Raw genomic sequence first — 59,026 nt, forward strand, 5'->3', positions numbered from 1 at the left:
AACTCGCGTACTAAATTTGTATGCTGCATGTTATCTTAGTTTAAATAATTTTGTATGTCATTGCATCGCATTGCATGTCATTAGAATTAGGTCATTTCGATTGCATTTAATTATTGCATTTCTTCATGTCATATAGTTTAGGTCATGCTGTCATGTCATATTAGATTATTAGCATGCATCGCATGATTTTCATTAAATAAAGTAAAAACAAAAATTGAAATTGCATGTTTAATTAGAAATCATATCTAGGGTTGCTGATGTAAATTCTGATTTAATAATGCAGATGCTTTTGTTGCTGCTAGGTATTTTTTGCAATATTTAATTGCTTTCTTGAATGTTATATTGGTGGTATACATGTGATGAAGATAAATTAAAATCAATTCAATTGCCAAACATTTTTTTGAAAATAAAATAAAAAGGTACCGAAATGGCACTAGGATAGAGTCCCCGAACTCCTAAATCTCTGGTTCGTAAGAGTAAAGTAAATCTCCCGTTACTTTACTTGGGTTTCTAATCGACCCACCAAAAATAGATTTGTGGCGACTCCTAGTTAAAAATTAATTGCATGTTAAGAATTCAAACCTAAGTCGCGAATTGGTATGGGCCTGGGAGAGCCCGAGCTAAGCTTAAAGACTTAGTAATCCATTAACCTAGTTTTAGGTGGTGAACTCGAAAAATTTGGTCGCGACACAAGGCAAATAGAGGCTGATTGGCACAAATTTATATCATCAAAAATTCAATGAAATATAGTATGACTTTCATGAAAGCTCGAGGCTAAAAGAGCATGTTTAGTAGCTTGTTTCAAAACAAACAACAATTAAGTCATATGAGGCATCTAAATTGCGTATTCAATCAAACCAAGCGATCATCCATATGAAATCCATTCTAACCTATCACTTATCAATCCTAGGCTTCTTGGACATCCATATTTATAAAAAAAAATGCACTAGATCGCAACCTAGATTGAGCTCTAGCCCTAATTGCCTAGGGTGAGCATGAGATAAAGGATTGTTACCTTTCGAGGTTTTCGCATGAATCAAGCTCAATTGAGCTTCAAGCGAGGGACACCAAGCCTCGAGGGAGATTAGCGAGGTCAATAACATTACAAGACCGCCGAGTGAGGCCGATTTGGTGTCGGATGGTGTAATATTCTCGATTTCGACCCTTATTTTGGATCGACTAGTAGGCTAAAGATTGGTGTGCCAATGGCGGGACTAGGCCATGAGCCGACTTGAGAGTCAGTCATGAGCCGAGTAGCCTATTTGGGGATTGGCAACCCAAGGATTGGTTATAGAGTATTTGACCATGGAAAGGTTATTCAACTATAAGGATCGGCTGTGGGACGATTCTGCACCACCATGAATCGGTGGGATTTGTGGCTCAACCTTACCTGGTCATTGTACCGGTCGCGGGTGATTTCGCTTGGTCGTTGTACTGGTCATGGATGATAATGGACCAATCCAATTCGACCATGAGTTGAGGCGAATCGATTGATCCTACACGATTACATGACAACCAGAGAATCGATCATGGATCAAATAAACTCAACGTGGTTCAATGTCAGATTGGCCATAAATTGTGGTGCAACACCCTAGACTGAACCGCAGACCAACCCGAGGACCGGTTGAACAATCCAAAGCCTGACCCTTGGACCCCATTACAAGCCTTTTCTTGATAGAGGGGAAATCCGAACTCGGTTTCACCGGTTAAACCCGGTTGCATTCGGCTTTATCCGATCATGGCTTAGGCACGAACCTCAAGCCAAATAAGGCAATCAATTATGATTGGACTCGATTGACTCCCACCCAAAAAGATGGTCTTCTAACTTGATATTTCCCATGGTGCATTTAATGTTCTTGGAAGGTAGCTTATTAATACATGATAATTAAGTAGGATACTTGGCCCCATTAGCTTTACTCTTGAAATGTAATTATTAAATTTCAGATGGTTATATGTTAAGTGGGGGGGGTGAGTCGTAAGCTCATTAATGGTAGGGAGTGATTCATAGCGTAGAAAAATGATGACAAGGGATCTTGAAGATCAAGTAAGGCGCCACCCCTTCTCCTTAGTTTTGCCACTTAAGGTTCCATAGGTTTTGACTCTTCAGATTCCCAAAATCCCTAGACCTTTTATGTTTTCCAATTTTACAGAGCTCTTGTACTTTGAATTTGGAGAAACTTTCTTTATGAATGTTGTTTAAAACATCTTAATCTATAACATACTTACATTTCAGATTTTTTTGAGGTGAAATGGTAGGGATGAAGGCCCAATCATTCATCGTCTGGAACTTGTCCCGTGTAGTGAGAACGGTGACTAGGTTGCCTTCTCGAATTTTTATAAAATCTTTCATTTCAAATTTAATAATGCTTTCTTCATGAAAGTTTTAAAGGACATTTGTGTCTACAACATATAGAAATTTTAAAGATTTTTGTGGATATTTGGATTTCAAAATGAGTCTCTCTCTCTCTCTCTGACTATTGAATTTGCTCAACGGACGAATTTTTGGGTTGTGTTTAGTGATTTACTGCTCTTTCCACAGCATGATTTGGACTTGGCTTTTTTCATGAAAAATGTCATTTAGGGTCTTATCTACAATGTGTTAAAATTTCATAATTTCTCAAGCCCATTTGATAAGGTATTGATGCTTATTTCAAAAACTGTTTGAAACTATTTTCACCCCAGGATAAGAGGGTCATACGCCCAACTTAGAAGGGGAGGGGGCTGCACACCCAACTTAAGGAGTAAGGCTAATCTAGAGTCTTCTTAATTTAGGATAAGGATGTATTAAATATCTCGGCTCTAGTTCTTCAATGACAAGTTGACGTGTCCCTCAAAGGAATGGACCATAAATGCCTCCTAACCTAAAAACTTGAAGAGCAAGTTTGTAATATGAAGATATTTAGCCTAATGATTACTCAAGATCCAAACATTAAATGGGAGAGGCTTAGTCATTGGCTTATGTGTCCCCATAATAATTACATGTAATTATTTCATGATGACTTAACCCCTTTGATGGACCAATGGAAAGATGAGCAAGTGTCGCCCCTAGGAACTAGACTTGCCACCAATCCCTTTAGCTTGCCACCTCCTCAACCTAGATTGTCCACCTACATGAAGATGATTGGTCCATTTGAAAAGATCATCATGAGGGGTTTGCCTATAAATAGAGGCATTCCCTACCCTCATTTCCACACCACCCTCTCTTCCTTCTTCACTCTCTCAACCTCATCCTCACCATCGCCCTTTCTCTTTCTCGTGGCCATGCCCTCTTGCTCGTTCGCCAGCCTGCACGTTGCTCAGTCACCCAGACTGTCCCTTGAAGTGGAGTAAGTAGAACTTACTAATATTTGGCTAGGACGTTGTGTTACGCTATTTCAAGCGTGTAACGAGTCCTTGACTGAAGTTGATTGGCTTGTTGTTGCTTGAGGTTGGGTTGTGTTTGCTTGGATTGGTTTAGACTTTGTTCCTTAATTGAATTCGGTCCCTGTTTGTTGAGCTTGGCTCATTCTTTGGCTTGAGTTGCTTTGAAAGAAGTCTAATTTGCATACTTGTTTGATATGCTTCGGTTATGCTTTGGCTCAAACCAATTTGAAAAACATTTTGTGAAAGCTTGCTATTTCTTCACAAAACTATCTCCAACTATTTTCACAAGTGCATGTTCTAGTTCACGCCTCGGGCTGCAAAAAGGGGTTTCGTTGGCCTTGGACGAACGTGGGATCACAACAGATTGATCCTTCTTAATCTTGGTGCGATATTGAGGCGTATCGTTCCTGAGCCAACTTTGGTACTAGGTCAGTGAACATGTCACGACAGGCCAGTCATTTCATGGTCTTGATGTGATATTGAGGCATATCATTCCTGAGCCAAGTCTGGTACTAGGTTGATGAATACGTCACAACGGGCCAATCCTATCATGGTTTCGATGCGATATTGAGTTATATTATTCCCAAGCCAAGTTGGATACTAGATTAGTGCTCAAACATGTCGGATCAAGTCACGATCCTCGATTCGTGCTCGGCATGCTTAACATCTTGGCTTCGGTAAGTCATTTCACACACTTATGCATGCCCTTGAACTAAAAGTGAAGATAAGAATCGGATTGTGATGATTGATGCATGGTCACACAATGGACTAATTTCTATCCGTCAACCAATGGATTTTGGTGACGTTGCCCAATGGACTCATCGTTGGAGGACTGTTATCACCCTTGGATTAGGGGACGTCGCCCAATTAAGTTCGAATGCCCAATAGACTCATTGTCGGAGGATAGCCATCACCCTTGGATTAGGGGACGTTGCCCGATTAAGTTCGAATGCCCGGAAGAGTCAATGGATTTCAACTGTTAATAAATGAACCTTGTGTGCATGAGTTCCTCCCATTATAAAATGGATTTTGGTTATGCTTGCATATGAGTGAGGCGTGAGTTACTCATACTATGGAATGGATCTTGCTTATGCTTGCATGATATTGAGTGAGGCGTGAGTTCCTCATGTTGTGGGTGAATATTAGTTTATGCTTGCATACTGTTGATTGATGATTCATCATATTTCATCCAAGACAAAGCTTTTGTTTTGCTATTAATCTATCATCGACTAATGTTTTGGATGAGTTACGTGCTTGTTGATGGGCGAGGCATCCTCCTACCGAGAAATTAGTGTGTTTTACTTACTGAATCCACGACTCGCCCCGTTGTTTTTCAAAATTGTAGGCATTGAGGTCTCCCACTAATACTGGAGTTGCAATCTTGCTAGATGAGCTAAGGTTTACCCAGCGTTTGGAGCATGGAAAATGTAGTGGTTGTAAATGTAATGGCCCGTGACAATGGGGCTTGTAAATGTAATTGATATAATTGTATATTTGTAAATGGTTGTTTTCCTAGCTGCTTGTTGTTGTCTGGGTGTTGTATGTATGCTTCCACACGTGCTTTATGAAAAAATAAAAAGAACAGGACGGCGATGTGCCTGGGACGTTGCAAAAATGACCCCTATCGCTCGAGACCCTAGAGATGGAGTTGGGGTCATGACAGATGGCCACCGAAACAAGATCGAGTTGCCTAAGGGGAATTGGTGAAAGGTTTGGCCACTAGCGGAGATTTTCCTAAGAGGACAATCGAAGGACATCGTTAGATGTCTTGAGGAGCTTCAAGCCGCCAAAAGAGGTCAGGGTAAGGTCAGATCATGTTGGACAATAGCTGGCGAGAGAAGTTGCCTCTTCGCTCTCTTGAAGAGGAAACGAGCACCGATGGGTTGACCAACTGATCGCCGGAGGGAGCGCTAACCACGATCAGCTCAAGGGAGAGGCAACAACAGTTGAAGAGGGTGGTGCAACTCCAATCGAGCTCTGATGAGCGACGACATGAGCGATGAATGGAGTCAGTGGTGAAGCAATTTGGTGAGAAAAGAGGGAAGGATGGAGAGAGAATGGAATTTTGAAAATGAGGTCCTCCCCCATGTTTTGGGGGAAAAATCCTTATATACCAAGGGTAAGATCAAAATCTTAGCTCTTGGATTAATCCAAAGGCTAAGGTTCGATCCCCTTAGCTAATTAACTTGGATTAATTGGTTAAGTTTGTTAAAGATATTTTGATTAAGGCACATGCTCATTTAAACGGCTATGATGCACCAAGGATGAATGGTTGTGATTAATCGTGCGATTAAAGCTTAATTGAGGGCTGTTTTTGTAATTTTGCAAGATCTAAAGGTAATTTTGTAAATTCAAAAAATAAGGACACGAGTAGGTTGGCCATGAAACGAGCCACCTCATGGTAGTCATCGATTGTCAAGATTCCATTGGAAAATAGTCAAACCGGTCACTTTCTAATGGAACCAGTTGGGTCGATTTGAACTAGTTTCGACCCAACCAATTTGGTTTTATTCCCCTTTTTTGTGCAATTTAGTACCTTAAGGATTCAATTGAAAATAATCTTTACTCAATTAAGGGACAAAATGAGCAACACAATTGCCTATCTCAAAATTTTCTCAAAATGCAAATTGATTGAAATTAAGTTCAATTAATATAACAAAACATTAATTGGTTCAATTGTCTATGTTCATGATGGCCTATTGCATTCAAATTAACATCAAAGTGATGGGACACCCTTTATGCCAAAATTGAATTGAAGGTCATTGTTGAAATTGAACTTCAACCCATCAAATTAAACTTTAGTCTATAATAGGTTAACTTGAATTGCACCAATTAAAGTTTGTTAGCTTGGATTTCTCAAATCTAATGTGCCAAATCCATCAAATTGGAGAGTTCTCAAGTAAATTCATCAAAATGGACCTTGGATTCGAATTTATTTTTAAAAAAAAATGAATTGAATGGGAGTGTTGGCTCACAATTCATGAAAAATCGATTCAAAACCCCGATTAGGGTTAAAAATGACAATTTTCATTTCTACTTTGTCAAATCTCAAAATTAGCCGCACGAATGAATATGAAATGACCTCTAGATCAAATGTCGTAAAAAGGAATTAAGTTAAATGAACAAAAAGTAATTTTATTTTTGATTGATTTTGAACCTAGAATGAAAAATTCAGAATGTGAGGTTCTTAATTGATTCTCGCAAATTTTCCATGCCAAAATCAAACTGGAGTTACGATATGATGAGCCAAGGGTTTTTACATTTTTTCAATTTTGGTCAAAAGTTTGACCAAATGAACTTTTCACTAAAATGTTGATTCCGTGAACAAATATTTGAATTTTTTGAAAACTAATGTGGTCAAAGTGATATTAAGGCTATTTAGGACTTTTTTTTTATATAAAAAAAAAAAAAGTCAATTTTTAACCTGAGATTAACTTTTGGTTAAATGATTAACAAAAAAGTTAACTTGAAAATCAATCATATGACTTTTTAGGTTTTTGGTGAAAATGATTAGGAAATTACCTAAAAATGATAGACCAAAGAATAAGAATGAAAACTAACACTTTTGGTTCAAGAAATGGGTTCATTGAGATGGGAAACCCTAAACTCAAGTTTTCTACCTTTATCGATGCGTCGGCTAAAAATTATATATAAACAAATGTAAATTGGCAATGTTCAAATAAAACTCCAATCTTGGTTACATCCATTCACAAATCATGGACTACTCAATCAATCAATCAATCTTGGATCCCATCAAGCACATGACGTAGGATGAGTATACCATGCAATGAAAATCAAGCATACTTAAGGCGCGCATGACAATATTTATGTTTCTCTATTTCCCTGTTTTTCTGTTCCCTGAAACAAGTTTGGAACAAAAATCTATTTGGTAACGCAATTTCATTTTTTTTTTTCTGAAACATATTTATGTTCCGTAAATAGATTTGAGTAGAAATCGAAGTTAAAATTTTTAACTTTTATATTCCTAAAATAGAAATGAGAAATCAAAATTTTTCTTATTGTTCACTCTTGTCACTTTCGTTGCCCACTTATTGCCCGTAGGATGCTTTGGATGCTTGCCGCCGATTGCCGATCGCTTGCCATCGGCCCTAGCCACCAATCGCTGAACCACCGCCACCGAATGTCGCCCGTCGGCCATTGAACTCCTTCCACCCGTCGCCAATCGTTGGTTGCTGAATGCCGACGCCCACGAGTTGTTGGCCGCTCATTGCCAATCATTGGATGTCAAAGGCTCACCATCAACCACTAGATGTCCACCGCCAACCATTCGCCGCTACCATTGGCCGCCGGATGCTGGTTGCTCGCCGCCCGCCACCGGACTCCGACCATTGACCCACCCACCACCGGCCTCCGGTTGCCAAACTCTTGATGTCGTACATTGGACATCGAACTCCGGATGTGGGACGCCAATTGTCGGTCGTCGAACTCCAGACTATGGCTGCTTTTCGCTAGTCACCGGACTCCGACGCTAGACATCGAACATCGGACTCCGAATTTCAGCAACCCGCCGTCGATCACCGGATGCCAAAAGCCGCCGTCGAACATCGAACTTTGCCCACCGGATACCGGTCATTCTTTCCTAGAAATAGAAATTTTATTCGCTTATCAAACGAAATTTTATTTCAAAAATAAAAATTTTGAATCGTTATTAAACGTGTTTCTTTGTTTAGAAATTCATCTATGGAATAGAAATTGAGAATTAATTTTTGGCCAAAAATTGATTTTTATTTTAGAAATTTTGTCATACACGCCCTTAGGGTGCGTTTGGTTCAGCATTTCTAAGGGGCTTTCTGCCTTCAAAGTCTTTTAAAGAAATGTTGGACCGTTTGTTAACTATTTTGAAGTAATTTTTAAGTGAAAGTCGATTTGGGAGTATTGGGAGTATTGGGAAAGCCGAACGCCCAATACTAATAAGGACTAACTTTAAATTTTCAGTATTTAATCAAATGCTGAAACTTATTTTTTCTTCCAAAACTATCCTCATTCATTCTTCAAATTTCTTATTTTGCCATTGTTATTATTTTTTAAATGCCAAAATAATGCTTAAAAATCAAATATATATAAATGCTAAAAAATTAAATATATTTTAGTCTTTTTAAGAAATTATATTTTTGATTTTTTAGCATATATATTTGATTTTTTTAGCATTATTTTCAAATTTTATATTTAAAAAGTTGCATACATTATTTTTTTCAATTCTAAACAAATAAAAATAAAAAAAAAAATCCGATGAAGAGTTTGGTTTTTTTTTTTAAATTTATATATATATTTATTTGATTTTTTAGCGTTATTTTTAATTTATATTTAAAAAGTTGCATATATTTTTTTTTTCAATTTTAAACAAATAAAAATTAAAAATTTCAATGAAGGATTTGTTTTTTATTTATTTATATAAATTATATATACGTATTTATTTTTTTAGCATTATTGTCAAAATGTTTATTTAAAAAGTTGCATACATTATTTTTTGAATTAAAAAATTAAAATTAAAATATTCCAATGAAGGGTTTAGTATTTTTTTAAAAAAATATATATATATATATATATATATATATATATGTATTTGATTTTTAGCATTATTTTCAAATTTATATTTAAACAATTGCATACATTATTTTTCTCAATTTTAAACATATAAAAATAAAAAATTCCGACAAATGTTTTGGTTTTTTTAATATATATATGTATGTATGTATTTGATGTTTTAGCATTATCTTCAAATTTATATTTAAACAATTGCATACATTATTTTTCTCAATTTTAAACATATAAAAATAAAAAAATTCCGACAAATGTTTGGGTTTTTTTAATATATATATGTATGTATGTATTTGATGTTTTAGCATTATCTTCAAATTTATATTTAAACAATTGCATACATTATTTTTCTCAATTTTAAACATATAAAAATAAAAAAATTCCTACAAATGTTTTGGTTTTTTTAAATATATATATATATGTATTTGATTTTTTATAGTTATTTTGAAATGTAATTTTAAAAAGTTGCATACATTATGTTTTCAATTTTAAACAAATAAAAATTAAAAAAATTTGACGAAGGATGTGTTCTTTTTTTTTTTTTTCTATAAATTATTTATATGTATTTGATTTTTAGCACTATTGTCAAAATTTATATAAAAGTTGCTTACATTATTTTTTTCAATTTTAAACAAATAAAAATTAAAAAAAAAAATTCCGATGAAGGGTTTGATCTTTTTATATATGTGTGTGTGTGTGTGTGTGTGTGTGTGTGTGTGTGTGTGTGTGTGTGTGTGTGTGTGTGTGTTTTTTTTTTTTTTTGCATTATTTTCAAATTTATATTTAAAAAGTTGCATACATCATTTTTTTTTTTTTCAATTTGAAGTAAATAAAACTTAAAAAGTTCCGATGAAAGATTTGGTCTTTTAAAAAAAATTATATATGTATTTGATTTTTTTAGTATTATTGTCAAAATTTATATTTAAAAATTGCATATATTATTTTTTTTCAATTTTAAACAAATAATATTAAAAGAACTAATTTTAATTATTTAAAAGGCTTTTTAAATGTGTTTTCTACTAAACGACATTTCTCTTAAAATTGCTTTTTAAAGCATAATTTACTAAATGACCTTTACATTTACTTAAAGTCCTCTAGGCTAAATTCTTTTGCTTTTTCACAATGGGCTTTTAAAATATTGAACCAAACGCACCCTTAGTCATCTTTTAGGTCAAACTTATAAGTTTGAATGATTCTTACATGGATTAAATGTTTCTATTCCAAATAGTCCACTACATTAGAATGATCAAGCGTAGCAGATTGAATTGTAAAGACCCAAAAATGTGAAACCCTTCTTTGTAATCGGCTTTCTAATCCGAATCAAATTTTATGAGACATTTTTATGTTCGAAGGCCCATTTACCATATACTTAGGGGTGCCAACAGTTTAGTTCAATCCCAATCAAAATGTTTGAGGGTGGATTAGCTTTGAACTTAATCGCTCCCTTAGTTCGGTTCGATTTGGTTTAGTTGTTTGGTTTTCTTTTTAAAAATATTAAGAAGAGGTTTAGTGAAGAATGAGAGATTGATAAATTGTAATATTAAGAAGATAGAATAAAAAGTGGTTATTCTTAATTATCCAAATCAAAATCCAAACCAAACCGAAAATGCATGAAAATTTGGTTTTGTTCACATCGGTTTCGATTTTAGTTTGGTTTTCTGGTTTGATACGAACACCCCCTCATTATATTATAAACTAGTGAGAGTTGACATTTTCTGGGAAAAAGAAGAAGCTTTCCATTAAATTTTACACGCGGTGGTAAACTATTCTATCTCTGGAGAGGTAACTCAACTCCTAGTGGACCTAAAATATTCAATTAAATAAAAATTCCACTTAGTCTAGTAAATAAAGGAAATGTTGCTTGATTCGTTCGACATAAAATTAACCGATGATAATTAAAATCTTGCTATTGCTATATAAAAATTGATAAAATTAATTAATTAAGATCTTCCTTATTTGGTAAAACATTGTTAATATTATACTATCAATTTTTAATTATCATCAAATAACGGAAGACCTTGCATGACGGAAAATTAAATTGAATCTAGGCCTCGTACCCACCATGAGATCTTTGGACCATTTCATCCTTGAACAACTCTAAATTTCTGTACCCAAATCATGTGTTCAAGATCTCTTCTGGCGATAATAAAAAATAATTTCAAGATCTTTACGGACAAAAAATGAAAATCCAACGTGGGAGTTTACCTAAAAATAGTCTCACCCTTTATTTTACTGAGAAAAAATTACCGGCGCGGGTCGCTTTCAAAGAAGATAGCATATTCTCGTAGCATCTCAAAAGCTTGCGTTTGAGTACAAAAGAGAGTTTACCTAAATAATTGCGTCAACGTTCTTTTTGGCGGTTGGTCGTTTTGAATTTGGAAAAAAAAAAGCCACGTCAGATAAATTACTTTTAAAAAAATTACAAAAATTCGAAGCGAAAAGGCATGTTATTCCTTAGTAATCGCACCGCATTTTCAGTTAATACACGCAAAAGAGGGCGAGAGAATGAAGAGCTGTAATAGCTTTGTTTCAAAAATAAATAATTTTGAATTTTTTTTTTAAAAGCAACAACTTGTATCACTTGAAAATTGAATATGCCAAAAATATATGTATGGTCCACCAAAATGCTTGGATATCTCATTAGTTAATTATTTTGAGCAATACAAATGTTCATTCTCATATAAATATATTTTTAAATTGTTCATTTTTCGCAAAACAACTCACAAGTGAAAATTGGAAGTTGAATACTATATAATAGTTAAAAGTTTAGGAGGCGATGCTTGTCTAATCAAGGTTGAAGAGGGTTTGTGAATTTTTTTTTTTTTTTAATTTCGAATGTAATTGACAATGTTTACTTACTTTCACCGAAAAAAAAAATGTAATCGATAATGATCGCACAAACACATTCAAATAGATAATATAGGATAATTTTCTAATAATTAGACTCATTTTATTTCGTAGAAAATGAATAACTAAAAACTAAAAGGGATTATTTGTATTGCTTTTAAAAATGACCAAATCAAAAATATTTTCATCGTTCACAAAAATATCTTTCGATAATGAAATATTTTTCATTAACTAATTATTTTGAGCAGTTCGAAGATCCTTTTGCAAAACAATTTTTCAAAATCATTCATTTTGTACAAAACATACGAATCCTTTAATGAAATAGAAATTGCCGTCTAGTAATCTATGTAAAGTAAAATCCAAAGCTCAAATCAATCGGAAGAAATCGAATCGTCTAGCCAAAAATCAAGAAAAATATGAAAATAAAGGCGAACCGAAAAAAAAAAAAAAAAAAACTGAAAAATACGAAAACGTGGACTCAACGGAAAAGCACGCGGCAAAGCGCACACGTGGGGCCCCCATGCACCCCCTCGGGGCTGCTGAGGTGGCAAGAGAAATTTCAAAGGCGGTCCACGGCGAGGAACCGCACGCAAACGCAACGGATTAACCAGTCGCGGCGGTGCAGAAAAAGAGAGAGAAGAGAGAAAGAGCGCTCGTGATATTCAGCTGATCCTCACCCCTTTGATCAGCCGAACTTCGACCGACCGGCCGATCGGAAACCCTAGCTCCCGATTCCTGGAGATCGCCGCTCGATGCCCGATCGCGCGCCGGCGCCGCTGCAATCGGATTCGCCCGCGGAAGTCTTCTGATTCTTCGGGGGGAGAGAGGGAGAGTTTCCCCCCGGCGTCCGAAAATGAGGGCCATGGAGACGGTGCACGATCTGATCGAGGAGGCGAAGGTTCGGACCCTGTGGTGGGCCCTGGTCATCTTCGCCGTCTCCTACTTCCTCTCCCGTAAGTCCCCCCCGCCTCTCCTCTCCTCTCCTCGGAACTGGGAACCGGCGCCCCCTTTCGCCGTCGCCGAGGGAGGTGTCGGATTCCGTTAATTTAGGATGCATTGGCATGTCGTGCCCCTTCTCTTTTCTTTTTTCTTTTTTTTTTCTTTTTTTAATTTCCTTGTCCTTATCGAAATTCGCTGTTGGATGGTGGTTTGGGTTTGGGATGAGGACTTGTGCCCCTGTTTTGGCTAACTGACGAAGAAATTTCCTGGAATAGAATGCGGAAGGAAGGGGGAATATCTGATTATGATGTGGGAAACTTAGTTCGGCGACAAGGAGAAACCGACTGGGATAAGGCTTTGGCAAAAATTTGGCACTAGGTTTAAGTTACTCAGATGTTTTTCGGATTACGAATTATTAGGGAATTACAATTTGTTCGATTTACAACGTTTTCAGTGGTGGTTTCGGGTTGTCGATGCACCCTCTTCCATTATGTGGAAATGCGTGGTATCCAAATGCAGCTATCAACAGCTAAGGGTTACTAGTGTGGAAAATTTGGAATGCACATGTGGATCCGGTTTGACTGTAATCTGTTTTTTCTTTTGTTTTCCTGGAAACATATAATAATGAAAATTGCCATTGTCGATTTGCTTACATTACTGAACCTGGACTTTGAGTCTCACACTTAAGTGTTGAAATGTGCATGCAAGATTAGGCATACCCCTAGACACAGGTGAGTGCATAACTTAGCATTAAAAAGTACACGGGCAGCACCACCTACCCCCTCCCCAACTAAACACACCCAACCCACACACGTGCGCGCACGGATAGATTAAGATGTCCTTCGCCCACAAACTGGTTGCTAATTTGCCTCAGTATTTCGGTGCCCATGTATGTAGCCGTTTCCTCTGTTAAATCTGATAATCAGTTTTAGCTGATTCGACGGTAAGATGACTGTTCTGAAGATGTATATAATGTTGCAGATACAAGTAAATCAATGTGGATGAATTTACCTATAGCAATACTATTTGTCTCTGCGCTGCGGATTGTCTTCAATGAAGTTGATTTCCGGTGGAGAGTTCGGTCCGTCCATCCCAGTTCTTATTTATCTGCTCTAAAGGAGAGGCAGTTATCTATAAATGAGTCACGTCGTACGACTCCTCCACCTCCTCCAAAATGGAAGAGAAAAATTGATTCACCTATTGTGGAAGCTGCAATGACCGAGTTCATCGACAAAATCCTGAGGGATTTTGTTATAGATTTATGGTACACTGATATCACACCAGATAGGGATTTTCCTGAGCACATACGTGCAATAATCATGGAGGCTCTTGGGGAGATATCAGCAAGAGTCAAAGCAATTAACCTTGTTGGCCTACTGACTGGGTATATTTTTACTTTTACTTCTTTATCTTATGGGAGTTGAGTAAAGTTCATGTTTAAATTGTGCAATATTAGTCGGTACAGGTAAAGTTAATTGTCCTCTAAATATTTCAGGGACATAGTTGATTTGATAGGTCATCACTTAGATCTTTTCAGAAGGAACCAAGCAGTCATAGGTACTGATGTGATGGGGACTTTGTCGTCCGAGGAGAGGGATGAAAGGTTGAAGTTCCATCTTATGGCATCTAAGGAGCTTCATCCTGCATTGGTATCTCCTGAGAGTGAATACAAGGTGCGAGGCGTAATATGTATGCCTCATGATTTCTGGTCATCCATTGAGTTTTCTCTGTTTCATGTAATCTCTGTGAATTTCCAAACAGGTGCTTCAGCGTCTCATGGGCGGAGTTATAACTTTAGTTCTGAAACCAAGAGAAGCTCAGTGCCCTGTCGTGAAATCCATTGCTCGAGAGCTCGTTACTTGCTTAGTCATCCAGCCTGTCATGAATTTCGCAAGCCCAGCGTAAGTTTTTAGAACATAAATCTCTGCTCTTGTTCTCTAAAAGAACAAAACAGTCATCTTTTCATAAGCTTTTGATCATGAAAACTCTCGATAAAATGCAAGCTTTGATATCCTGCTTTGGTATGTACATGTCAATTTATTTTTCTACTAAATGAAGAGAATTTGGTGGTGCAAAATTTCCTCACACATTGAGTGCTTAGGGGGTGTTCTCTTTGGGCTTGAATTATTGGTAGTTCTAGTTGTACATCAGGAACCAATGAATGGTTGTTCTATGATAGTATTTTGTCATAATGGTCATCCTGAATCCATGATCTTAATGCCATTCAATGGCTAATATATACTTTTTCTCACATGTCCAGGTATATCAATGAAGTAATTGAATTAATTGTCCTTGCTCTTAAAGAGGATGGAAGCAAAGTATTTGGCGCTACCCAGGCAACTAATGTTGCTAACCGCCATGATTTTTCTGGCACTGCTCAGGCCAAAGACGGTGAAGGTAAATATCCATTTAGCAATTCTAATGCAATGGTAGCTACATCTGGAGATGAATCCTTTGGTTCTAGAACAGTTCCAGAAGAGAGTAAGCCACCTAGGGCTACTGATTGGGCAAGGGTGCTGGAGGCGGCGACCCAGAGAAGAACTGAAGTTCTTATGCCCGAAAATCTTGAAAACATGTGGTCCAAAGGAAGAAATTATAAAAGAAGAGAGGCCAAGAAAGTTAAAGCAGCAGCTCGGGAATCAGTTGGAAGTGGGTCAGTTCATTCTATTCCTTCTGTAGATCGAAAAAGGGGATCGTCAATCACTGGGGCGGGAGATTCTACTAGATCTGAAGAGAAAGCCGTAGCCCAGCTGCCTCCCCCATCGGTCTTTGATAGTCCACTGGAGCTTGGTAATGATTCTTCGAGCAAGGAAAAGCAGCCACTTTTTGGACGTGGCAATCTTGAGGAGACGACGGAGGATGCTGCTAATAGTGGTGCTAATGACAGGAGAAGTAGACTGAAGAGATCAAACAGCACTTCCGCTTTAAAAGTTGAGCCTGACACAAAAAGGTTTTTACAGGAGATGGTGAAGGTGCATATATCGCTGAGTTCTACCACCCAGATTTTGGCAGTCATAGTTTTAATTGTAAAGTTAAAAGTTCCACAGACATGGTAATTCAAAGTGAGGGTCCTCGTCCACCCAAGCTCAAGTCCCGGGTAAGCTTTTTAAACCACAGTTTTGCCCTGTAGATGCACAATTCCTGTCAAGTCTTCAGAGAAATGAAGAATCCTACTTTGAGCCAAAATATCTTTTCCAGTCAATGTATCACATATATGTGTATTATTTAATTGTTGCCTTACAGGTGTTGGGAGCATATTTTGAGAAACTTGGATCGAAGTCTTTTGCGGTTTATTCAATTGCTGTGACAGATGAAGAAAGCCAAACATGGTTTGTCAAGAGAAGGTGTGCTTCCAATCTTTTTATCATATAATGGTTGGAGCTGACTGCTGAAATATGTAGCATTTTCCTAGGGAATTCTTTTTCAGTAGATATCAGGATTCTTTGGTTTATGGTAGTCTTTTTGGGCCAGCAGATACAGTAATTTTGAGCGGTTGCATCGACATCTTAAAGAGATTCCTAATTATACATTACATTTGCCACCTAAGAGGATATTCTCATCAAGTACAGAGGACGCTTTTGTTCATCAGCGCTGCATTCAGCTTGACAAGTACCTGCAAGTATTACTATGTTCCTATTGACTCTTCTTTATTTCTTTTGCTGTTTTTCATTTTCTGCAATTTAATTATGCTGTCTTATTCCAGGATCTTTTGTCGATAGCTAATGTTGCTGAACAACATGAAGTGTGGGATTTCCTGAGTGCTTCCTCAAAGGTGTCCAATTTCTATCATAATATATTAAAAAATAGTCAGCTGAATAATTTCTTACTTGTGCTTAAATCGAATGATGTCTGATATGTGTCAATAATTTCTTTCTTCAATAGAACTACTCTTTTGGAAAATCATCTTCGGTGATGAGAAGCCTAGCAGGTACGTCTATATCTGCTCATTTATCGTCTAGATGTAATTTGTGGCAGATATAACGTGGTTATGGTGGTTGGCATGATAAGAATTTTCCTTGACCACTGGGGCCTGGTTTGGTTCTATATTCTGAGCGATATTGAGGTTTCTGACTGGGAACTTCTCCACCACGAACCAAGGATATCATCCAAGATTGGAAGCATGAACCACCCTTTGGTTCTGTTCTGTTCAGGAGATTTTCCTCTTCCTATCTATTTTCTCCTCATACTGTTCCTGTCTTTCTCAGCTGCATCATGTGAGAAGAAATATGAACATTAAAAAAAAAAAAAAAAACCAAATGTGCAAAACATACATTGAAAGAGACACATAGGTTTGCAAAAAAGGCCGCAGTTCTAGAGATGCAAAATGAATAGCTTACAAAATCAATGTGTTTCCCAATTAATCAATCATGTGATGATTGGAATCTCCCTAGAGCTAGGTGGAGAAGAAATTAGATGCAGAGAAGGAAGACATGGTTTTCTCTTATAATTGCTGAGAGATGAAGACGGCAGTTGCTGTCGCTTTTGAAGAATGTGTAAACATTAAGCCTTTGCAATGCTCGAGACCTACTTTGTAAGCATGGCCTGGTTAGCACTTGACAACTTAGTAAAACACGTGGATAAATTAAGGTACCATTTGACTTTTAATGGGCACCTGAGCAAAAACCAAATAAAAATAGAAATGTGGTCAAAAGTTAAAATGAGTCCTGCAGAGAGTTAGAAATTTTTGGTATGTTTCTATCAGATCTGTCTGGTTTTTCAGGTTCATCTGGTATTTTAATTGGTAGATTCACCTGGTTGTTTTGACATCCTTAGTTGTGCCTGTCGTGGGTCATTCATGTTCTTATACTTGGCCTCTCTTAACATGTATGTAACTAATCAATGAAAGTTTTTAAACATATGTTATTTGCCATATTTGGAGTTTATTGTTCAAGTTGCTATGTGATGAGTAACTTGTCCGTGAAATGACTTGAATCATGTCAAATATCTGTTAGTTTGGGCCTGATATCAAACATGTTGGGCAACTCATATAGGATTATTCCCAAGTGAATAGGGAAGAAAGATGCTATGGTTTTTGGGGGAAAAAAAGGGAAGGGTGGGGACAGCTGACGCTCCCACATTGATGTTGCTTCTGTTCTTGTATTGCCAGAGATGTAACTGTATAGTTTTGTTCCAAGACTCCTTTCTCTCTCTCTCTTTATCATACTGGTCATCAACCGGCACTGACTTCTTTGCTGCTTTCTGTTCCATCAATAACCAGTCTTTCTTTTGTAAATGCTAAATGTTCAGCAACAACTGAGTAATGTCATTGTTTTTTAAAACGTCAGAAGAATCTTAAAAACTTTTATTTTAATTTGAACCTACAACTTTACCATGTTGAAAAGAATTCTTAATGTGACTTCCATATTACACTTAGTCCCGCTGGTAGATGGCCATTATTTTTTCCGTAAGGTACTAGGAACATCCTTATATTTAGCTGCTAAACATCATGGTCTATCCGTAAAGTCCATTGACACTAATTATTAGGCTATCACCTGCACATTCTAGTGAAAAAAAAGACTATCATCCTCTCTGCTTGCTTTGTAATTTGACTCAAAAACACGGTTGAGCATGTTAGTCCATAAATGTCCCTAGATATGTGTGTGTTGCATTGACAAAGCCTTTTATTCTCGCATTAACAATTCTTTTATGTATTTATCTCATTGAAGAGTAAGTTGATTTTAAAGTAAAAAATTGAAAATCTATAAAATGACCAATTAAAATAATACCAGGGAAAGACATTTTGTCACTTAATTATATCCATCCATTAATGAGTAAATATGTACCTCGCAGGGATTCGTTCTTCTATTTAGGTTGAATCTGAGATAGTTCAGGCAGCTTTATCCAATACTTCTACATACATGAAAATTTTATCAACTTAATGTACTTTTTTATTTTTTTTATTTTGGCTTTCATTTATGTTTTCGATGCTTAAAGAATGCAAAGAAGATTCTAAAAATATAGAGGAAAAGTAAACTTAAAAGAGATTAGCGATGTACAATGTTGAATGCAAATTCTTACATTTATGTGGAATTATGTCTTGTTGAAGCACACTAATGCGTTGAGAATTATAGTCAAAGTGTTGAAAAATGGAAAATGTCACCCAAAAAAAGTTAAATGAGGTCATACTATTGAGTTCATTTAAGGGGAAAACATGAAGAACAAAATTGAAGATGGAGAATAGGCAAATCGAGGTCTACTTGCACTAATTTTATGTGCTCACTGCTATCTACTGTAGGACCCCCAAAACTCTCCTTTCATCTATTTTATGCTGTCTAATTTAAAAAAGAAATAAAGAAAAAGAGTCATCCATTCTATTTGGACAAATTTAATTTCCTGGAGAGCATTTTTCCTTCCACATACCCAACTTGTTTTCAAGTAAATAGGATCAAACACTTTGAACCTTTGAAAATGAAAACTGAAAACAATTTTTCAAATCAAACAGGCGCTTATATTTTCTCAACATTACGATTGAAAATTGCAAGGATTTGTTTGGTTGTCTTATAGTTTTGCCTCTTGACTTCTTTTAGAGCCCCACCTACCCACCTTCTCTCTCTTCTCACCATTCCCAGCCCATATGCATACATTTCCTTTACACTAATATTGAATGGGTAGGGACACCATGAAATACTACTCTTACTTTTCTATTGGCTTAAGACTGGTTAGGGAACAATGTGGAATAATTTCGATTGTGGTAGATACTCTCAAGCATCCTAAGGAGTCTAGAAGCGATATAAATGCCACACACTCAAATAAGTGACTGGATGGGAAAACCTCATAAATTACTTCCACTTTCCCTACTTTATGGAACCTGAGCTACTGTCTGTGTATTTCCAAGTTATTCTCCTTCAAAGAATCTCATAATTCTGGTACAGCTTTTGGGTACAGTGCAAGGAAATAATTTACAGTTATTTCTTCTTCTGGGTGATTGCAAATTGACAAGCATGTGCATCAATTAACAAGTATTCATTGTATGATATCATTGGCCATTTTCACCCCTAGTTGCCTGGAGTACTCTGGGCTCAAATTTCTTTTTTAAAATTGTCTTATCAACCGCCTTGGTCAGTCACGGCCATAATAACTATTATGTTTTCTTATGGATGCAAAAAAAAAAAAAAATAATAATAAATAAATAAATAAAAAATAAAATTTGAAGAGTGCTTTCTGTTTTTTTCTTTTTCGTGTGACTTGACCCTGGATCTATTTATTTGGACAAGCCCATCCAACTTGAAATCTTTATGGTTTCCCATCCCCAGTTAATGAGTATTTGCAGTTCAATTTTATGAATTAACCATTTTTCCTCAAAACTCGAGAAACAAGCTCAAGTTCAAATCTTACATATTCCTTTACACTCCCCCTTGTGAGTACGATCTTACATGTGAAACATAGAATGCCATATTGATAGTTGGAGACTCACAAGAATAGGAAAGCTGGCAGAATAACAGTAAGAGAAGTATCACTATTGAGCTTGAACTCTTGACCTGTGCTATAATATTAATGTGAATTAATCATGTCTTTTTGAACCTTAAACTGTTAGGTAATGGACGCACAATGAATATTTAGCATAATTCTTAACAAATTGATGATTTCTAGTGAGTCTGTTTGGATCTTAATTTTCTAAGTGTTAGATTGCGCTTAAGAAGTGTGTCTATCAATGTCATGCTGATCATCATTTGAAAGATGACTTTGTCTATCATCTTCTTCTTCTTCTTCTTCTTCTTCTTTTTTTTTTTTTTTTTTTTTTTTTTTTTTTTTTTCACACGAGTACAAAATTTGGATAATATTGTGCATTTTCTTTCATGATCTTTGGTTAACTCACGGCTTTCCCTCTTCATGTCAATGAACAGTGAATGTGGACGATGCAGTCGATGATATTGTCCGACAGTTCAAGGGGGTTTCAAATGGATTAATGCGTAAAGTTGTAGGTCCTACACCTTCCACTTCTGAAGCATCGGCATCGATTTCAGCGAGGCAACTGTCCTGGAATGCAGATGAAATAGATAGATATGTTTCCAAGCAAAGCACTGCGGAAACATCCAGTATCTCTGATAATGAGGATGGCGATAGAGATGGAAATCGTGGCAGTGATGAAGTAGGATCTAGTGGACATGCAAATGGATGGCATTCAGATAATGAGTTGAACTCCAAGAATTTTCCCCCTAGGGTGGTCAGACATGGCGAAGGCTCAAGGAACTCAGAGTCTGAAAAGAAGTATGGTTTGGTGCTTCATTCTGATTGGAATGGACCAGCTGGTTCTTCTTCCCTGACAAATTTTCAAGTAGCTCCAGAACAATTGGTAGACCTTGTTGGCATGCCTCCTGAGGTACTACTGGAATTAGCTACATTGTCCCCCTTTTTTCTTCAACCCACCTGATAAGGTTTTATTGTTCATTGTGGTCCTCGTGTATTTATGCGGCAGATTTAGCACCTATCCTTCTACAAACTGATTACTTTGACAAACGCACATGGCATGAAATTTGGAAAGACCTATCTTCTTTTAATTTGGTTATATTCATACAATGCAGGATCAATTCATAATTTGTAAATTACTTGCAAGAAACGTATGATGTATTAAAGCATCAAGGAGTTATAATATAATTAGCTCTTCTTCAGATTAAGTAATTCTGTTTTGGATAACAAGTGATGATTTACTTGATAGTTTTAAATATAACTTTCGTGTAGGAATTTTTTTTTTCTTCAAGATCCCATTCAAAGGACTGGAGAGTGTGTTGTACGTATTTCACAAGGTGCCTTTATATGATGAAGTTCCCTATCTTTTGTGTGTGGATCATGAAGTGTTTTTAAATATTAAACTGGGAAGTAGGTGTTTCTGTAGTCTGGTGTTGTGACAGATCAAATCAGACCCGTGATACCTAATAATCTGAACTCTAAATTGTCGGCCTGCTATTTTGTCACCCCTGTATGTTGGGGTTACTCTAGTCAATGGCATCGATCCTGTTAGATGACCAAGGCCTTCTGAAATCTTGCTTAGCTTGGGCAGTTCAAGTGTTTTGTAGAGTATGGTTGCAAAAATAGTGATGTCTTGTGCATTTCTCATATGGACTTTGTTAAGTTTCAATGAATAAGTAGTTCTGAGTCAGCTCATGGTATAAGTGCTATTGTTTTGCATGCATGGGCCTCAACAGCCTCAAGGTCACATTTTCGGCATCTTACACTGAAGATGTGTTTGAAAAGGGTTGTGTCTGCACTATTAATGCATTGAAAAATTGTTCATAAAGATGGGATGGTGGCTAAGTCAAGCAGAGGACTTCAAAGCTGACAACCATTTTCTTTCCGCAAATGTTTATTTCTAATACTCTTCTTTTGCCCTGACAGTGGAGTCCTCCGAATGTTTGTGTGCCTATGTTGAATTTGGTGGACAAGATTTTTCAGCTTAAGAGGAGGGGGTGGCTAAGGTGAGCTGATTGACCCTTTTCTTCTAGACCTAGAATGTGGTTTGTTTGACTTTTGTCCCATTAGTGGTTGTTTGGACCATGAGTAATTCTTGTTAACTTATTAAAGAAATTATCAATTAAGGTTAGTTTGTAATTGTCGCATAAATTTGCTGTCTGTACGTTTGTTGAATTAAGTTATGATGAGCAGCTTAGCCTGTTGAACTGAAAGTTATTTAAAATTTGTTTGCCAATGGCTGTAGAGGATTGTAAATTATGTCTGTCAGCTTCCTTCACTGTAGAATGTAGTGCTATCAGCTAGTTTTGTTGCTCATTAGGAACGCTAGACTGGGTAACATCTTAGTAGCTGGAATTTCTACTCAATGAACTGGCCATGTGAAGCCTTCAAACTGCAATTCATTTTGTGCTCAGTTTAAGAGGTTGTAATGGAATAAATTCGACTAATAATTTTATCTCGAATTGATTTTGTGCCTTGTGTGGATTTAGTGCCAATTCTCTTTTATTTTCATAATATTTAAGAGATCAATGAAAATACATTGGAATGCATGGAATTGCACATTCAATAATTAGGTTGCTAATTATGTCCATGGGCATGGATTACCTCCTTAATATCTATCAAACATATTGAAGAAGATGACTAAGTTGCCATTGCACTGTTTGATGTTCCTCTTATCAATTGCCTTCACCCCAGTGACTGTAAGGCACCATCACCAGTCAAGGGGATAATCGCTGGCATCTACTTAAACCCCACGATTGGAATACTGCTTGATGGAAAGCAAGTCCCCCATAAGAAGTGATTTACCTTAAATTTTGCAACATAGTAAGAAAGAGAAAGTGAATTCATGGATGTACAACAGTTAAAGTTGATTGAGGAAAGTTCAGTTGACTGCCTAAAAGTGCTTGTAATATAGCCTTGGTTCCGCATGCAATACTCCCGACTACATTGAACACATGAGGGCTAAAATGAACTCACCACCTTGCAAGTCTGATATTGACTATATTCTTGTAAGACTGCAAAATGACCCCTTCTTCTGTGAAAAAAAAATATGCAATTAATGAAACAATATGCTGTCAAAGGATGTATGGAAACAGTAATAAAGTTGTTAGCGATCCTTGACAGTTGATTGTCAAAACTCTTGGATGCAGGAGACAGGTATTTTGGATTTCAAAGCAGATTCTACAGTTGGTAATGGAAGATGCTATTGATGATTGGCTCTTGAGGCAGATTCACTGGCTTCGAAGTGAGGAAGCTATTGCCCAAGGAATTCGGTGGGTTCAAGATGTAAGAACAAAGAATGCTGTAGTAACAGCCTTCTCTAGTAAGGATGCAATGCTGTGGGATAAATCTGATGTGAACATGAATGACTCTTAATGCGACTCATATTTATCTAAACAACTGGCCAAAAGATAACATACATCGAAACATGATTGTGTGGCCAAAATATGATACACATCAAAACGTGATTTCTTGTAGTTTCTTATGTAATGCTATTTAACCAGGCAGTATGCTTCAGAAGTGATATGACCTTTTCTTCTTAATGATCTGAAAGAAATGAACTTTTTCAGGTTCTCTGGCCTGATGGTACATTTTTTATAAAATTTGGAAAAAACAAGATTGAAGAAGATGATATGCAACCAAACGAGAGATTATTTCAGACTATAAATCAATTTGGTGGCAGTAGGATATCCAAACAAGGGTCCTCATCCTTCGAGTTACAGCTTGAAGCTGCTCGCAGAGCCCGTGATGTCAAGAAGATGTTATTCGGTAAGTAAATGGTAGCGCATGACCCCCAATTTAATTTTGACATAGAGTAACTTATTATGTCTAAATTTTTGCTCTTTGATGGTAAAGATGTTTTGTGTTGCTGGTTTATTTGCCTTTTCTGTTGGATAACTAATTGTATTTTAAATACTCAACTTAATGATCATATCTCGTTTAAGTATTTAGGTATAGAAAAAGAGGTGAATAAGGAAGATGTCTAGCCCCTTGCCCCCATGCCAACTATGATTTATCCAGTTGAGAGTTTGCATTTTATGTAGTTTGTGTATTAGATAATGTGGTTTTACGACTCAATTATCTAGTTATTTAAGCTTTTGCCATGGTTTCATATATTTGGCTAGGGCAATGTCTCATTAGCATTTCGAGGACCTTTTATGGATAGTAAAAATTAAGTTAATGTCTATTATGTATGCAAAATTCATAATGAGGTGATATAAGAAAAAGAATTCTGCTTACTGCTGTGAAAATATAATCAAGAAGGATTTGAACTAACAAGAGAAAAACCAGTTGTTGGTAACTTAAACAGAAGCCTGTCTTTGATGGTAAGAAATTCCTTCTGTTTCAAAAAATTTGTACATTCTAATTTCCATAAAAACTATATTGTCCTCATGGAAGGATCCTGTTTAATTCAAAGTACCCATTGTAGATATCAGATGGGCGGTTTCTTAATGGATTGCATATGATGTCTGGGAGTCATTTGATCATTTTATGATGAGTCGAATGTCTTCATGTCGACTTATCTTCTAATGACCTAATTGGTGATCATAGTGTGAAAAAGAAATATTTCTTTTAGCAATTAGTTAGGATCTTTTTGCTGGGGTTCTTGTTATGATGGTTTTAATATCTTGCCTAGTCATGAGAGTTGAAGTTGCAGGAAGGGGGCAGTGGATTACACCTCATACAGAACAAGAAAAATGAAAAAAAAATGCTAATCTCTTGTTCACTATATTTACTCTCTATAACCTGTCTCTTTCTAGATTAAGATACTTTGCTCTGTAGGACTCATTGACTGCAAATATCAACTATTCATAAAATCATCTTGCTTTTTTCTTTTTCGGGTAGAAGTAAAATCATCTTGTTGAAATTGCATTTTATTGACTGTTTCCTTGTGGGTAGAAAAGCTTACAACTTCACTAGGTAGTGAGCACCATAGTAGTGTTATGCAAAAGGAGACTTAGTTGCACCAAAATCCATCAAGGAAATCAGTTGAAGTATTGCTTCCACTGATGGACCTTGTTATTTAATTGCGCATAATTGGAATTGGGAGAGCAGGGTTAATATAGTAATTGAAGGAGATTGGCTCAAACTTTTGGTGGTGGTATGTCACAAGCAATAGGTAAAGAGAATGCAGAAGATAGCACATGTTGTAAAGAATGTCATAAATGATCATAGTCAATACAATCATATACTTTGTTTGCATTCGTCTCTTATTAAGCACATATTGGGTGGAGTTGAATTTTTAATGGCTGACAAGCTTTCATTTTTGTCTCTAGCCAATAAACTTTCTTCTTTTATTTACCTTGGGGTGTATAGGTGCTTTGAATTTCAGCGTTCAGTAACAATTCACTGTTGGTCCTTTAAGTACATGGCAGCAACTTTAACTTTTTCCATAAATGATGCATTTTTCCCCCTTATGTCAGAGGGAGCTCCCGCTACGCTAGTCAGCTTGATAGGCCACAACCAGTATAGGCGTTGTGCCAAAGACATGTACTACTTCCTTCAGGTTACCATCGTCCGTTGCCTCACATCTTTCTCTGTTATTTTTATATCTATCGCTACTGTCTTCCTACAATTATCTATATGATGCATCTCACCGGATCATTTTTTTTTTCTTTTTGAAATGTGCAGTCTTCTATATGTGTGAAGCAATTGGCGTATGGAATACTGGAACTCTTACTAGTGTCAGTTTTCCCTGAGATGCGGGATGTTGTCGAAGACATCCATAAGAAGATGCGTGTTGAGCAACCTGCTTAGGGCAATTAATGAGAGATTTCACAATTTTGGCCATGTCGTCTGGGAATAGTCCAATGGGTCCTTGCCGTTACGTCTTGTCTATATTGAAGCTTCCCCTGTATATCCAAATATACAAGTAAATGAGGATTGTGAATTCACGAGACCCGACGGAACCAGTTTTGCAGGACAGGATCGTGCTCTGTCTCCTCCGATGCTAACTGTACAGAAGCGCACATTCAGCGTCTGTATATAGTCCATGTGCATACCTTGTTTTGCTTGAAGCAATATACCCCGCCGTTTGATTGGGGTATGTGTGTTCTTTGTGCATCTTTCTGTTTGAAAATGAAAAAGGAATGATCCACCCAATTCTTTCGGTATTGTATACCCAACGGTTGTCTATTACGAAAGCTCAGGTGCTAATGCTCACAAGTGTGCTTTCTCCATCTCTTTCCGCTTCTGCATGGCCTTAATTTATGCTTCCACAATTGATACTTGTGAGCAACTTTGCAATGCTTGACTTGTGATGATTGATCATGCTAAGAGCAGAGCTGGTGATTCAATCATGCTGATCTCTCTCTCTTTCTCTCTCTTTCGTAAGTCATCGTGTGCATGCGTGTCCCCCCCGAGTGCTGGAGTTTGTATGTTATCGTGTGCACGTGGGTTCGTAGTGTAAAGAAGCTGTGACGTGATAAAAGCTCCTGAATGGTTAAAATCTGAAAAGGAAAAAAAGAATAAAACCAAACGAGAAAACCGAGAGGAGCTGTGAACAATGCGCCAACATCTCAAGCCAATCTGGTAATTGGAAGGTGTACCGAGGTTAGGCAGTCAGGTCCCTATTGAACAGGCTTTTGATGGCAATTCGAGACCAAGTTCGGCTGAGGAAGTTGGGGCAAAAGAATCGGAAAATATATATATATATATAATTAGTGGATCACAAATTTAAACATCATTCGTACGCAAATTTGATAAGAATTTGATTAAAGAAATCATCGCTTTTTAACTGTATCAATCATACAGAAGTTTGTGTTCACTCCTCTACTGAGGTAGAGCATAAATGCATGCATTCCTGACTTTAGGTTCCTCTGGCTTGTTTATTCTTGAGCCCTTTTATAAGGCACATGAGCAATCATAGTCCAAATGGTCAAAGGGAAACCATGCTTCGGTCTTGGTTCGTTTGATTATCTCTCACATGGTGGAGACTCGGACATTGCTTCAGTCGCACGCTACTCGTACTCCTATGTCTGAAACTCGCACCAGTCCCAACTCTCTGATACTCTTTTCGCACGGAGAGGGAGAGAGAGAGATGGTGTGAAGGAGGACAGTTAACGTGAGAGCAGCAAGGGTGGTCATAGGCAGGACGAAGCAGGGAGAGATAGGGCCGCTCGGGCTACGGGCAGTTCAGGGAAGAAAGGGTCAGAGGGAACAAGGAGAGGATGCCGGAGCTTGGCATTCTTCCTCTTTCCTTCAACCTCAACCTCAATCTAGTGAATACCCAGAGAAACAAACATGTTGTGGAGAAGAGGTCACCTGTCTCGGCTTCCTGCTTCGACACCTCGGTGTTCTGCTTCTTGTCATGTTAGCGTTGTGATTGTCTTGGAGTCCTATATGTCTATCATGCCCTCCCTTTTGTTGCATTGCAACGAGGAGGAAAATGTTTTCTTTGAATGAAAAACTTTCACAGATGACTTGTTGATGATTTCGTCTTGGCAGAAAATGGAAAAATGGAGTGAAATGCTTACCAGTTAGCAGTGAGATATGTTACAGATATTGCAGTCTTCGTAGAATCAGTATGGAAATCCTGAAATTCACACGGTTTGAATTCGAAAGGATTGACCATACCCTTTCTCGTTCACTAGACTTGAACTACTACTTTTCTTCTTCTGCAGATGAAGCTTGCATGCATTCAGCCACTCAGGATACAGTAAATCGCACTTGTAGTGAACCTTGTCGTACACAAGGTGTTCTTGACAGTTCCCTATCTTTTCAAGCAAAGAAAAGGATCAATGAACACATTGAGGCCAAGCATTTTAATGAGAACTATCAACTGTGAGATGAAAATGGAACACAGATGGATGTGATGGAGTTTGTGGAAAATGACAGGTTTGTTCTTTTGCTGGCGTTCAAGTCCAACAAATGACACTTTGACGTTGTTAAGAGATAATTGTAAAAATTGCTGCCAGAAGCAATTAAGTGTGGTGTATATCCGACTCTAATACACTTCACTTTTAGCTTAAAAGCGCATGGTTTTGAGAGTTATTGTGACATAAAGTTCACTGAACAGATGTTGCCTTGCTGAAATAGGAGCAACCCATGCATGTACTAATAATTGAAGGAAAGGAACATTTTGCAGTGAGTCTATAACTTACCTCGACAAATTTGGCAAACATATACTGAATTAATTCTCTTATTTAGATTAGAAAGATAGTGATAATTAAATGGCAACTGATGAAAAGGAAGAGCTTTAGAACATTTCAGAGCTAACAGTGCATTTGCTTTTTCTATCAGCATCACCACTGAACAAAATTGGACCCTAACTCTAGGAACTTTGCCACTAAAAAATTCGTGGTTCCCAAGCAAAGTTGCACTCTTGCCTTTTCCTCTGCCACTGAACTTGAGCAGCTCTAGCGTACAGGCTTTATAAACATCTATGTTGCACCTTAATAGTGGCAAAAGCTACGGTTCTCACATCCAGCATAAAAACTGTTAACAAGTTTTCAGATCAAAAGATCTGTCTCGGTTGGTCAGTCACAGAGTTTGACTGAGACCAAATTTAGTGTCTTCTGTTCACACAAGAGAGGCAGCACATGCAGTGAAAACCTACAGCTTGAAGTAAGGTTACATGGTACGATGGCATAATGTTCGTATCAGTTGGAACAGATGAATAAGATTCCAAACATCTGGATAAACACCCCAAGAAAATTATCTAGCAAAACATAACTTTGAGAGTTCATAGCAGATTTTGGAAGTTTCTGAATTAAATCAATGAGGTTGGCACGTGATGTTGTAGGCTGCTATATGGAGAAGTTAATCGATGGGAATTCAACAAGCCTGCATGTTTTTCCTCATTCTATTGACCTGGCTATATTTGTTTTCCAATATTTGGAGATAGGCAATCATCAGAGACTCGGAGTCGATCCTTCTAATGCACCGTTTCCACTACCAAATCATCAGTCTCAGAACATATTTTGGGATGGGTTGGTGATTGTATCCCGAAGATCAGAGTATAGGCCATACAGAGAGTACCGGCGAAGGTTCTTTACTTCGTACCACGAGTTGAGCACAACATCGTTCTTGTCAGTACCCGAGAATGTGAGCTGTATGCCTATGTTGCATGCCCCAGCATGACTACACTTGGAGTTTGGTACTGCACAGTCTTCATTGTTGAGGCAAACAGTGGAGTCCCCGGGGCATGAATCGCATCCAAACTTCTTCCAGTACAAGTTTTGGAGCGTACCTTTCTGGAACTCAAGGACCTGTAGTGAACCGCATCTACTGTCAATTACGAGGGAGACAGAAAAGAATGAAGAAAAAGTAAAAAGAGAATGCCAGTGAAATGACAGATAATCGATTTTATGATATTTACCAAAGTGAAACTGGTTATTGTGTGAGTAGAATCGGCCACTTGTACTGGCAATGATCTTGCAGCATACTTATGTCCAGCGAAGGCTACCATATAACCTCCTGACATTCCCTATGAGTCCATAAATAACATCAAGAGAAAGCATCATGAAAAAGAGTAATTTCATTGTTCTAGTGATGTTGCTGGAACATATATGAACGATCACACCAAATCTCATAGGGAAAGATGGCCACTACTAACAATTTGTTCACAGGATTAAGTGAAAATCAACACTCCTAGGAAGTGAAAGTGGAGAGGAGTAAAGAGAGACATAAAGCTAATTGGTCGAGAGCGTCGGCTTCCATCGAGTATCGACATTTTTGCCCATTTGCAGATGTTAAAAAAATAATAACAACTACAAGAAATTCACGGTATTGCGCTGGAGCAGAAGAGTTGACAAAAAGGGTGCAAATTCCAGCACACAGAAGAAAATCAATAAACCAACAGAGAAGATATGATAAAAGGCCTGGTCTTCAAACTAACCCAAGCAGCATCAACTCCTCCAGGATGTTTTGTAATGAAAAACATATTTCTAAGATGTCAACCATCACTATTAATGCCAACCAATATCTGCTGCTTTTAGTTTTCCTTGAATAAGAATCCACAACATTGCAACATTAATCAACAGAAGTAATGACTTTAATAAGACACCAAATCCAGAGATATGTGGGGCGACTACATGATTATAAAGGAATTGTGACTTAATCTGAAAGACAAACCAATCTTCTCCGGGGTACTTAATGCACGAATTCGATTTGATTGAAATGGACTTCCTAATTTCGGAGAGTTGGCCTTCACCCCTCTGCACCATTACCGGGTCTATATACAAAAGAGTGAGAACTTTTTATCACACCTTCATTAGCCAATGCTGGCCTCTGAATAAATATGTCCTAGCCTAAACAATTACGACCACAGACATGCTGCAAAGTCCAAATTTTAACAACCCAAGTGATGATCGACAAAGCAAACAAATGAGATGCTCCAGCTAGCATGCTGGCATGATTGGTAAAAACCATGTCCCAATAACGCTGACATGTGCTAATTAAGCACATCTAATGGCATTGACTGACATGCGTTGTGGTGCAAATCTACGCAGCATTGTTATGCATCAAAGCACGGAATTCATTGAAAAATCAGCTTCACATGCTTCCTAAAGTACATACCGGGTTGAATGTGCTGCTGTTGATGGTAAGCAGGGAGATCTCATCCACTTTTGGCCTGTAAACAGCAAGCTGAGCACTTGAACCTGCTAGAGGAAGTCGATTGTCACAGGGTGAAAGCTGAATCTGTTGAAAGAAGAACGATTCCTTCGTGGAGAAGGCAAGGCCGAAGGTAAAGCCATCCCCTTTCTGGATTTTCGTGTCCGAGCATGGATCAAAAACGAGATTTGTGTCTTCTGCATCTACAGCAATTGTGATAATCGAAATGGCTGCTATTAACGGTATCAAAACTGCTCTGTCCATTGTACTATGTGCTCTCCATTTTCCCATCTTCACTTCTCAAAATCTAAGAAAGGAGGCAAAAAACTTCATCATTAGTGCAGGATTTAATTTTACCGACCATGGATGTGAATACAAGGTGACAGTCAAGATCTGCTTCGGTATATAGGGGGGATGTCTCGACGTAACATGACATCAAGAAATCAGATGAAAGAAAAATACTTTTGATTTCTAACACCATGAACCAAGAAAATACGGAAGAAATTCACAAGAATAAACTCAAGCATTATCATTTCCACCCACGTGAGCAAATTAGGAGCATGAAAAAACCCAGTTGGGAAAATGATATCTGATGCAATTATTGCACAACATACATCGAAAGCGGAAAGAACAGATGTCCTGGATTTTCTTGAACCAATCTGATAAGGGGGGAATACAATCTGCAACTTATGCAGTATTTGTCAACCCATTTAATGGATCATTCACGCACATAATCTATCAAATCATTGGAAGGAGGAGAAACAAAAGGGAAAACCAAGAACGTACCTTGCCGACGCAGTGGAAAAACTCTGTTTCTCTCGCAGCAAATTTCAAGAACAAGAAAACGAACCGAAGACTTTCTGCAGACCACGTCCAGGAAAATGTTCAAGGGGCTGAAAGGCTTAGGAAACGGTGGTGGGATCGGGCTTGCAGAAGATGCGTGGAAAACTCAAACTTGAATAGGGAAGCGAAACTTTGATGATCTTCGAAGTTTGCAAACTGCAATTTCAAGAATCAAAGGAAAAAACAAAAAAAGTTAAAAAAGAAATGGCAAGATGTTGAAGGAAACGGCCCCGGGACGCAAGAAACGGTTGCATCGGCAAGCCAGGTGGATCTTGTCCCAAAAACGGTTATGGAAGTTGGCATTCCGAGCGGATCCCAAGATGGTACTACGTAGATTTTCTCTTTATTTTTTTGGAAAGTCGTATGTCGCCATCAATAAAAAATTAGAACATTAAGGTTGTAATGCCAAGTAGGATGAGATTCATGACACGTGGGTGTGATTGGTCGGTAACACCCCATCATTATTGGCTTGCTGTGTAATTACCACAGAAGCTACCTGCTCTATTGGGTGGACAAGCAAATATATGAAAATATAAAGTCCTCGTTGCAAGATTGTCGAAAGCAATGTTAAGGCCAGGTTGCGACTAAGGAAAGATTGTTTGATGCATTTGGTTTAAGTAAATAATTACAAGTTAAGGTGCAAGTAAAGTGGATATCACATAAGGCACATGAACATCAAGAAGAAGTTGAATCCTTAAGTCTCATAATTAATTGATATATTAATTGAGTGAATCAAAAAGCCACAACGCAAATGAAATTAGATACTCACTTTGTCACTCCAACCCAAATTTAAAATTCACGATGACCCTTACGATTTCAAGTAAGCAAACAAAAGCTTATACTAGCCTTTCTAATCAACATATTCTTTTGGGTGAAAAATAACATAAATGGTTTTTAAACTATTATCTAATATGCAATATAATCTCCGAATTCTTAATTTGTTCAATGCGGTTTTTAAATTTTTAATCCAATGTTCAATGTGATCCTCGAACTTTTAAATATTTGGGACAAATGCATTAAATGCTCTATAATTTATTGCGAATGTGCAATTGAATTCTAAAACTTATCACAAAAGTGTAATTAAATCTTAAAATTTTAAAAAGTGCAATTAACTCTTAAAACTTATCAAATTAATTCAATCAAGTCTTTTCATTGATTATACTTTTTGATAATTTTACGATTTAATTATATTTTTTAAAAGTTAAATGACTCAATTATACATTTGTAAGAAGTTATGGGACTTCTAGTACACTAATCTCTAAATATTTTTATATAGTCTAGAAATTACGTTAAATATTTACTAGGCCAAAATTCATATATCACATTGCATTAATTAAAAGTATAAGAACGATATTATACATTGAATCAAAGTTCGATGGTCATTTGTGCCGGTACTCTCTTTCTTTCAAGCCTTGTCTTTGCATCATCTGAGAGCTCTTTCAGCAATAATAATAGACAGGGTTTTTCCCGACATAAGAATCACTGTTAGGACCAGAAACCTTTGCTAATGATAAAGGACTTCAACAGGAATCGAACCGCTCCGATCTTGTATTGCACCCAGCCATGCACAAAACCTCCCGATGATCAAGGAACCGAAACCCCATTTGCTGACCGGTTGGATCAGGCGTCTTCATGCTCCCCCACCGTCCACTTCTCCCCTTTTCAAGAACGGACAATCCCATGACGACCTCCACCTCATCTCTCTCTGCAAGCGGAACCTCTACAGGGAAGCCCTCGAAGCATTCGACGCCTTGCGAAAGATCCCGGGTTCTCGGATAAGCAGTGCCCAGACATGGGTTGGGTTGGTCTGCGCTTGTTCTAGCCTCAGGTCCTTGAAGCATGGCCGCCGAGTTCATGATCACATCCGGGCTTCCGGGGCTCGAACGGACGTTATACTTGACAACCATGTCATTAACATGTACGGAAAATGTGGGTCGATGGCGGATGCGAGGAAGGTGTTTGATGAAATGCGCCACAGGAACGTGGTTTCTTGGACTTCCCTCATTGCTGGATACTCACAGAATGGTCAGAATATTGATGCTGTTCGACTATACTTTGAAATGTTACAGTCGGGGTTGTTGCCTGATCACTTCACCTTTGGGAGTGTATTGAAGGCTTGTTCCGGGTTGGGAGGCGTTGGCTTAGGGATGCAGCTGCATGCCCATGTTGTGAAATCAGAGTTTGGTTCTCACCTTATAGCGCAGAATGCTCTTATAGCAATGTACACTAAGTTGGATAGAATTGATGATGCGTGTAGGGTATATCATCTTATAAAAGAGAAGGATTTGATTTCGTGGAGCTCAATGATTGCAGGTTTTTCCCAACTCAATCACGAGCTACAAGCCTTGCGCTACTTCAAAGAAATGCTTTGTCAGGGTCTATACCGGCCAAATGAGTTTACATTCGGCAGTGTTTTCAGTGCTTGCGGGAGCCTGGTACAACCGGAAATTGGAAGACAGATCCACGGGATTTGCATAAAGTTTGGATTTGCGGGAAATAAATTTGCAGGATGTGCTCTTTGTGACATGTATGCTAAATTTGGCCTCTTGGGTTCGTCTAAGATTGTGTTTCATCAGATAGAAACGCCTGACTTGATATCTTGGAATGCAGCTCTTGCTGGATTTGCTACTAATGGTCGTTCCAATGAGACGATATCGTATTTCAATCAAATGAGGCATTTAAATTTGCATCCTGATGATATCACTATCCGCTCCTTACTTTGTGCTTGTACGAGTCCTTCATCACTCCAGCAAGGTAAGCAGATGCACTCATACATTATCAAAATGGCATTTGTTCTAGATATTTCAGTGTGTAATGCATTAGTTACCATGTATGCAAAATGCTCCAATCTCAGGGAAGCATTAAAGGCATTTCAAGAGATGAGGCACCATGATGATCTCATTTCATGGAATGCAATTCTCGTTGCATGTATGCAGCACAAAGAGCCCATGGAGGTGTTCAAATTGTTTAAACTGTTGCTCATTTCTGAAGTGAAGCCTGACTACATCACTTTAACTACCATGATCGGGGCCTACACTGAAATGGCATCTCTAGATATGGGAAGCCAGGTTCATTGCTATGCTGTGAAAACTGGGCTGGTTCTTGATGTTTCTGTAGCAAATGCGCTGATTGACATGTATGCGAAGTGTGGATCCCTCAAAATTGCACGTACTCTCTTTGATTCCATTGTAAATCCTGATGTCATCTCATGGAGTTCTCTGATTGTGGGGTATGCTCAGTTTGGACACGCTGAGGAAGCTCTTAAGCTTTATGAAAAGATGAGAAGCCTTGGAGTTAAGCCAAATGAGGTAACGATTGTTGGGGTGCTTACTGCTTGCAGTCATGTCGGACTAGTGGAGGAAGGGTGGGAATTATACAAAACCATGGAACTGGAACATGGGATTTTACCTACTAAAGAGCATTCTGCATGTGTGGTTGACTTGCTTGCTCGTGCTGGTCATTTATATGAAGCAAAAGATTTTATCAAACAAATGGAAGACACTCCTGACATTGTGGTATGGAAAGCTCTGTTAGCTGCCTCTAAAACGCATAAGAATCTTGAAATTGGAAGATGGGCCGCAGAGAATCTCCTGAAGCTAGATCCCCTCAATGCTACTGCTCATGTGTTGCTTTGCAGTATATATGCTTCTACTGGCCATTGGGACGATGTTGGAAGATTAAGGAGCTTGATGAGGGAACTTGGTGTCAGCAAAGTTCCAGGTCAAAGTTGGATTGAAATTAAAAGTAGGGTTCATGCTTTCTTAGCTGATGATAATCTGCATCCTGAAAGAGACAAAATATACCAAGTGATGGGGGAACTATGGTTACAATTGCTAGATCATGATTATGTTCCATTTCAAAATCAGGCGTTAAGCAGATTGAGTTGAAAAAAATTAATGCAAATGTGTACCTTTACCACACAGAATTGCATTTAGGATTCCCAGTTCATTATGGTTCCCTGCAAAAGGACTTGCCTGACTGCTGCAAGATTTACCAGATGGTATGCTTCTGTTTATTGCAAATTTCAAGTGTTAATGCTTCTCGTATGAATTTTTATTTGTTCCTTTTGATGTGCTATTTAGTAAAAGTTGGATTTATGGTTTCCATGGGATGGTAGTTGGGTTTCTTTTTCTTTTCTTTTTTTTTTTTGGGAGAAAAACCCTTAAAAATTTCCAAACTATGCCCACTATGACACATTTACCCCAAACTATTTTTTTTTTTTTTTTACACTAAATACCCTAAACTTCACTGTTCGACACATTTACCCTCCGTCAAGGTTCTGACAATGAGCACCCTTAAAAATTCTATGTGGCTGCCTACATGGACAATGGAAAGCAAACGGATGTGACTCCGTGCTCATGTGACTCAAGTAAAATAAAATGAATTGTTTTGGGTGGAAAATCATCTGACTTGGTTTCTTCAGGAAATGTTGTTTGGTCTGCGTCCCACTCTGTCTGTCTGAACTGTAGGGAAGAACAAATTTGCTCCAAATTCTAGGGTTCTTATGCTCTCTCTATCTTGCAGAAGATGTCAATTCAAGCTTGCTCTCTTGCTATCGGTTTCTCCATGTTCTACAGTGGTCGATGTTCTCTCTCTCTCTCTCTCTTTGATGCTCGATTTGATGGTCAAGTCGTTACCGAAACTCGATTTGTTCAATTTGGGACATGCTCTATTATTTTCTCTCTGGATTCAGTCCCGACAAACAAGCTCGATTCTAATTCAGTAATTCTCTGAATGTGCAACATAACATCCTTGAGTTTCTTTAGAACATGACATGTCAGGTTTGCATTGCTTTCCCTAAATGATCTCGAGTTCGCATTGTAGGTATGCAAATAAAAAAAAGAAAAAGAAAAGAAAGGTGTTGTTGTCTTTGCAATCTGGAATGAAATGTCGGTTGGCTTTTCCTTCGGGTTTTTAGAACATGCCATGTCAATTAGGCAGTCAATATCTTTCTATTTTTGCATTCTAGAATGAAATATAGCACACACAGAGAGAGAAAAAATTGGGTCTTGTTATTGAGCAGGGTTATCTACTTGTTTTCATTGTTCAACGTCAAAGAGTGTTTTTTATCAGGCTTATGAAATCCACGAAGTGTGCCTATCCCAGCTCTAGGAAAGTTTTCTTTGCCTGAACTTCTTGCCTCCTACATGTTTGCTTTTAAGACTGATTGGACCTGCTAACCTGTGGCTTTTAAAGGTTCTTTGAACATGGAGATGCAAACTTGCGTATCCTATTTGCTCAGGAATTTCAGTGATTTATTATCTCTGTGACTCTTATTTGTGTTTGCATTCTGGGCTATCTGTATTTGTTCAGAAATTTCAGAACTGGTGGTCTATTCTTGATTAATGTATTTGTCTCTATTACCTTGAAAATGAGATTTTTCTAGCCATGACATTAGGTCTTCTACCGGATGTCACCAAGCTATTCATTGTCAAATTTAAAATATAAATGCTGGATATGTTTCACATTGTCTAGAATCTCAGCGGGGTAGTAGATGTTCCATGAGCAAAGACTTTGTGTTCTATACCTCTCTGAGATCTCCTTCTCCTTCTTTCTCGCTTTTCGTTTTCTTTTCACTTTCTTCACTCTGATTTTTGAGTAATTTTCAAAAGGAAACAGAGGATAGAACTTTTCAGCTTGTATTGCTTGATGATGCACTGAGATGAAATGGATCATCTCTTGTTGTTCTCGTTCCAACCAGTTCCTTCCTGTAACTTTCTTTCGGAGACAGATTTTGCCGCCATGGTTTTTGCTCGATTTCTTTCAAAATATATACAGCAAATTGCAAAGCTCACTTGTGCTTTTGTTCCTGACTGACATCTTCTTCCTGGTCTTCTTTTATAAAAAGATTTTTTTATTTTTATTTTTATTATTTCACTGGAATAGAGGTTCCAACTCACTATCATACTGCCTTGGTTGCTTTTTTAGGTTCTGTCAGGGTTGAAATCAAGAAACAGAGAATAAAATATACTAAAATGAAATAAGTTATCCATTCATAATGTTTTCTTTAATAGGCTTTCATGGAGAAGCATCTAAGAACTCAAGAGGAGGCTGTTGGAGAAAGCTCGGGCTTGACAGAGGTGCCCACCGACATAATCTCCAACATACTTTTGAGACTGCTGGTGAAAATGCTGTTGCGATTCAAGTGTGTTTCAAAGTCCTGGTGCTCCATTATCGGACACTGGTTGTTGCTCATTTAGTTGTAGTTCAGTAACTTGGTTGCTTTGACGTCCCTTCGGCCCATATGTATCACAAAAAACTTTGAGCCAAGTTGCTTCAGCCACGTTGGCCACAGGCACTTCAGCTCAGGACATCAAAATGGATTCACCACTTCCTTGAGCCAACTGGACCAGACTGTCAACTTGACTGTGGAGGAATCACAAAGCGTCAATGGCTTAATTTGCTTTAAAATTGGGGATCTCACATATGTATGCAACATCAGCACTAGAGAGGTCAAGGCCCTTCTGCCTTCCGGTCACGATCTCCCTGTCCATTTGCATTGTAGCATCCGTAGCTTCAGCGCCTTGGGCTTTGATCCCATCACAAAAGCATGAAGTCATGAAGACATGGGTTCTGAGTGCCCTCAACCATTCAGGTGAAGTCATCACTCCGCACAAGATTCTGACATCGGGAACCAGTTTGTGGAGGAAAATTGGTAGCAGCAGTTGTGAGTTTCCTTTGGGAATTAGTGTTTGCATTAATGGAGCCATTCCTTTCCTGATGCTTGATCTGATGAGCAACAAAATAATGAAGGTGTTCGATGTTAGGATCGAGAAGTTTAGGATGATAAGGTTTCTAAACAGTGCCTTGAATCAGGCACATAGGCCTGCAGTTGATACCATTCAGAGGCCATTTGACAGTGTTAGACTGAGCATCTTGAGGATGGAAACATCATGTTGACGTATGCACTAGAGGATTATACAAGTCAAGTTTGAACAGAACGTCAAATTGTGCTACCGCTTAGTTGGAAAGAGGATCAACTGCATTCTAGGTGGTTTCTCGTCGTTAGCATCTGTGCCGGAGAAATCTGGTTTGCTCCAAAGGTTATATACTTGCTGTCTTATGATGTAGAGAACGGCACTCTGAAGAAGGTCCAAGTCCAAGTTCTCCACAAATCTCTATTGAGGAGTTCTGTGATCATTGCTTGTGCACTCATTGGATATGTGCATAGCATTTTGGCCTTGAGTGAGGTTTGCTTCTAAAGCTGTTGCACAAACCTCTCTTCTATATAGTTGCAGTGTAGGCAATCAGCATTACTACATATGTTTAATTATAAGATGTCCTTTCCGGGTTATGGTCTTCTAAGGAATGCCTTTATATAAGTTATACGTTACTTTGACACTTGCAGTTGGTTTACATCTCTTAGGAATGTGCTGTACATAATTAATTCCTTGTCCACCTTCTGTTTCATCAAGCATTATTTTCCATCTTTTGCTCTGATAAATGTAGTCAATGTACATGGTAGCCGACCCACAAGTAATGAACAATTGGCTGACCTACCACCAATTGTTCACATCATGCTCAATTGGCTTCTCACGTTGGGATTTTTCTGTTTTCTTTTCTTAGTAGGCTCCTGAAATATTTTGACTAGTTTCCATTGGGAACAACTAAAATGATCTAGGGAAATTTTGAGGGGTAGGTGCTGATATAACCCTTCCAATAGAAAGAAAGTGAATCTGGAAAGATTACTGCAATTTTCTTCTAATTGTTGTTGTCATCATACCTGTTTAGCTATTACATTCATGAACACTGTTTGCATCTGCTGGCGTGCTGAGTAAAAAACCTCCGTTATATATTACAAAGTGCATGGGTTGAGAGTTATCACAGCTTCAAGCTAGGTTGGTGTGAAGCCAAAACATTGCCAATGTAATCCATGAATCGTCTCAGTTTATATTGGTAATATATCAAGACTTCTCTATAGATTCCGCACATTTTATCCCTCTCAAGAAGCCTAAAGCAGTAAGAGCAGCCGGTAACATGGCTGGATCAATTAGTATGACCATCAACTTTGATGTCCTTAGATATATATCACTTTCTTAACGTTTCCGTGAGTATCTTATCTGCATGGCTTGAACTGAACCATCATTATCAGGCTGGATATTTATTCTACAGCTAAACTGAGAATTTTGTAGTCAAACAAAGTGGACTTCTCAAAGCGAGGACAAGGGAAGGAGTCAACAAGGAAAGACAAGAAGGCTTGTGAAGTCACATGCTAGGACTGAAAATGCTTCTGCGACAGGTATAGTCATTCTAGGCTGCTAGGATTTGCTCTCTTTTCCCCATGAGACGTTGATGGACTACAATGATATGTAGGCAAGAAGAAGGGAGCAGATGACGCATCTCCAATGACACTGTCAATAATATAGTCTACGGCCAATGGAATTGGGTTCCCAGTGATTCCAGAAAAACATTTGGGTGTTAAGGCTCTTGTAGGCTAGACACCAATTATTGCTGAAGTCTTTAATGATATTTTAGGAAGACGGCATTCACAAAACTGGATATTTTTTGTGTTATGACCAACAATTTTTTTTTTTCCTTTGCCGGTAACAGGATAGATGCTTTCGATATATGCAGATAATTCCTTTGGTGTTGGCATGTGTAACTTGATTCGATGTAAATAATTTAATATCTCATGGCAATTCACATACAAATCTAGGTACTCCAGCTATCCGAAAGCTTGTCTCTGAGCCTCAACCAATAAGGGTCAACATTCAAGCCTTTTTCTTCTTATTTTGAATTTCATGGAGCTTGTGTTCTTTCGCAAATCACATATATCATGCAAATGAGTAATTGAGTCGAGAGGCTTTAGCTAGAATGCCCTGCCTACTTAAGCATCCAAACCATATGTGCTTTCATGATATACCGTGTTCCTGACTATGTGAACAAATAGCTGAATCGAGAGGCATGTTTATTCTGAACACATCTGCTGAAACAACCGTGTGAAAATGTGAGATAAGGTCATTTGGTCTGGTCTGGCCTTTTTTTTTTTTTTTTTTCCGGCACCGATTGCCATTTTCTCATCCATAAGTTCTCAAGATGCATTTGCTGAAATATTAATTGCAGCTTCTGAAGGATATAGTGTAGCGCAAGTCGTACAAGATGTCACTGCAGGAATATCTGCAGCTCTGAGGTCAAAAGATCTTTGCACGAAAAATTACATTCTCAAGTATTGGATAGGTTTGGTAAGCACGCGGGACTTTTAAAGTTTGTGTCTCCTAATTAAATTAATTCAGGAAAGGAGTTGATTCACTTAAGTGGAGTTTCTTTACCTTTTTTTCTTCTTCTTTTTTTGTCTAGAACATTCTCTTTTCTTGGTGGTGGACCCAAGGGAATGAGGCAAAAGAGATTATGCAGATGAATATGGAAAGTAGTGGAGTCTTTGGAAGTACTGCAAAATTTCCTTCAAGCACATAATTTTCTACATTTGAGCCATATCAAAGAAGGATGCAGTGAAGGACTGGCCATTGCCAGCGTGGTGACTTCTACCGATACCGTATAGATGGCATCTAAATTGAAAGATCACTCATTCCAGAGTACATTTAATACCTATTTGGAAGAGCCCAAGCGATGAAGAGTCAATTGATGAGGCTGCTTTTGATAAAAGGTGGACAGGAGAAGCTTGAGAAAAAGCGGTTGAAGCTGAAACTCAAATTTCTGGTCTTGAGAACGAGAGATTCAAAATCGATGAAAAGATCGGAAAGATCAGTAAGGAGATGAGACGTTTCCAAGAGGAACTGAAACTAGCCTTGGATTCTGAAACACAATCTTGAGAACCAGCGTCAACATCATATACAAAGCGGTACAAAGTGGACATCACAAATTCGAAGATTGTTTAAACAATTTCATTGGGTAAGATGTGCCCTTGCACTTCATTTTTGCCATCACTTTCGTCGGTTGATCCTGTTTCCAACTGAGTAGCACGATTTGACGTTCTGTCCAAACTTGACTTGCATAATCCCTGACGTTTTCATACTCAAGATGCTCATGTGACACCATGCTTGGTAATAGTCTGACCTCCTTCCTTTGTCCACACTCATCATCATCAACGAGGAAAGTTACATCCTCATGCAATCCAATGCGTGTTTTTTGATTACTCACAGACACAAAAGGGCTATAATGTTACCATCCCCTTCCAAAAAAATCTCTCTCTGAGATGTCACTTTTGTTGAAAATAAATCATATTTTTCACAACCTTATATTCAGGGGGAGTACTCATGAAAGATAAGGGCCTTGGTATTTTTGATAACTTGGATTTATTGTCCAATGTCCCAATCAACCGAAACTCGTCCATGGTAGCTCATGACCTACCTTAAATCCTATCCTTGTTTACCACAATCTCCCACACACCAACCTGTCTTTGTTCTTATTCCCACTAGTCCAACTCGTATTCGTGATTCTATGAGATTTTCTAAGATGTATCCAAGGAAGACAGTCATTCCAACACAAGAGCAGGTCTGAAATACCACTTCAAGTACTGTAAATGAGAGCATGGTAAGTCCTCAATCCCCTTTGAAAGAACAACTTAGTGATATAATTGAGACTGATCTTGATTTACCTATTGCTATTAGAAAATGGATTAGAAAAGGGACTAGAGAGTGCACGAAGAAACTAATTTATCCACTATCAAATTATGTGTCCCCTTTAATAGATTATCATCACCATACTTAAATTTTATTTTGAGTTAAACACTATTGTTGTCCCTAACACTTTGTCTGAAGCATTGTTAAAAGAGGAACGGAGGAATGCCATGAGAGAAGAGATGAAAGCACTTGAAAAAAACAAAATGTGGGATATTGTTGATAGGCCAAGGGGGAAAAATCTAGTTAGTTGCAAGTGGGTATTCACTGCAAAGTACAAGGCAAATGGCTCTTTGGAGAGGTACAAAGCAAGATTTGTTGTGAAGGGTTAAACATATGGAGTGGATTATCAAGAGACATTTGCACCAGTGGCTAAAATGGACACTATAAGAATGTTGATGTCTTTAGCTACTCATTTTGATTGGGAATTTTAATAGTATGACATAAAGAATGCAGTTTTACACGAAAATTTGGAAGAGGAAATCTACATGAGCATCCCACTTGGTTTTGAAGGAAAGGGAATAACAAAAAAAAAAAAAAAAAGCTTGTAGACTTAAGAAAGCACTATATGGGATCAAGCAATCACCTAGAGTTTGATTTAAACAGTTTGCTAGAGTCACGAAGACATCTGGGAATAAGCAAAGCCAGGAGATCATACAATGTTCACAAAACACATGGAGGCAAGGGGAGTTACAGCATTTTCTGTGTACGTTGATGAGATAATAGTTGTGAGCAATGATGAAAGGGAGAAACTGTGGCTGAAATAGTGCTTGATTAAGGAGTTTGAAATTAGGAAAGCTACAAACTTTTCTGGGAATCAAGGTTTCATACTCTAGGCAAGGGTTCTTTGTTCACAACGAAAGTATGTGACAGATCTTTTGGAAGAAATGAAGAAGCTTAGCTACAAACCAGTAGCTACTCCGATTGAGCCAAACTAGAGACTAGCAAAAGCAAAAGAAGAGGCAGCAATGAATCAAGAAATGTATCAACAATTGGTGGGAAAGTTGATCTATCTTGCTCATACCCAACTAGATATTTCCTATGGAGTAAGCTTGATTAGTCAATTCATGCATAATCTAAAGCAGTCACATCTACAAGCTGCTCATTGAGTCCTACACTACTTAAAAGGGAGCCTTAAAAGGGAGTACTATTATAGAAGGGTCTAGATCTCAAGCTCAAGGCTTATACAGATGTGTATTGTGCTAGATCTGCAGTTGATAGGAGATTTATAACTAGTTGTTATACCTTCCTTAGAGGTAACTTGGTAACTTGGAGAACTAAAAAATAGAAAATGGTGGCAAGATTTAGTGTAAAATCCAAGTTTAGTGCAGCAGCTTAAGGAATATATAAGTTATTATGGCTCAATCGTTTTTGATGACTTGAAGGTCAAGTGGCAGAGTCTTATGAAGCTATATTGTGACAATAAGTAATTAGTATTATTCATAATCCTTCGTAGCATCACAAGACGAAGCATATTGAGATTGAAAGGCACTTCATCAAGGAGAAGCTTGAATGATTGATTTGTTTATCTTATGTCCCTTTAGCACAATAAGTAACAGATGTTTTGACCAAAGGACTTAATGGTGGAAATTTTTAGGAGCTAGTGGCCAAGCTGGAAATGAAATATATATATTAACCAGCTTGTCAAGGAATGTTGAGTTGTAAATAGCTAGATTATCCGATTGTAAATATATAGGAAAACTTACTGATTTTTAGGAGTAGGGTTTTCTTATTTAGAAGGTTTTTTGGTTCTCATTAAATCCCACAAATCGTGGGATTGTAGTTGTTCTCATATTTAGGCTTCATTTCCAATTTTGTTTGCTTGGATTTCTTTGTGCATTCACCTACAAATATAATATTGTAAAGTAGCAGAGTATATGAATGATAATAAGAATTTCTCTCCATCTAAAATTATACAAGGTATTAGAGTGTGGGATGAGGCTAATTCCATTATCATGTCATGGCTACGAAATTCCATGGAATCAACCATAACCGATACTTGTATGTGTCTACTAATAGCAAAGTAGATCTAGGATTTCATCCGACGGACAAGGCCTACGATGCAGCTCAGGTGTGAGAAATTAAGGTGAAAACTAGTGAGACATGGCAAAGAGGTAAGACTATTAGCGAGTATGCAAATTCTTTGCAGAACTAACGGCAAGAACTCAATCATTAACAAGTATTCTAGATGCAGTATGTAGAAGATGCGGCCGTTATGAAGAATTTAATTAGAAAGGATTGAGTCTACAATTTCTTAGCTGGACTTAATTTTGGATTCAACTAAGTCAAAATTCAAATACTTGGCAAGGAGGAAGTGCCATCATTAGAGGAAACAATTTCCTTGATCCAGGTAGAAGAAAGCTGTCAATCCATCACGCTCGAACTACAAGCAGTAGAAGGGTCAGCTTTGATAATCATAAAGGTTGATGAAAAGAGTGACCTACCACGGAAAGACAACTGAGGCAACTTGTGGTGTGCCTATTGTGAGAAGTAAAGACATACAAAAGAGCAGTTTTAGAAATTGAATGTCAAACCAACTATTTTAGGCCAAGAGTGGGTGAATCAGGCAACACAGCTAGTCCCTTGGTTCTACCTAACTAAGCAAGCACATCACAAAGAAGTTCAAGATATGCAACCTTCAATAGTGAAGAAATTGAGAAGTTAAGAGGTTTGTAGGGTCTCTTAATAAAACCTTTGGTGCATGCTCACTAACACTCTTAGGTAATTCTTGGACAATTGATTTATGGGCTATTGATCATATAACTCATACCTCATCCCATTTCAACACCTATACACCTTGTTCTAGCAATAGGAAGATTATTGTGACAAATGGGTCTCTTACTATTGAAGGGGTTGGAGATATTCCTATCACACCTAATCTTGTTTTTAAAGATGTCCTTCATGTCCCTAGACTATTTGCCAATCTTATCTCTATACAAAAACTCACAAAAGATCTTCATTGTCTAACTACTTTTTATCCATCTTAATGTGTTTTTTACGATCAGGGCTCGAGAGGAGGATTGGACTTGCTAAAGAACAAATTGGGCTATCTTACTTTAAGACACCTCTCACTACAAGAAGAGTCAAGTATAATTTATCTTTATCGTTTCTTAGTACTTCAGATAAAGAGGCTATTTGGCTCCATAATTTTCATTTTAGTGGATGCCCTTTCAAGTCTTGAGTATTATGTTTCCATCCTTGTTTAAAGATTTGAATATTAAAGATTTCAATTGTGATGTTTGCAAATTGGCCAAGTATAATCATGTACCATTTCTTATTTGCAATCACTATAGTTTAAATCCTTTTAACTTAATCCACAATGACATTTGGGGACCTTCCACGATTTCAGACTTCTCTGGAGCTCATTGGTTTATCACTCTAATGGATGATTGCTCTAGGGTCACATGGACTTTCTTACTCAAACATAAATCTGATGTGAGTAGCATTATTCCTTCCTTTCATTCTGTGATCCAAACTCAATATAGGGTCAAGATTAAGGTCTTTCAATGTGATAGTGCTAGAGATTACTTCAATCAAGCATTGTCCGCTTATTTTCAAAACGAAGGTGTTATCCATGAGTCATCTTATGTGAATACACCACAATAAAATGGGGTTTTTGAAAGAAAAAATTGTCATCTTCTTAACACAACTCATGCCTTGTTGTTTCATGGACAGCTTCATAAAACATATTGGGGGGAAGCTGTTCATACGGTTACACATACATGATCAATAGACTACCCTCACGTACATTAGACCACAAGACCCCGATGGAAGTTCTTTCTTAGTTTTATTCTCACTTTCATACATCTACTAGTCTTTCACCTTGAGTCTTTTGTTGTACTTCCTTTATCCTTTAGATACGTCTTGACAAATTATGATCACTTGAGATAGTTCTTTTCATTCAATCTATAGGTTGGCATGATATTTTGAAGATCACCAGTTATGCATGTTAAGGCAACCTCCTCATATTGGGTCGTGATAGAAGAGGTAGAAATTGTGGCTTTGGATGTGATTTCGAATGTGGTCATTTTGGAAAATGAAGGTTAGGAAGAAAACAAAAAGCAATAATGTAGTTATAAAGGTTGTGTACAAAGATTTTTTTTTTTTTTTTTTTTGGAGAATAATAAACAGCAATGAAGGTTGAAAACCACAACAATAAAAGCTATGATTTGAAATCTAGAAATTTAGCCTAAGGCTTTGTTACCATGTGAGATTTGATGGGACCATCACCAACTGTTCTAAAAGCTTAACTATTAGATAAATGCATGATTTAATATTTAACTATTCTAATACTTCCCCCCCCCCGACTCTTGTCTAGTCTTTTTGCCTACTACTAAGTGTAGAAATTTAATTAGGAAGACAAATTGGGCCTAAAAATATTCGAACTCAGGACATCCAGCTCAGATACCATGTGAAATTATGTAGGACCATTGTTAGCTATTTTAAATACTAAAATTTTTATAAAATAGTTGACAGTAGTCCCCTTAAAATCTCATAGCACATAGCCTAACATTGTTAGATGACCAATATTGACTTTATCTTGTGTGCCTCATTCAAGGCACTAATCCTGAACTTTTTAATCCTAAGATTGAGCACCACAATTATTTTGTTGCTCATTAGGTCAAGCGTTAGGAAATGAATAGCTCTGCTAATGGCTGCCTCCCAAAGGAAAATCAATAGGGCTGATACAAATGGTTGAGGGCATTCAGAATTTATGCCTTCATGACTCTAGGATGTTTTGTGATGGGATCAAAGCCTAAGGTGCTGTAGGTGCAGATGTTACGGTGCAAATGGATGGGAAAATTGGGACCGATAGATGAAGAAGCCTGACCTCTCTAGTGCTAATGTTGCACAAGTATGTAAGATTCCAATTTCAAAGCAAATTAAGCCGTTGACTCTTTGCAAATCCTCCATGATCAAGTTAATAGTTTGGTCTAATTAACTAGAGGGAATGGTGATTCCAATTTGATGGTCTAAGCTAAAATGTTGACAGTCAAAGCAACCCGACTCAATCTTGTCCAAGGGGAGAAAGAGAAAAGGCAGAGGTGAACACAGGTGGAGGGAAGAGACAAGCATGCAACAATGGTGTGTAGGGAAGCAGAAATGGTATTTATGGGTAATGGAGCCTGGAGTTTGTTGGGGGCTTAGGGATTTGCAGTGGGATAATTTTGTATGCTCAACATAAGGATATTGCTTAGAGGTAGCAAATATATATTATAAAAATCAAAGGTGTGAAATTGATTTTTAAGTGAAAAGTGAGGCATTTTTTTTAATATTTTACTAAAGGATTAATATGGTTGATTAGTTTTGCTATATCAATTGTTAAACCAATGCATAAACTGCCTTTTCAACTTTGTCAAGTTTATAATTTATTATTTTATACTTAAGCAAGTTGGGTCTAGTTATAAATTTGACCCATATAGTTGTACAAGGCTTAACCTAAGTCTATAAATACTCTTTTGATCTCAATAGTAATTAACTCTCTCTTTTACCGATTACATGGTGTTAGAGCCAAACACTTCCATGTGAAAGAGAAAATATGACCAAGCCGCCACTAGGGCTCCTAATGGAGGGGCTATAGACGAGCAACTTGACAAAGCTGACAGCCTGCCGCCAAGTTTCGGCCTACAAGATGCATCGCAACACCTTTTCTACCTCTTTACGCAAAGTAAGTCGAGTGCTCCACATTAGTTAGCCACCTGATCTCCGCCTTATTGGTGACCACTAACAAAACAATCTTGCAAGTGATCTTCTCTCTCCTCTCTCTTTCCTCTAATAATAGTTTGGAATTAATCTACAACTAAGACGTTCATCCATGTTTTGATTGGTGTTGAGTTCTTTTGGATGATGTGGTGATTGGATCACAAAGTTGTGGTGGTTTGTGTGAAATTCGTGTATGTTTGTGAGATTTATTTTTTTGTCATTGTGATTTCTAACTAGTTGACGAGGTCATAGGTAGTTAACTATTCGTGTGCAAGGGTAGCTTAAGTAGTCGACTAAAATAAGTCCAAGCAAAAGTGTTTTTAAATCTCACCCTCTAGTGCTCTCGGTGTTATTATAATAGCTTGTGGTGTTTAATTCTTGGTTTGTGGATATGTCTACTAGTTCAATGAGTTCTCTATCTATTGGTTCGAGGTTGATTTTCCCTAATGTAACTCCTAATTTAAGATCCCTTGGTGCTTATTAGCTTATCATAGTGGTACTCATGGTGTGACAGACTTACACACTACTTTGGCCAAGTTGGATGGTACCAATCTTACTTGGTCAATGGCTCTTTTTACTTTTATTTATGCTAATTGCTAGTCCATATGGCTTAAAGCAAAACCGCTTGCCGATCCAACTACTCTAGAAGAATGGAAGGTCATTGATGATGCATTACATACTCTTTTATGCAGAAGTATTGCCGAATCCGTTCGCCATCTTTTCATGGATTGCATGATAGCTTGTGAGGAGTAGACAAAATGTAGTCTACTCTATTCTTGACATAATAGTATGAGTCTAGTTGTGATATGTGGGAGGCTTCATTTGAAGCTAAAATAGGTGATGCCAGGTTGGTGGAGTATTATGCTTGTTTTTCATCTTTGTATTAACGTCACAAATGATATTTTTCATCGGCTTCCATGGTTACTCAGATGCAACAATGAGAAGTAGATGTGGTAGTCCTCTTCCTCCGAGGTCTTAGTCCAGACTATAGTGCTCTTCGGCAATAGGTTCTTTGTCTATTGGATAAATCATTGCCTTGTGCCAAAAATGTGTATTTGTATGTTACTCTCATATTCAAATGGGATATGTCTATTATAGTCTTTCTTGTCATCAGGAGTATATGTCTACTGGTGTGACTTTCTTTAAGTATTAGGCATGTATTGGTAATGTTTCTTCTCTAGTGCCAGTAACAATGGATCTTTTGCCACCTTTATCTCTTTGTCAGTCGTTGTCGTTTTTTCTGACTATACCTCATCCTGCCTCTTAGTCGGAGCCATTACCTGTTCTTTCTACTCATGTTCCACCTGACATAGGACCACCCGCATGGACTCTTCTTCAAATCTATACACATGGTCCTCGCAATGTTTGGGGTCATGTCACTCCACCAACTAATGTCCCACCACCTCTTTTAGCCATGGCTTCTAATCCCTTTCCACCAACTCCTGTTGATTCCCTTATTACTCATTGTATTTGGTCTCGATCTCGGTATCCTCTTTCTCATTTTATTTATTATGATAACTTAACCCCCTTAAATAATTATCTCAAATATTTATCTTTGTATCATTCCTTGCATCTATGTCCATGCCAAGCAATGTGCAAGAGGCTTTGGCCCATCTAGGTTCTAGTGTTGTGGAGGAGGAGATGACTGCATTACATCATAATCAGACTTGGGAGCTTAGTTCCTTTGTCTCTTGGTAAACAATTGGTAGGTTATCACAGGGTCTTTGTCATCATGCACATTCTAGATGGTTCAGTTGAGTACTTAAAGGCATGTCTTGTTGTGAAGGGCTATACTCAAACTTATGGTATCAACTATAATGAGAATTTTTGTCCAAAGGCCAAGATTCCTTCTATTTGTGTTGTTATTTCTTTGGCAACACAATTTTAGTGAACGGTTCATTAGCTTGATGTAAAAAATGCATTTCTTCATAACAATCTTGATGAAGAGGTCTATTAATGCAACCACCTAGTATTTTCAATTGGATTATTTAATTATATTTTCTTATTAATCCATCTTTGAATTGAATACACTTTTTTTCTCATGAGGAGAAGGTGTGCAACTTGCAAAAACCTCTTTATGGACTTAAGCAATCTCCTTATGCTTTGTTTGGCCACTTTAGTGATGCGGCTATTACTTTTGGCATGCATCAGTGCCGTTATGATCACTCTGTATTTAGTATGTCCTCTTGTGTGGGGGTGTGTTATTCTTGTTGTCTATGTTGATGATATCATTGTTATTGAAAGTGATGTTGAAGGTATACAACAACTCAAACAGTTTCTACAAAAGGAATTTAACACGCATGATGCTAGGCTTAGTGACATACCTATGGACCTGTGGATGAGGGTTGATAATGAACACGAAGAGCTTATTCATGGTCAGGAGAAGTATTGTTGGTTTGTAGGCAAGCTAAATTATTTTACTATTACTTGTTTCCTTTGCTGTTAATGTGGTGAGTCAATTCATGAGCTCTCCCCACACTACTCACTAGCAAACCGTCCTATAGATTATTCATTATTTGAAGGGAGTTTCGAGTCAATGGCTTGCGTTCCATGATCGGGGTCATTTTCTGATGCAAATTGGGCTGGTTGTCCAGTGGATCACCAGTCTACTTTGGGATGCAGTGTCTTCCTTTGTGGTAATATTGTGTCATGGAAAAACAAGAAATAGTTTTGTTGAGAGTGCATAGGAGCCGTTTCTTCTTCCTTGTAATTTTGGTCCAAGCTATAATACCTTTTACCTTTACCAAAAAAAAAAGAAAAACAAGAAATAGTGTGACTTCCCAAATTTTCAATTCTATTTTCTGTTAAATAAATCAGGCCTTTCATCGATATGCCTATAGAGCTGTTCTCAGATTGATCACTCTCAAGATAACTAGACTATCTGGGAAAGCCATTAAGGAATTTTAATGCAATAGATTAGAGAATTCGATTAGGAATCGGCTACTCGACCGTGCTCATCTGTATAGGCCATTACGGCACAGTTAACAATCGATCAAGGATCAGGAATAGATCGGTTCGATTGAGATGTGTGGCTAAATATAGATGACTCTACTAAATTGGAAAATTTTCATCGATTGGCACTAGATTGATTTTTCTATCGTTTTGGTACCCTATGCCTGTATTTGAATCCTCGAGATTTTTTCATGACAAATAAGAGTCTCCAATGTGTCGAGTGGGTTCATTGTGACTCGAAGAAAATTGACCACGGGTCATTTGCACTAAAAATTTCTAAAATTTACCCAGTAGCCTAGGTCATGCTAAAAACGCGCCGAGTGAAATTAACCATGAATTTGAATCCGATTTGATTTTTTTTGAAAAGACTTTTTGGGAAAAAGTTGTCATAAGGACGTTTTTGTTCGGAAATCATTTTTTTATTACGCAATTGGGATGCAAGTGGGTTGTATTGATGAGAAAAATACCAATTGGATCGATGAGATCAACCGAGACTTTTTGGGAAAAAGTCGTCATAAGGACGTTTTTGTTCAGAAAAGTCTGAGGACTGTTTTTTATTGCGCAATTGGGATGCAAGTGGGTTGTATTGATGAGGAAAAATACCAATTGGATCGATGAGATGTTGGTTGAATTTATAGAGGCCAAATTGGATTGAATCAAGGAAGATTAAGTATCCAATTGAAGAGAAAACCAAGCAAATTCGTATGCCCCCCACCACCATGGCTTTTGGACCATCTCAAACCCTCTAGAAGGGGCAATTTGGGTTGAAAGAAATGTGTGGACACCAGCTGGTGTGGTGGGCCAAGTTGGGAGGCAAAGAAGATGATGATGAAAGCCAAAGTGGCCCCCTTGTCCCTTTTCACCCTAGCTGTCGTCGACTAGCCCATTCCTCTTTCTCATTGTGCTTTGAAGACTTTAATTTGTAAAGAAGACCAAAGAAGCCATCGTTCGGTCCCTTCTTTGTCGCACGCCACTGCTGGATTGCCGGATCGCCACCACTCGTGCTGCTCAGCCCCATGCACGTCTTCGTGCCATTCGCTCACACCGACGTCAACCCCACCTCCTTCTCAAACCCAATGAACTACCAAGGATGCCTAGACCGCCGTGAGCTGCTATTGGCCGCCGTTTGAGCTTCACTAAGTCCCATCTAGGTATGGTTTTGCCCCTCGGTCGATCCCCGCCTCAACTAAGCCACCATCTTGTCGTTTCAGCCATCAACCAGCCCCAAATAGAGAGCAAAAGAGTGGGTATTCCAGCATGGTGTAGGCTCGTTTTGACCCGCTTCCAGGCCCTAAAAGCTAGGCTTGCTTTGGAGTGGATCGTCCCTCGTCGCATTCCCGTTGTTTCGAACCGAACGGTTCGATAATCAAATGAGTTTAACTCACTAATTCTCGCTTAGTAGGTTAATTATTCTTAGGGGTTATTTAGTTTAGACTAAGATTGGTTTAGTGGATAATTAAAACGCTTTAGTGAATTAGTTAATTACCGATGCATGTTGGGTGGTTAGTTTAATGCAATTAGCGAGTCAATAGGCTCTATTATTTATTTAACGAGTCTCAAAAATTTTCCAGGCCCGTTCCAGCATATAATTAGGCTTTACAGGCCTAAGTATGCATTTTTGGTATTTATTGGCATTATTTAATTAATTTTCGTAATTATTTAATTAATTAATTATTTTCTGAAAATTAGATCACGATAGTCGGTGATTAGAATTTTATGCTAATTGCAATGGTGTGATATGTTTATTTAATTGAGCTCGAATTTGTACTGATTTGGTGTGAATTGTGATTTTAGGATATATTCCTAAATTTATTTATTTTCATTATTTTATTGAAAAATAACCAAGTATCAGTTTATAATGCCAAAAAAAAAAAAAATTGGTGGACCCTTTGAAATGGTGGGATTTATGAAAAGGAAATTATTATATTTTAGCTACGGCCAACCGTGTATCCACACACCGTTATTTTATCGGGTATGATAAAAAGTGAGAAATTGTTGGAGAACAAACGTCGGCTCGATGACTCCATATGTCATCTCGAAGAAAGACGTATATTATGTCAGCTCGATGACTCGGTATGTCGTCTTGGAGAAAAACATTATATTATGTCGGCTCGATGACTCAGTATGTCATCTCAGAGAATGACATTATATTATATTAGCTCGATGACTTGGTATGTCATCTCGAAGAAAGAATGGTATATTATATCAGCTCAGTGACTCGATATGTCATCTTGGAGAAGGAATGGGCTAGCTACTATCTATTTTTCAGCTTAGAGTAAGCTATCCACAAGGTAGTCGGACTGTATAGATAGTATGGGCTGAAATGACCGGGGAATGGTCTGATTGACATTCAGAATTTCTGCTTGTTAAATCATTACTTTGTTGACTTGGACCATGCCTAATTAGGATGACTTATTGTAGTTATGTACATCAGCACTTCCAAGCAGACTCTGGCAAATGGAGTTTAGCATTGATTGTGCTACCTAATGTGGCGTGATGGAGTTATGTGGTCATAACTTTTGATGGGTGCATTCTTGGTTGCGGGTCATTGTGGCTCTAGAATTGGGGAAAGTGAACATATTCTGAATTTTGGAGCTGATTTGTAATTCTTACTAATAATCCTGCATCTCGTGAAATTGTTTTGTGAATTGCTTGATGAGCATTGGTAATGCCTATGCCCATCAAACGGGCAGGTTGGATTGGGTTAAAAAATGATCTGGCCTTAATGATGTGTTTGTTCATTTTTGACCCATTTTTATGCAATCTACAATGGTCGGGTGCTTGTAAAAACTCTTCCATATTTTAACTCAATCTAGAAAAATTCATATCCAAATTGAAGTGTGAGCATCGAGTGAGTGAGTACTAGATCAAGTGAGGGAGATAAAAGTGAAAGAAAGTTTTAAAGGTGAGTTGGATTTAAAAAAGTTACAAATTCATTTAAGATTCATATTATTTAAGGTTTTATTATGTAATCGACTAGGTCGATTGATCGATGAGTCGATCTGAGTGAACAATTTGATTGGTTGATGTGATTCGATGAGATTATGAATTGTGTTGAATTGCAGGGAGAAATTGAGGCCAAGGTAAGTCATCTGACTTGTGATTGTGCCTAGACAGCTCTTAGGGCGTATTTTCTTCCTAATCGGGTCTTAGGAGGGTAGGACTCACTAAAACGTAGTTTCACCTTGTTGTGGGCTAAAATTTCAGGTCTAGAGATGGCAGCCCCTCCTGCTCTTCTCAAGCATTTTGGCATATCAAAGAAGTTCACAGAACAAAATTATCACATTCCGATACATGAGCACCATGAAGGATTAGAGTATGCGCTGGTGAAATCCATAGTTTAGGTTGATGCAGGTTTACCCAAAAAGGTGCCACATCAATACAGGGTATGGTATCACCATTATCATAACGGACAAAGAGAAGGCCCTGTGTCGGAATCTAATATATATCTGTATGTGATGGAGGTTGCATTTGGTAAGGGTACTGCAGACCCTAAGGATGGATCGGTTTCTCAAGCTTAATGATCCTGATTCTCCGGAGTACTCAACCGTGGGCTTCAGCTGGAGCGTAGAAGAAGGAGAGATCGTCGAGGAGGATGACCAGGAGTAAATTGGAAACCCCCACCCCTGTCTGCAAACTTTGTTTTCTGAGTTTGTTTGAGTAGAATCTGACTTGGTAGTTCGCCTTGTATATGTGCACTGGTTTGCAATGTATATAAGTGTGGTTGTTTAGATTTTAAAATCTGTGGCCCTACTTTCCTATCCCATTGTTTTATTATTTGGGGATTATTTATATGCTTCCACATGCGCATTAAAATAAATGGGTCGACGATGCATCATGGGACGTCGCTATTTAATCGACCAGTGAGAGATGGGCGTGTGCTTGAGAATCGGGCCATGACAAATAGTCCATTGTTTCTTGATCTAGTGCAGAGGCTAGGTATCATGCTATGGCTAATGTTACAAGAGAATTTCAATTGATTCATATTGTTGTTGGCTAAGATCGGACTACCTATGACCGGATTTTTTACTATCCACTGTGATAATCAATATGCCATTCACATTGCCAGCAATTTACTGTTTCATAGGCAAATGAAACATATAGTGTGGATGGTCATTTCATTTGGTGAAATAGGTGAATTGTGATGACTTATAGTTGGTGTAGATGCGTTCTGAGGAGTAATTGGCAGACATTTTCACTAAGGCTTTTCGATGTGGATGAGTTTCATACATTTGTCACAAGTTACGTCTTTTTGATATGTACACCCCATCTTGAGGGGGAGTGTCGAGTTTATTATTTAATATTCTATAGTGTTAGCAAGTTGAGCCTATTTATGTTTTTTGGCCATGTAGTTGTAGAGGGCTAAACCTAAGCCTACAAATACTTCTTTTGATCTCAATAAAGATTAATTCTCTCTTTTACCAATAACAAGCTCAAGTGGTATGGGCATTCTAATTTTCCCAATTAGATACATGGAATATTCATCTATTCTAACCAAAGGCAACTTTAGTTTATAGAGACAATGAGAAATATAAAAATATGAAAGTGCCAAATAGTTCACTGTATTTTAAAAGTAAAGTTTTATATTAATTAAGATTCATACTAGGTGCCAAATTGTGTTGTGTGTATAATTAATTGATTATTAATAACTCTCACTCAAAGCCTTTCGCTATATTTCCTCTTTCAATAGAGGGACATGTGCAATTTTACTTGATAGATAGAGCCAATAGAGGTCTTTGAATTTTTCGATTCCTTCGCTCGTATTTCAATTTTTTTTTCTTTTAATGTCATCCCTAAATTATTCTTCTATCTATAATTGCATTAGCCCTCCTATCAGAACAGCTTGATGAAAATACTGACATGGCCGTTAAATGCCGCGTGAACTCATATATAGCAACCAAGTAGAGCTTATTTGGCTTAAATGTTGAACAAGAATCACACTGACCATTATTGGCCAAGAAAACTCTTCAAAAAAAGCCGATGTCAGCTGACAAACGGCAGCGGTGGCACCCCCTACGGTGGCTTGACCCTCGTCTTGCTTCAAATATCTCTCTCTTGCCGTCTCCTCATGAGCTTAGTACGGCCTTGCGGTCTAAGTAGCACCGACACACGATATGGACACACGATACAACATGACAAGACACGACACGCCAACATGTTATTTCTCAAAAATAGAGAATTTTGACACGTTGTATATTAAATAAATATTTTTATTTTTAATTAATTTGATTCAAACTCACAATTAAATAAATAATAACAAAAAAGCCTACAATGAATTTATACTAATAATATTAATAGATCATAGGAAATTCGAAAGACATTCATAGTTAATACGTATGCATATTTGGAGACATGTTTCTAACTCTAACAAAAGTTATTGATGAAACTAATGATTAATAAGAAATTAGAATTAACTTATTTAAATAAATCTATGATCTTCTACAATGATCAAAATTTGTCATTATTCAACTTTTAGTATTTTTATTTTCCAAAATCACTTTGTAACCTCCTTTATTTATTTATTTATTTTTAAATGCAACCCCCGAGAGGTCCACCTTAGCCCCCACGCCCTAAATATATTTCACTCCTTATTTCTTCCCTCGTTCCTTCCTTCCTTCCTTCCCTCCCCCAAACAAATTCCCATCAAAATCCTTTTCTTTTTTGAGTTTTCTCCCTCAAAACCCTAGCTGTTGCCTCCTCCTCCTCCTCCTCGCATGACCATTTTTCTCTCGATCTCTACTCTCTCTCGATTGCCTCATCAGCCATCACAATCGCTCACCTCCGATACTTCCTCCTTTGTAGCCACAACCTTGCCGTCAGCCTTCCATTGCGACATTGCAATCGCAACCCTCTAGGTCGCATCGGTCTCTACTCTTCCTCTGGCCCTCCCTTGTCCTCACTCCCTCACTCTCACCTCCACCCTCCATCATCTTCAACAATTCTTTCTTCCGAACACAAGTGTCGGAACATGTCAAGAAGAGTTGACCATGTCTCAAAAAATTCAACACGGAACACAAGTGTCGGAACATGTCAAGAAGAGTTGACCATGTCTCAAAAAATTCAACACGTGTTGACTGCTTGTATGACCGTGTTCGAGCGTGTCGAACACGTTGACACATGCTGAACACGACACATAAGTTCCAGCAACGTGTTCGTGCTTCAAAGCTTGCCATCCTCGTTGTGGGCTAAGCGATGCCGCCACCGCATCTTTGAGGTAGATCAAGCCGAAGATTGTCTTTTTCTTTTCTAAATTTTTCTTTTTCTAAATCATCAATTTTATATATTTTTGAATTTAAATTTGTAATAGTTACATAAAAGCTACATGGCTATAAGTGGGACTCACGTGGCTGTTGTGTAGTTTACCAATGAGGCACTTAGTGCATGAATGATAACCATTATGTTTTAGAAATCAATTTTTGACTATAAATTTTTCTATTTCTATTCTCCAGACAAATTTCTGAGCAAAAATACACATTTGATAACCTTATAAAATTTCTATTCTTGAAATAGAAATTTGTTTGATAATGACATAAAATTTCTCCCTCTGAGTAGTGGTGGGAGGTATTTAGTGCTTAGTGGCTAGCCATCACCAGCTGGAGGTGGGTGGGCGACAATGTGTGGTGGGGACGGGCAGCACATGATGATCGGTGGTGGGTGGCAAGAGGCGAGTGGACAGCATCCGGTGACCGGCGGCAAGGGGGCGGTGGACAATAGGTGGCGATCAGTAGTGGGCGAGCAATGACCGGTGTGAGAGTAGGCAATAGGCAACGACCGAAAGTGGGTGGGCGGGCGGTTGGCGAAGAGCAACGACCAAGAGTGGGCAAGTGGCAACTAGCTGCGGCGACAAGTGTCCGATGACCAACAATGACGATCGGCGACTGGTAGCATTTGGCGGTCAACAATGGATGGGTGATAGGCGAACGAGTGAATGATGAGATAATTTTCATTTCTCACTTTTGTTTCAGAAATAGAAAAGGTAAAAAATTTAACTTTTGATTTATGGTTCAAATCTATTTATAAAGTAAAAATCTATTCCAGAAATCAAATGGATTTTTATTCCAATATTTTGGAGCACAAAAAAACAGAGAAATAGAGAAACATAGTAGTCATCATTCACACCGTTAACAATCATGTCACCTTTTTCTATTGGTTATTTTAACAGAATGACCAAAACTATAAAATAAAAGCGTAATTTAGAGATGAAATTGTACAAAAGTTCAGGGGCGAAATTTGTGAGGAGTGAAAATTTTTACGGACTTGAGGTGTCTTTGTCCTTTTTATTTAATAAATTAAAGAGTTAGGAGGATTGACATGCATTGATGGCCTTTTGAGCTTTGTCATAGGAAATTCAGATAAAAGGAGTTATTCAACTTGAGTTATACTATTCAGCACCAGTGCAGTGCAGGCACTTAAGATTATTAAAGTGCGTTTAGTAACCTCTAACTAAACGCAAATAAATTGATTCTTTTTAAGTTAAAGTTAACTTAATGCGGCAAGTAAGGAAAAACTTTTTAATTATTTGTTTAATTTGATATTCAATGAAAACTAAGATTTTGTTATATCGTCAAGACCTTCGATGTTCAACAATTAAAAAAATATATATTATCTAATTTCAATGTTTATCAGGTAATTCTAACAAAAAACTTTATGGTCTTTATTTTAAGTAGGCTAGTAGCAATTATGATAGAAAAGACCATTGATCGTGAAACATTGATTGCTTGTTGAATTTTGTGAATTGTGTGAAAGTACGATATCTCTAAAAAAAAATAAAAAAAAGATCAAAATTGGTTGATATGCTTTTCGTAACAAGTAAAAAACCAACGAAAAATGAAACGTAAATCATTAGTCAACTAAGCCCTTTGAGGAAAAGCTCTTGTTGTGATGAATCCTTCAATGTATAAGTGATGTGTAATAGAGTTTTGTGCTATAAACACATAAGTAGGTAAAAAGTTCATGTGTGAAACCACCAAATAAGTAATAACATCTAGAAAGGTTAGAGCTATACCTAACTGTAAATAAGTCAAATCATTAATTGTGTTATAAAGACATTTATGTCCACACCCCCAATCGTCACCCAAGGAATATGCAACCCTTCTCGACAAGGGGAAAGCAGACCATTAGAAAAACATAAAGGATCATCGATTCATAAATATCATAACAAATTAGGAGAAATTTCATATTATACATGGTAAACTATTTCAATATGCGAATTGGATTTGAAATTCCTGATTTGTGAGAAAGAAAAGAAAAAAAATAGATTACTTGAGATCATTCTTACTTAC

The 59,026-nt window shown here is 37.7% G+C and overlaps 3 protein-coding genes across 5 annotated transcripts; 2 read left to right on the plus strand and 1 right to left on the minus strand.

The window, feature by feature from the left end:
- The first annotated feature begins 12,370 nt into the window (after positions 1–12,370).
- LOC104428891 lies at positions 12,371–26,296 on the plus strand. Its single transcript, XM_039317126.1, is given in 16 exon segments — positions 12,371–12,722; positions 13,690–14,092; positions 14,204–14,381; positions 14,470–14,609; positions 14,969–15,648; positions 15,651–15,805; positions 15,952–16,052; positions 16,183–16,327; positions 16,412–16,480; positions 16,591–16,636; positions 20,553–21,028; positions 22,042–22,121; positions 23,265–23,400; positions 23,685–23,883; positions 25,539–25,621; positions 25,747–26,296. Coding segments are annotated over 16 exon segments (3,117 nt in total). The 5' UTR covers positions 12,371–12,622; the 3' UTR covers positions 25,873–26,296.
- A 2,493-nt stretch (positions 26,297–28,789) lies between these two features.
- On the minus strand, positions 28,790–30,972 carry LOC104453239. Its single transcript, XM_039318263.1, has 3 exons — positions 30,634–30,972; positions 29,435–29,542; positions 28,790–29,324 (listed from the first exon to the last, which is right to left on the minus strand). The coding sequence occupies exons 1-3, from the start codon at positions 30,958–30,960 to the stop codon at positions 29,025–29,027; spliced, it is 735 nt and encodes a 244-aa protein (XP_039174197.1). The 5' UTR covers positions 30,961–30,972; the 3' UTR covers positions 28,790–29,024.
- A 1,934-nt stretch (positions 30,973–32,906) lies between these two features.
- Positions 32,907–40,151, plus strand: LOC104453240 (pentatricopeptide repeat-containing protein At3g53360, mitochondrial). 3 transcript variants are annotated; one of them, XM_010067764.3, is made up of 4 exons: positions 32,907–35,512; positions 37,527–38,702; positions 39,645–39,751; positions 39,826–40,151. In XM_010067764.3, exon 1 carries the CDS (start codon positions 33,093–33,095, stop codon positions 35,397–35,399), a length of 2,307 nt encoding a protein of 768 aa, XP_010066066.2. In that variant the 5' UTR covers positions 32,907–33,092; the 3' UTR covers positions 35,400–35,512; positions 37,527–38,702; positions 39,645–39,751; positions 39,826–40,151. The 3 variants fall into 3 exon arrangements, with proteins under 3 accessions (XP_010066066.2, XP_039174071.1, XP_010066067.2); XM_039318137.1 differs by having other exon boundaries at positions 37,527–39,751; XM_010067765.3 differs by lacking the exons at positions 37,527–38,702; positions 39,645–39,751; positions 39,826–40,151 and adding an exon at positions 36,037–37,520.
- Positions 40,152–59,026: the final 18,875 nt, after the last annotated feature.

This window comes from Eucalyptus grandis, chromosome 7 (assembly GCF_016545825.1).
Source record: "Eucalyptus grandis isolate ANBG69807.140 chromosome 7, ASM1654582v1, whole genome shotgun sequence".
In the NCBI taxonomy this organism is placed as follows: Eukaryota; Viridiplantae; Streptophyta; class Magnoliopsida; order Myrtales; family Myrtaceae; genus Eucalyptus; species Eucalyptus grandis.

Bases quoted from the DNA above. Each gene is read 5' to 3' on its own strand.
- LOC104453239 (XM_039318263.1), bottom strand. From the start codon at position 30,960: ATGGGAAAATGGAGAGCACATAGTACAATGGACAGAGCAGTTTTGATA. The intron at 29,543-30,633 runs GTATGTACTTTA...ATGGACTCATAG, and splicing joins ACAGCAGCACATTCAACCCG to GGAATGTCAGGAGGTTATAT. The intron at 29,325-29,434 runs GTAAATATCATA...GGTTCACTACAG, and splicing joins CAATAACCAGTTTCACTTTG to GTCCTTGAGTTCCAGAAAGG.
- LOC104453240 (XM_039318137.1), top strand. From the start codon at position 33,093: ATGATCAAGGAACCGAAACCCCATTTGCTGACCGGTTGGATCAGGCGT.